Raw genomic sequence first — 72,089 nt, forward strand, 5'->3', positions numbered from 1 at the left:
AGGACACCCCTTCCTCAAGTAAGACTTCAATGTCACCGCTACAATCACTTTGACTTTGGGTTTGATAACAAACCCACAATAAGACACACTAGCCCCCTTTAGGACCTCTTAAAGAAACTTTCTTTTGGTGACAGTCTATTCTAGCCCTATACTTACCCAACCAATCCATCCCGACTATCATCCCAAAACCATCCATAGAAAACTCCAACAAGTCAACACGAAGATCAACTTGCCCAATAACCGTGGACACTCCTCTATACAACTTCCCACAAGACACTGACTCCCCAGACGGTATAAAAACCTCATCTTTAAGAGACTCAAATTCTCTCAAACCCATAAAGTGAGCATGACTCGACGATACAAACGAGTGTGACACCCCGGAATCAATCAAAACAAAGGTAGGAACATTGTTAAAAGAAAAGTACCGGTGATCACATGTGCATCATCCTCAGCAGCTTGCTTGTCCATCATAAACAGTTTGCCACTACTCTTTTGTCCACCCCTTTGCACTGTACTAGCTGATGTAGAAGGCTTGCCAGCTGACCCCTGATTGTTATTAGTCACAAGTTTCTGATAAGAATTACCGCCATTGCGGTTGAACGTACTGTTGTTGTTACTCTGACCTCCTTGGTTATTCCAAGACCCTGCTTCCTATAGATGTCTAGAGCACTGTCCTTCACCTTATCCCACCATTCCCCAGCTGAATCTCTTAGGTAGAACGCAGCCTGTTCCACCTTAAACTCTTCCGGACAATGTACCACTCCCATGATATTCTCCATCTCATGGTGCCAGTTGTCGAGCAAAATCGGTGCACCTGTACTCACATAGATAGTGGGGTTGAAGCGAGATATCGTAATGCTCATATTGGCAAAGTCTACCCCGGCCTCCTTATCTTTCCCCATCTTCTTTAAGGTTTCAGTTAGCGCGTCTTGATGCTAAAGCATCTTGGCGATCTGCTCAACACTCATCTCCTGAGCCCTAACATACAAAGCTGATCTCTTTGACGGCATATCTTTGAGCCAGAAAAGGGAGATAAATGTAAGCAAATAGCCTACGGCTCAAAACAAATTTGACCCGCACCAGGACGTACTCGATCGAGTAACCACATATACTCGATCGAGTAGGAGTCACTCGATCGAGTAAGCCACAAACTCGATCGAGTAACTTGAATCCAGAACCTGCTCAAAACGGACACAAAATATACTCGATCGAGTCACATACGTACTCGATCGAGTACATTACTACAAATCCAGGCAACTACAACGTCCCTTTAACAACGCTTATTCACGAAAATCACCATAAGACGTTGTAGAATGGATGGCGGGAATTTTACTAAACTTAATTACAACGGTTATGTGTTGATAACCATTGTTATAGGTTTTAACGACGGGCCAAACTTTCACAACCGTTGTTAATATAAAAACTAATAACAACAGTTTACTCTGTAATACATTATAACCGTTGTTAATAATTTGGCGAAAATTTAGTGAAAAGTAATTACAACGGTTATATCTAAACCCGTTGTTAATACTTTTTAACAACGGTTTTATAAGGACCCGTTGTTAATATATTCTCTAATGACAACGGGTTTATGTGTAAAAACCGTTGTCAATACTTTCCATAATATAAACCACACAAACACAGATCAGTTACAGCCACAAACACAAACCTAACACAAACACAAACATACATAAACACAAACACACACTTTCGCATCGTCGCTTTATCATCTCCGTCACTGTTGTTGTCATCGTCTCTTACTTTCTCTAATTATCAGGTATTGCTTTATATGCATGGTTTTAGGTTTTGTCATCTCAGTCATTATTTTCTTTCTCTAATTATTTCATTTGCATGTATTTTTATCGATCATTATTGTTCTTTCTCTAAGTATTGTTCGCTTAATTAGTTTTGTCACTGTTGTTTTTCTGCGTTTATTAGCTTGTAAAACAAATTAAACAAAATAAAACAAAGAAGAAGATGATGGAGAGGAATTCATAATAAACTTAATTAATTAATATATAAATACATAAAAAACGAATTACATTGCTAAAAATGCAATTCGTAGATATGCATAGAGAGTCTTATTCTCTTCTATGATATCCATCTTCTTCTCCTTTGCTATTTGGAGGTTTCGTTCCGCAGTAGCTATATCGTCATATAGCTGCAACATCTGCTGCTCTGTCAAGCCATTTTTTTGGCGTCCGTGAGTGCGGTCCGAGCGTCCTGAAGGGAGCTCCTGTACCTGCCCTCGATGTCCAGCAACCTGCGGATGAAACACTTGTTGTACTCGGTCATAATGCATGTATTACGGATGGTATCATTCATTGTTGAAGGAAGTTTGGAGTTTGTTTTAAAGATTTAGGGTTTGGAGCAGTTTAAGACGTGGAGATAGTGAGATAATGGAATGGTTATTGAGATAATGCATGAATTTATACTTAGTAAAGTGTCGTTTGAGTTATTTTTTAATTAATATATGTTTAGGAAGTTGTTCCATCATATCGGCTTCAAATCTTATAACCCTTCTCATTCCATATATTGTCCTTTCATATGCAGGGATTTGGCAGTAATAATGCATGCATCGGAATTATAAGGGGCAGTAATAATGCATGCATCTAGTAATATATAATTTATTTATTTTTTTAAAAAAAATCAACAACGGTTTTTTTAAAAAAAAACCGGTTGTCTTTAGTTATAACAACGGTTTTTTCTACTGTAACCATAATTATAACTTTTCCACCAAAATTTAGTCACACTTTCCACAACGGTTTTTTGTACTTTAAACCGTTGATAATAGTTTTCACAACGGGTTACTTAGAAAACCAACCGTTGTTAACACCTTTAACAACGGACGCTTGTTTATATAACAACGGTTTTTAACCGTTGTTATACCTTGTATCTGTAGTAGTGATACCAGACACTCGATCGAGTACTCCCCTTACTCGATCTAGAAGCACGACTCCAGTAGCTACTGCCCAACGTATACACATACCCACTCGATAGAGCCCAGCATACTCGATCGAGCCCAGCATACTCGATCGAGCCCAGCATACTCGATCGAGCTCCCCCACCCGATCGAGTCATGCTCACAATACATACTACCTGCATGCCTTTACTATATAACTTTATGTAAAACAAATCATGTATATAACATATCACATCCCCTAATCACATGTTACTAGTATCGGCAAATTATAAATTCCACCTTTCATCACATAACAATATAAACATGCTTAAATCATGAAATCAAATTCTTACGCAACATTACTTCACCTTTTCCACCTAATCATCCAGCATACCCTTCATCCAACATAAGCATATGAAATACAGTAAACAAGTAGCGATCCCATGATACCCTATAATTGCCGATTCAAAGTTATAGGGCGAGTTAGCGACTTTAGGACGTCTCCCAAGCCTTTGCATTAGCTCCTAATAATTCCTACCTGGGTTCATTTTAATTTGACTCTATACATTCATTGGGTTAATTTGTTATAGGTTCCAAAATCTTCTATGCGATACCACTTTGTAACACACCCATATACCAAGGTGCCTTACCAAGACCACCTAGCGCATGAGAATGCTACCATCTCGATTACTCGGTGCATAATGATCGAAAGTGACATCCCCAGCTAAGCTCACACGAATCCAAGATATACCTGCTAAACAATTGCTCACCATCCTCGAATGGATCACCACGGTTTTTAAAACATTTAAACGGGGTCAGTTACTGCATAAACAATATAAGACAATAGAACAGACAGTTACACAATCACAATACTCCAACTAGTTAGTTGGGGACCGCAGTGTGTAGCCCTGCCAGAATATCCATCGCAACAGATATCCCACACCGCTAGTTGGGGACCGCAGTCGTGCCCACCTAAACCCCGCTCATCTCCATCGAGCAAATAACCCATGTTCCTTAATGTGCACATGATAATCATAAGACAATAAAGAAACATATTTAAATAGTAAATATAATTTAAGTGATTACATATCTCAAACCAAAACTGTTAAAGGAATTACAAAGTATTCAATCCGTCTTTTGATAAAACTATCAAGCTACTAGACATCATCTGACACAGCGGAAGACTTCTAACTGCAACGTGATGACTCATCCCAGCTATCCCATACGCATCATATCATACCTGCTCAATAACTTCTTACCACCCCCGAATGGATCACCACAGTTTTTAAAACATTTAAACGGGGTCAGTACTATTTACACAAGTTATATATCAACAGTACAGCAACCAACACAGCTCAAGCAATCATACACAATCAGGCACTCCACTCCATCTCCGTCACCGACTGTCCACTGGACCAGCCCGCGATGGGGACCATGCCGTTCCCACCTAAGCCCCGCTCATCATACCGAGCGATAACCCTGTCCCATTAATGTGCACATCCCCTTCCGTGTCGGGTTCCACGAAGGGCGAAACTAGGGCGTGAAGCCACTCCCGCAAGTGACTCCACTCAGCCGAGAACGCATCTCGAGAACCACAGACAAACAATCACAATCACAATATCAACAACCGTCTGAATCAACCAATTACACTAATTACAGCACAATCACCACACATTATGTAAGTAATACTGAGTAGGGAAACCCTACCTGGAAAGCACAATAATCAGACGATCTCACAGCTGATATCAAAAAGCTTCCTCTACGAATCCTCCTCCTAATTATACAAACACATAATCACTACTATGCACATGACACAAAAAAATCCCCAATTCCCAATATTAGGGTTTAACGAAACTTAACGAAATACTATAAAATTGGTATGTAGATCTTACCCTTGACGCAAGGATTACAAAGGTATAAAGAACGATGGAATCCGACCTCTCGAGCTCCGGGATTTGTCAACAACACAAATGAATGCGAAGAACGTAACTTGAATCTCCCTTTTTATGTTATTAGGTTTGTAAAGGTGTATTATGAAAGTGACGGAAAGATTTATATATTAATCCGTGTTATTAACAAAACCCGTCGAATTATCACCCGCTAACCGAGCTACTCGATCGAGTAGCTGAGGTACTCGATCGAGTGCCCCCCTTACTCGATCGAGTATCAAGGTTACTCGATCGAGTACCCAACAGGTCAGAGACTAATTTAAAACGCAACACACCCTTACTCGACAGAGTAAGGCCTACTCGATAGAGTACCCAGAGACTCATAAAACCGTAGTATTACAGTCTTCCTTCCTTAAAAAGAACTTCGTCCCCGAAGTTCAACCCATACATAAAAATAAACATACTAACTCGGTCAAGACGCAACAAAGCTACTAAGAACTCAAAACAAAACCCCAACTTACAAAATATGAAACCATGAACTCTTAACACCAACTCTACGAACTATTCCTACCTCCACACCTCGCCCACGATGTCGTATCAACTACATCATAAACTCTCCTGACACTAACTCCATACATAACCAACTACATAAACATCAAACGGAATGTTACATTCTACCACCCTTAAAAGGAACTTCGTCCTCGAAGTTTACTCACACTCATAACCTCATTATCCAACTGTCAACACTATCGAAGTATTCTCGCATTCCTAACATCGAACTACTATAAGCACGTCCATGACCTTTTAACACTATCAACCACAACATATACAAATCCATACCTTATGCTACACCAACACTCTACTTCCAAATATACTACCATATGTACAACCATCAAAATCTCTTTTATCGCATCCTACTCCTCTTAAGATAAATGTTACGTCCTCCTAACTCACTAATACTAAATCCTAGATATATCTTTTCATTTTCTCATCACCACCGCATGTCAAAGATAATCACCTATAACCTAAACACCCGCCATGCACATATCCAAGGCTTTCACACTTAAACATTTTTCATACCTCAACTCATACGGCACACCACCTAATCTATACCATAAAACTCGTGGCAAAATCACCATACTAACTCTCCATTCTTACTGCAAAACAACATACCTCTCTATGTAAGGCACCTATCTCCCAAAAGCATAACTCACGATCTACACTCGTTACGTACACTCACACTAGATCCTCAAGTTCTTTTCTTTATTACCGCAAAACTCATACAAAACTTAACATGACACTAATTCCCCACGCCCTACACTCACTGTCCCAAAATCTGATTATGAACCACCTGCAGCGTCCAGATCAGTACAACTCATGTTCCACCAATCACTTACCATGATTATGTCTAAAGCCGCATCTTAAAACAAGATCTAAAGTACTGTAACAACTTTTGACAACTGTGTCCCATCAACAGAATGTTACTATACCATGACAACAACGAAAACATATACAACTCTCTTTCATATCAAACTCTACCCTCATACCAAAACTTAACTGGTAAGAAACATCAATAAACAAAACAACTGTCTATCTGTACAAACTGAAACTCACAGGAAGCAACATCAAACAAAAAAAAAATCTATATATGACTGGTATGAACTTTCGAAACTCGAATCATAATCATCCCGCCTACTCCACCACAACCGGTGACGGCATCGCAACACCGCCACCAACAGCCACACCACAGTACGAAAATACCCGCATCACAATACTAAATATCGTGCCCGGATCACCACCCGAGGCACCACAACCACATCGATAGACATCACATCTACATACAATTCCCACAAACACTGACTCAAAATAACTTCTCAGACAAGGAAAACATATTCAAATCCACTTTACTAAATCACATCGCAACATATTCTATGAATTAAACAGATAACCTCAAGAATATCATCCCCTTACCATATCACAGATTAACATGTATCATGAATACATACAAGCATAACCAGTCACGCCAGATCACTCGAATTATTACCTTTTTGAATACCATTCAATTAGATTAGCGTACCCAACATGCATTACAGAACATTTAAATATGACTTTATAATAATCACACTATACCACTTCTTGTGAGGTCAAAACCTCACACAAACATTTATACACATCATAGACCCGTAATCACATCCAACTGGTCAGTCCTGATCACGTAAGTTACCACTCAACATAGGTTACCTGCCGCCCGAACTTAACTCATATGCCCCTCACAACATTTTCCCCTATTCGCACAACCATAACTTCTTGCCAAGTATAACCATGCCATTACTATTCAACTATTAACATCCGCCTCATCTAACCACATATTATACCTTCTCACAATTATACACAACAATCAGGTCCCTACCAAATCAACCTCTTTTGAATTGCTACCTTTCTAATATACCATCACTCTTAACCATTAGTCACAAACCATAACACCACCACTGTCCGGACATCAAACCTCTTTCACTCATCTCTAAACATCCCGATTTCTTTCCTATCTTCGGTTAACATTCCAAATAACTATCATCAAATTCACCAACAAAATTACATCAACATCATTCCCAATACTATCCTACTCGTATTTTTATCTAACTCTCCACCAATTATCTATTATCGTACAAATTCTCTACCAACTTCTTACTCCCTTGATTCCTCGAAACTCATGATTAATCGTGTTGTCCTGAAATTTCTGTATAATCACTAACTTACTTACTCTTGATAGTATCATACATCTCGACGATTCCTTACTTTTATGTCACATAACTCCGGTCAACATTTTCCTAGTTTTACTCCCCTCATTCTTTTCTTTTACACTCGACAAAATCAATTAACCATTCAATTCCTTATCACTTCTACCTAACCCTTTAGTGTTCCGGTTACTTTCTCACTGCTCCAAAACTCACATCTAATTATTTCATATCGATATCATCTCACTCTTTCTTATCACAAATATTCTCTTATCACAAATATTCTCTTATTATGTCATCAATCACCCTTGCCACTAATCCATCCATAGGATCAACGTTTACTGTTCAACAATTACATCTATAGAAATCAAAATTCCTTTCATACCGCTAGTTGCCCAAAGAAATCACACAGTAGTTTCATCTCTTAATAAACCAAATGTCCCAAACTCATTCATTGTCTACAAATCCACCTCACGACATGTCTCCACAAAGTTCACTATATACGTACTACTCTTCTCACCCTTATAAAACGAACTTTCACTATGTATATTCTTAACCCACACGACTCCTAACCATCCCCCTCCATCATTCTTTGCACATCTCAAGATGCCACCATTTGCGTCCCTCATTTCAATCTTTTCATTCTCACGTTCCATAAACTCACATCATCCCTTGCCCACATTCACTTACTTTTACGTTACTTAACACAAAACCATATCACTCATCTCATTTCATCTTAGGAAACATGCTCTATGTCTCAATTAAGCCATAACGATCTTCCTTTTCTTTTTCCACTATATATCACAACCACGTATAACTCATGTCCTCCCACCGAACTCATACTCACCACAGGTGCCACTCACTACACCACAAGATTGGGTAACTTACGCGTCAAGACCAACTTACATGTAAAACAATGCATAAAGAAGCAAAATAACAACTTTGAATTAAACAAAATATGCAACGAATTCAAAAGATAGGCATATGACCCAAAACAGGGGTCGCTAGATCGAGTACAGGCCACTCGATCGAGTAAGTGACTTACTCGATCGAGTAGGTGAACATCAGAAGCACGTAAAACAAATTACCAGGGCTACTCGATCGAGTAACTGACGTACTCGATCGAGTCCCCCCATACTTGATCGAGTACCAAGGCTACTAGATCGAGTACCTATGCATTTCTCAGCACTGTCCAGTTTTCGTAAAACAGTCATAACTCACTCATTTCTTGGTCGTTTTGGGCGTGTGACCTATCGTTAAAATCGTAAAAGGACAAGCTATCACCTCCAATTGGAATAACATTAAAATCTTTTATGCATCTCAAGTTATAACAGTTTAAAGACAACCTCCCTATAATCGAAAACACAACTACTTGATTTTACTTCCCAACAACTTAAACGACAACATGGTAAACAAAAACAACTCGATGCTCATAAAACCAGTATCCCTAACCACATGTTACTAACTTCAAAAGCCAAGCAACAAATAACTCGATGCACATATATCATTCAACTTACCAATCACATATTACCCACATGTTTTTATTATATAACATTACGTAAACAAAATCACAATTATATGACATCAAGTATCATATTCACCTGTTACTAGCATAACAACCTTATAAAATCTCTTCCATCATACAACATGCGTTATAAAAAAAATATCATATTATCATGCAACAATTATCATCTTTTCCACCAATTATTCATGCTCTTACTCAAACTTTCAGCTATATAAACTCGTACAACACTACCAACAACATATATGTATACATAACTCTATGTATAACTCCAATCAAACAAATTTTCTTTCCGTATTTCTATAATGCCATATCGTAAAACAACTACCATGCTTTCAATCAATAACTTACGAAATCACATCATCACCATATTTTCTACACATTCCCCATTGTCAACATACATACATCCACTGATTCATGCCACACTTGACTACCAGGTACACACTACACAAGGTAACCACATAGCGATCCTGACTCATATCCCACAGTGACCGGTTCAAAATTGTAGGGCGAGTTCGCGACTTTAGGACGTCTCCCAAGTTTTTGCATTAGCTCCTACAACTTTTACCCCGGGTTCATTTTCTTTGACTCTCAATGTTTATTGGGTTCATTGGTTACAGGTTTCAGGATCGTCGCTCTGATACCATTTTGTAACACCCCCATACTCCAAGTGCCTTACCAGGACCACCCAGGTATAAAGATGTTACCATCTCGGTTACCCGAGGCAATGATAATCATAAGACAATAAAGAAACATATTTAAATAGTAAATATAATTTAAGTGATTACATATCTCAAACCAAAACTGTCAAAGGAATTACAAAGTACTCAATCCGTCTTTTGATAAAACTATCAAGCTACTTGACATCATCTGACACAGCGGAAGACTTCTAACTGCAACGTGATGACTCATCCCACTATCCCGTCGCATCATATCATACCCGCTTAATAATCGCTCACCACCACCCCGAATGGATCACCACAGTTTTAAAACATTTAAACGGGTCGATTACTATTTACACAAGTTATATATCAACAAGATCTGACAAAGAACCAACACACTCAAGCAATCATACACAATCGGCGCTCCACTCCATCTCCCGTCACCGATCATCCATTGGACCAGCCACGCGGTGGGGGACCGCAGCCGTTCCCACCTAAGCCCCGCTCATCATACCGAGCGATAACCCTGTCCCATTAATGTGCACATCCCTTTCCGTGGCGGGTTCCACGAAGGGCGAAACTAGGGCGTGAAGCCCCTCCCGCAAGTGACTCCACTCAGCCGAGAACGCATCTCGAGAATCACAGACAAACAATCACAATCACAATATCAACAACCGTCTGAATCAACCAATTACACTAATTATAGCACACTCACCACACATTATGTAAGTAATACTGAGTAGGGAAACCCTACCTGGAAAGCACAATAATCAGACGATCTCACAGCTGATATCAAAAAGCTTCCTCTACGAATCCTCCTCCTAATTATACAAACACATAATCACTACTATGCACATGACACAACAAAATCCCCAATTCCCAATATTAGGGTTTAACGAAACTTAACGAAATACTATAAAATTGGTATGTAGATCTTACCCTCGACGCAAGGATTACAAAGGTATAAAGAACGATGGAATCCGACCTCTCGAGCTCCGGGATTTGTCAACAACACGGATGAATGCGAAGAAGGTAACTTGAATCTCCCTTTTTATGTTATTAGGTTTGTAAAGATGTATTATGAAAGTGACGGAAAGATTTATATATTAATTCGTGTTATTAACAAAACCCGTCGAATTATCACCCGCTAACCGAGCTACTCGATCGAGTAGCTGAGGTACTCGATCGAGTACCCCCCTTACTCGATCGAGTACCCAACAGGTCAGAAACTAATTTAAAACGCAACACACCCTTACTCGACAGAGTAAGGCCTACTCGATAGAGTACCAAGAGACTCATAAAACCGTAGTATTACAGTCTTCCTTCCTTAAAAAGAACTTCGTCCCCGAAGTTCAACCCATACATAAAAATAAACATACTAACTCGGTCAAGACGCAACAAAGCTACTAAGAACTCAAAACAAAACCCCAACTTATAAAATATGAAACCATGAACTCTTAACACCAACTCTACCAACTATTCCTACCTCCACACCTCGCCCACGATGTCGTATCAACTACATCATAAACTCTCCCGACACTAACTCCATACATAACCAACTACATAAACATCAAACGGAATGTTACAGCACATCCCCCTTGTGACGAGAACCACCAGAGGCGAATCAAGGGCGTGAAACCACTCCCGCAAGTGATTCCACTAAGCCGAGGGCGCGCCTCGCAAACCAAAAACAAACAACAACCAATCACAATATCAATGTAAACAATGCCAAAAACCAATTACGATATAATCAACATTCCAATCAACCAAACAACCATCTTATAACATTTACATAATAACTGAGTTGGGAAATCCTACCTGGAATGAAATCACCAATTATCAAACACAAGCAGCAGATCAAAAGCCTTCCTCAAAGAAATCACATCCTATAATCAAATAATCAAATAATCATACAAATACAATCTATAAAATCAACAACCCAAATACCCCCAATTCACCCAATTAGGGTTTAAACAATATTAGCGAATTGACATAAAAATGGTATAACGATCTTACCCACAATACGACGATCTCAACGGAATAAAGAACTCTGAAATGCGACAACTCTAGCCCTTGGATTTGATAGCCATGAGAGAAGAGAAACTGACATCGCTTTGGTTTCTTTTGTAAAAAGCTTTAGAATGAGGTAAAAGGTAAAAGAACTGACGAATTCACTTTAGAACTCTTCACGTGTTGCTATCAAACCCTGCCGAAAAATCGTATAACTCGACATACTTGATCGAGTAACTATGGTACTCGATTGAGTACCCCCTACTCGATCGAGTTGCCCTTACTAGATCGAGTACCCATCAGGCAGAACATACTCCAGAATGCAAAACTAACTTACTTGAGAGAGTAAGCCCTACTCGATAGAATAACCAACAGCTCATATATCTGAGGTATTATAACAGAGTATATTTTATAGAGAGAATGAAAGAGTATTTTCTTGATATTCAACTATAACATTATGACGACATATTTATAGTCCAAATTGAATAGTATAATGCATGCATAAAGTTCTGAATAAAGTTACACCTTTTTGCATGCATTGGTTCAACTTAACTGATTTGAAAAAATGACAACGGTTGAGATAAAAACGTTCTACGCAAATAAATGACGATGGTTCTGTCAATACCATTATCCAAATTTAAAACAATGAACAAAAAAAAAACATTCTTGCTTTATATTTTATAACGGTTTTATGAAAAACGTTGACAAAATATGATAACGGGTTTTGCAGGACCGTTTACAAGATATATTTTTTAACGGTTTTATGTAAACTGTTAGTAAAATATGATAACGGTTATGCAAGACCGTTTACAAGAAAATATTTTATAATGGTTTTGATTCTCACCGTTGATAATTTAGAACATGGTCGTCGACGGAACCGTTGTTGAACTTTATTTAATAATGGTTTCTCTGTAAATCGTTTCTCAGAATTACGCGCTTGTGGTTTCCGTCAATATTGGGCAACGGTGATCTAGGTTCCGTTATTATATGTAGTAAACCGTTGTTATACGGTCGTCGCTAAAGTGCAGAATTGGCGTAGTGTTACCCCTTGCTTTAGGTCAGGTGCGACATTACCAATGCGGTACCTATTTCACTATAAAGTGCTCCGAGAATCTATAGTGAACGATGCTTTGTGTCGCAAAATTGTTAGTAGGATGTATGTTATAAGTGTGAGTTGTTGCTTGCGTAGCTTAATTGAGTCAACTTCGGGGACGAAGTTTCTTTAAGATGGGATGGGATGTAATACTATGTGTTGTTACCATGTTAATGTAATACTCCGTATTTATAAGTCTTGGGGTACTCTATCGAGTAGCCCTTACTCTGTCGAGTAAGGGTAAGTTGCGAAATAAAATAGTTTCGACTGTTGGGTACTCGATCGAGTAGTCAGTACTCGATCGAGTAGAGGGGTACTCGATCGAGTACCTTGGGTACTCGATCGAGTGTCCTGGTTTTGACGGGGAGTTTTCTCGGGTTTTGTTAATTATGCGATTAAGGTATTTAAACATAATCGTCATTGTTTTAAATCACTTTTACAAAACCTAAAACCTTGTTTAAGAGAGAAAGCAGCCAGTTCATCCTCCTAATCGCATTCTTAGCAATTCCCGGAGTTCAGACGGTCAGTTCTTGTCGTTATTCGTGTCGTTGAGTTCCTTGCGTCAAGGGTAAGCTTTTAATATAATTTTTATAATGTTTTGTTAAGGTTGGTTAAACCCTAATTTAGGGATTGGGGGTTTTGTGTGTAGTATGTGATGTGTAGTCTCTATGTGTTATGTGTTAGGAGGAGGATTCGTAGAAGAGGCGTTTTGATACAAATTGTAGATACCGTCTGCTTGTTGTGCTTTCCAGGTAGGATTTCCTACTCGGTATTAGTCCCATAATGGGATATTGGTGATGTCTTTGTATTTGGTTGTTTGATATAATGATTGTCTTGTGTTTGTGGTTGTGATTGCTTTGTTGATGGTTCTCGAGATGCGTTCTCGGCTGAGTGGGGTCACTTGCGGGAGTGACTTCACGCCCTAGTTTCGCCCTTCGTGGAACCCGCCACGGAAGGGGATGTGCACATTAATGGGACAGGGTTATCGCTCGGTATGATGAGCGGGGCTTAGGTGGGAACGGCTGCGGTCCCCCATCGGCGTGGCTGGTCCAAAGGACGGTCGGTGTTGAGATGATGGGAGTTGGTGGTGTGTGTGTGTGTGTGTGTGTGATTCAATTTTGTCTGTTTATCTTATTATTGTTATCTATATTGATTGTGTGATTAGTACTCGACCCGGTGTTGTTTTGTAAACCTGCGGTGATCCATTCGGGGATGGTGAGCAGATATTGAGCAGGTATTGAGATGAGTACTGGGATAGCTGGGATGCCACGACATGATGATAGGAGTCTTCCGTTGTAGCCTTAGTTTATTTACATTTCAGTTAGACATCGTTTGAGAATAATGTATTGCACTTTTAGTTGGTTTCATGGATTGTAACTATTCGTTAAACTATTTATAATAAACGTTGTTTCGTCATTGTTGTTTGATTATCATTGCCTCGGGTAACCGAGATGGTAATGTCTTCATACCTGAGTGGTCCTGGTAAGGCACTTGGAGTATGGGGGTGTTACAAATAGTATCAGAGCGACGATCCTGAAACCTGTAACCAATGAACTTAATGAACATAGGGAGTCAATTAAAATGAACCCGGGGTAAAAGTTGTAGGAGCTAGTACAAAGGCTTGGGAGACGTCCTAAAGTCGCGGGGGTCGCCCTACAACTTTGAACCGGTCACATGGGGGAAGTGTTTGTCGAGTCGTATGTGTGTTTGGTTAACTTGTTTACAAATATGATGGAATGTGTTGATTGTTGGATGTTCGAATTGGAAGTTGAGGAGGTGAAAGAAAAGTGATGATATATATAGAAACTGTTGATGAAATGATAGCATGTTGAATGTTTTACAACGTGGCAATTAATAGCATGATTGTTATGATATAATATGTGATTTATAAAGTTAGCATGTTAGCATATGACATAATATGCGGGTAGCTCTTACGAATTAGGGTTACTAGATCGAGTGGGGCTGACTCGATCGGGTGGGTTTTTGCGATTTTGAGTCCGAATCGAGTTTTAGGGGCACTCGATCGAGTAACTAGGGGTACTCGATCGAGTAGAAATCACTCGATCGAGTAGCCTAGATACTCGATCGAGTAGGAAAGAGATCAGAAGGTCTGTTTGGTTCTGGAGTTTGGGTACTCGATCGAGTACGTGGGGCACTCGATCGAGTAGCCCGTTACTCGATCGAGTGTGTTTGGGAACTCGATCGAGTGGGTTCTGGGCACCGTGTTTTTGTGTTTTGAGGTTTAGTACGTGTGTTTATGTTTACCCCTTTCTTATATAGTTTCAAGATGCCGCCCAAGAGAACTGCTTTGTACGCGAGAGCTGAGCTTATGACCGTGGATGACATCGTTAAGATGTTAGAGCACCAGGATGCTCTTACTGAGACCCTGAAGAGAGTGAATGAGGACAAGGATAAGAGTAAGGAGAAGGAGGTTGATCATTCTAAAATCAGCCTCTACATTGCGAGGTTTAACCCGAAGGAATACAAAGGGGTTGGGGAGCCTAATCTGCTTGATAGTTGGCTGAGAGAGATGGAGAACATCTTAGACTTGGTTCATTGTCCGATGAGATGAGAGTGGAACAGTGCGTTCTATCCGAGGGAGGCGGCGAGGCAAGTGGTGGGATTCAGTGAAGGTGAGTGCTAAGGAGATATACACCAACCAAGGCTTACCCGCTATACCTTGGGAGGAGTTTCGTAGGGCTGTAAGGAAGGAGTTCGTACCGGAGCATGTGAGGAGTAAGTTGAGGGAAGAGTTTGATAAGTTTAAGATGACCGCTGAGATGTCGGTAGCCGAGTACTATAGACAATTCAATGAGAAGTCCAGGTATGCTGAGGATATGGGTTTGAGCGAGGAGAACCTGGCATTGAGGTTTGAGAGAGGGTTGACTACCACGATTATGGATAAGTTACCCGTGGGGATCCTTACTGATGTTAAGGAAGCCTACGAGAGGGCTGGGAGAGCGGAGAGGCTGGTGGAGATGGATCAGGAGAGGTCTGGTGGTGAGAAGAGGAAGTCTGAGAGCGAGGGTGGTGGCCAATCTAATTACAAGAAAGGCAACCACAATCAGTCTAAAGGGGTTTTCTTCGGGTCGTGGTTGATCTTTGGGGCTTCCTTTGGGCGTGGCCGTGGAAGTGTGAGTAATAGTTGGGGAGTGACCTACTATAGCTGTGGTGGTGTAGGCCACAAGAGACATGAGTGCACGAGTGCACCGGGATCTTTTCAGAGACCTGCACAGAGCTTCGCGAGTAACAGATCGGCTGGATCATGGCCAAACCGGGGAAGTCAGAGTTACCAGAGTGGAGGCAACCGCAACGGCGGTAATTCTTATCAGAAGACACCGACGAACAACAACAACAATCAAGGGTCGGGTTCTAAGCCGACCGCATCAGCCAGTACTGTCCAGGGAGGTGGACAGAAGACCAATGGCAAGTTATTCATGATGGAGAAGAAGGCAGCTGAGGAAGATGCGCACGTTATCACCGGTACATTCCTTGTTAATGGTATTCCTACGTTTGTTTTGTTTGATTCGGGGGCTTCTCAGTCGTTTGTGTCTTCGAGTCATGTAAAACAGTTGGGTTTGAGAGTATATGAGTCTGTTAGTGAGCAAGTTTTCATACCTTCGGGTGAGTCTGTATCGTGTGGGAGGTTGTTTAGAGATGTATCTTTGATAGTTGGGCAAGTCGATTTCCCTGTAGACTTGCTAGAGTTTCCTTTTAACGGTTTTGAGATGATAGTTGGGATGGATTGGTTAGGAAAGTATAAAGCTAAGATAGACTGTCATTAAAAGAAAGTGTCCTTAAGAGGTCCAAAGGGTGTTAGTGTGTCTTATCGTGGGTTTCTAGTCAAACCCAAAGTTAAGTTGATTGGAGCTGTCACATTGAAGTCTTATCTGAGGAAGGGATGTCCTCTGATCTTGTGCCATGTGAGAGATGATCGGATGGAGAGTCCGGCAGTTGATGAGATACCAGTGGTAGGGGAGTTTGCAGATGTTTTTCCAGAGGAGATTCCGGGGTTGCCACCGAAGAGGGAGATAGATTTCACCGTTGAGTTGAAGCCAGGGACGGGGCCAATCTCTAAGGCACCGTACCGTATGGGTCCTAAGGAGATGGAGGAACTTAGGAAGCAGTTGGATGATTTGATAGAGAAGGGATACATTAGACCAAGTGTATCGCCTTGGGGAGCACCGTTCTTTTTTCGTGAAGAAGAAAGATGGGAGCTTGAGGTCGTGCATAGATTACAGGGAGCTGAACCGTGTGACGATAAATAACAAGTATCCTTTGCCAAGGATAGATGACCTGTTTAATCAGTTGAGCGGTGCAACAGTCTTTTCTAAGATTGATTTGAGGTCGGGGTACCATCAGGTGAAGATTAGAGAGGTGGACATACCAAAGACAGCTTTCACGTCAAGGTATGGCCATTATGAGTATGTGGTCATGCCGCTTGGGTTGTCTAATGCGCCAAAGCGTGTTTATGGATTTGATGAATAGAATCTTCTTACGTTCTTGGACCAGTTTGTAGTGGTGTTTATCGATGACATCTTAGTCTACTCTAAGACTAAGGAGGAGCTTGAGGAGCATCTGAGGATCGTGTTGCGGACTTTGAGGGATCATGAGTTGTATGCTAAGCTGTCCAAGTGTGAGTTCTCACAGTTAGAGAAAGTTGCTTTTCTTAAGGGGCATGTAATCTCTAAAGATGGGGTAGTCAGTGGATCCGGCGAAGATTGAAGTAGTGACAAAGTGGGAAGCACCGAAGAATGTTGCTGAGGTTAGAAGTTTCTTGGGTTTAGCTGGATACTACAGACGGTTCGTGAAAGATTTCTCCAAGATAGCTAGACCAATGACAGCGTTGATGAGGAAGGAGAACAGGTTTCGTTGGGATGAGAGTTGTGAGACGGCGTTCCAAACATTAAAGGAGCGTTTGACCACAGCTCCTGTCCTCGCATTGCCTGAAGGGAGCGAGAATTTCGAGGTTTATACAGATGCCTCGAAGAATGGGCTGGGATGTGTGTTAATGCAGAATGGTAAAGTGATTGCCTATGCTTCTAGGCAGTTGAAGCCTTATGAGGAGAACTACCCTACTCATGATCTGGAGTTGGGTGCATTGGTGTTTGCTCTCAAGATTTGGAGACATTACCTTTATGGAGCAGTCTTTAAGGTATTTTCTGATCACAAGAGTCTTAAGTACATCTTCACGCAGAAGGAGTTGAACATGAGACAGAGGAGGTGGATGGAGCTGATTGGTGATTACGACATGGAGATTATCTACCATGAAGGGAAGGCCAATGTTGTTGCTGATGCTTTGAGTAGGAAGAGTGTACATTCCTTGTGTACAGCTCTATCTTTGATTAGGCTGAGGGATGAGGTAGCGAGCTTTGGGATACATATGATGCAGAAAGGAGTTGCCATGGGTGATATGACAGTACATCTGGAGTTTTATGATGATATTCGGAATAAGCAGGCTTTGGATCCTAAGATAGTTGAGTGGAGAGTCTGGAGTAGAGAAAGGGACAAAGTGTCCGGTTTTCTATTCATACAGATGGTAGTTTGAGGTTTGATGGTAGGTGGTGTGTTCCTAATGATGAGGAGTTGAAAAAGACGATCATGACAGAGGCGCATTGCACACCATATTCAGTTCATCCAGGAGGAGACAAGCTATACAAGGATTTGAAGAAAACGTTTTGGTGGCCTGGGATGAAGAAAGAGACAATTTGAGTTTGTGTCCCGTTGTTTGACATGCCAGAGAGTTAAAGGGGAACAGAGAAGACCACAAGGTAAGATTCAGTCTTTGGAGGTGCCTGAGTGGAAGCTGGAATCCATTTCCATGGATTTCATTGTGGGTTTGCCTAAGAGTCAACAAGGTAACAACATGATTTGGGTGATAGTGGATCGTCGACCAAGTCGCTCACTTTGTTCCAATGAAAGATACATGGACTAAGGCACAATCGGCTATGGCCTATCGAAAGAACGTGCTTAAGTTACATGGAGTCCCTAAGGACATAGTGTCTGACAGAGATGCGAGGTTTATATCGAGGTTTTGGAAGGAGTTGCAGGAATCGTTGGGAACAACTTTGAAGATGAGTACAGCATTTCATCCTGCGACAGACGGGCAGACTGAGAGAACAATCAAGACTCTTGAGGATATGTTGCGAGCTTGTGTGATGGATTTTGGTGGTAGCTGGGAGCAGAGGTTGGACTTGATAGAATTTTCTTACAATAACAGTTATCACACCAGTATAGGTATGGCACCGTTTGAGGCTTTGTATGGAAGGAGGTGTAGGAGTCAAATCTGTTTGGAAGGAGGTGCATGAGATGGTGGAACAGATTAAGATGATCAGGGAACGGATGAGAGCAGCCCAGGATCGACAAAAGAGTTATGCAGACCTACATCGTCGGGACATAGAGTTTCAAGTTGGGGACAAGGTTCTTCTGAAAGTGTCTCCGATGCGTGGAGTTATGAGATTCGGGAAGAAAGGCAAGCTAAGTCAGAAGTTTATAGGGCCTTATGAGATCTTAGAGCGAGTTGGGGAAGTTGCTTATCGTCTGGCTTTACCAGCTACGTTGGAGAGAGTGCATAATGTGTTTCATGTATCGCAGCTGCGGAAGTATGTGAGTGACCCATCACATGTGTTGGAGGCAGAGAGCTTAGAGCTAGATGAGTCATTATCATATCTTGAGGTGCCTAAGCAGATCCTAGACCGAAAGGTTAGAAAGACCAGGAGTGGTGAGACAGTTTTGCTTAAGATCCTTTGGTCTAACCACGAGACCGAGGAAGCTACATGGGAGCCAGAGGAAGCTATGAAAGAGCGTTACCCTTTCCTCTTTGATCAGGTATGTATGGTTACGAGGACGTAACCTTGTTTCTTTTAGGGGGGTAGGAGATGATCGCGAGCAGTTTTTACGAGTTTTATACCCCTTTTATATGTTGTGTCGGTATGTTTGTCGGGATGAGTTGGGTTAGTATCATGTTTTACGTTGAATTTTGTTTGACTTTCGAGTCGGGAAGCTTATGGGAGTACCTTTGTTTAGTAGTGGTTTGAACTTCGGGGACGAAGTTCCTTTTAAGGAGGGAAGACTGTAATACTCCGTATTTATAAGTCTAAGGGTACTCTATCGAGTAGCCCTTACTCTGTCGAGTAAGGGTAAGTTGCGAAATAAAATAGTTTCTGACCTGTTGGGTACTCGATCGAGTAGCTGGGGTACTCGATCGAGTAAGGGGGTACTCGATCGAGTACCTTGGGTACTCGATCGAGTGTCCGGTTTTACGGGGAGTTTTCTCGGGTTTTGTTAATTATGCGATTAAGGTATTTAAACATAATCGTCATTGTTTTAAATCACTTTTACAAAACCTAAAACCCTGTTTAAGAGAGAAAGCAGCCAGTTCATCTTCCTAATCGCATTCTTAGCAATTCCCGGAGTTCAGACGGTCAGTTCTTGTCGTTATTCGTGTCGTTGAGTTCCTTGCGTCAAGGGTAAGCTTTTAATATAATTTTTATAATGTTTTGTTAAGGTTGGTTAAACCCTAATTTAGGGATTGGGGGTTTTGTGTGTAGTATGTGATGTGTAGTCTTTATGTGTTATGTGTTAGGAGGAGGATTCGTAGAAGAGGCGTTTTGATACACCAGAGATACCGTCTGCTTGTTGTGCTTTCCGGTAGGATTTCCTACTCGATTAGTCCCATAATGGGATATTGGTGATGTCTTTATTTGGTTGTTTGATATAATGATTGTCTTGTGTTTGTGGTTGTGTTTGTTGATGGTTCTCGAGATGCGTTCTCGGCTGAGTGGGGTCACTTGCGGGAGTGACTTCACGCCCTAGTTTCGCCCTTCGTGGAACCCGCCACGGAAGGGGATGTGCACATTAATGGGACAGGGTTATCGCTCGGTATGATGAGCGTGGCTTAGGTGGGAACGGCTACGGTCCCCCACTGGTAGGGCTGGTCCAGTGGACAGTCAGTGTTGAGATGATGGGAGTTGGGTGTGTGTGTGTGTGTGTGTGTGTGTGACAGTTCAGCTGTCTGTTTATCTTATTATTGTTATCTATATTGATTGTGTGATTAGTACTCGACCCGGTGTTGTTTTGTAAACCTGCGGTGATCCATTCGGGGATGGTGAGCAGATATTGAGCAGGTATTGAGATGAGTACTGGGATAGCTGGGATGCCACGACATGATGATAGGAGTCTTCCGCTGTAGCCTTAGTTTATTTACATTTCAGTTAGACATCGTTTGAGAATAATGTATTGCACTTTTAGTTGGTTTCATGGATTGTAACTATTCGTTAAACTATTTATAATAAACGTTGTTTCGTCATTGTTGTTTGATTATCATTGCCTCGGGTAACCGAGATGGTAATGTCTTCATACCTGAGTGGTCCTGGTAAGGCACTTGGAATATGGGGGTGTTACAGTTAATTCCAGTTAAGGGTTGACAAGAATGACACTTTTGAGTAAGTTATGCCTTGAGAGCGATGCGAAATTTGGGATGAAGTTTATTTTAAGGGGGAAGACTGTAATACTCCGTATTTTTTTATAAGTTAAAAGAGTATTTTAATTATATTTTTATTATAACTACCCTCCATATTATTTTATTAAATATTACACACACACACACACACACACACACACACACACACACACACACACACACACACACACACACACACACACATATATATATATATTATATTTTCGTATGGTAACTATAATTCGTCTAAATAGTTGGACGTCCGATATTTTATATTACTCGCATGAGCTCGAGTTAGCGAGTCAGGAATTAGTAAATGGCGGAATAAGACCTTAAACTGACCGAACATGGCCCGATTGAAAGGAACACGCTTGACTCGGGATTCACTTATGTCATTAATAGGCTCGGAGTATAAAAACACCTATCTACACTACAACACCACCTTTTCTCATAATTCTAAACACAAAAGAAAACCTAGAGAAGGAAAAAAAGAGAGAAGTGAGACCGAGAGAGAGGTGGCGGACGAACGACTAGGGCACAAACCTTGAGACGGTTTCACTCATTCCTCAACTTTTGATCGTAGGTATAACTCTATGATTTTCGTATACTTGTTTTAATTATTGTTACAGTAGTATTTGCAATTTTTTACCAGAACCCTAGTTTGACGATTACTATGATAGCATGGGATTTTAATTGTCCTTTATGAGACGGTGTCATACTGACAAGTTTATGGTAAATTATTGGCGCAAGCGAGGAGGCGAGGGTTGGTGGTGGTGTCGAGTAAGGCCAGGAACACAGGATGTAATACCCCGTATTTAAGGCAAGGTTAATGGTTAGTCAGACGGTGGAATTCTATTAAAATGTATTTTCAAAGGTATTTAATAATGATATTAATTAGATAATTATGTTGTAAGACGAAAATAAAATAATAAAATAATAGTGAGTAGGGATTGGTTTTATGAGGCCTGTGGTTGCCGTGTATGGCTCGTGTGGAACCGATGGTGCGATACAAATAATATGTAATAATAATTGATGGGGCATATTCTGCACCCGCTGACCGAGTCAACATACTGAGCAAGGTCAAAGCCAAAAGACAGGAAGTTGTAGATACCCGTATCCGTCGATATTGGAATTTATAGAGAACCCGACAACCACCCGATGATGATAGGACACGTATATTTATTAGTTGTCATTGTCATTATTTGGGTTCGTTTTACGATGTAGAATGAGCGTTGTCGACGGAGTATTTTATTAATTTAAATGATATTTAAATTAAAGCTTTTTTAAGGTGAATTCATTTTACTTTATTTTGAGTTTATTTTCTGAAGTTTATTTTATTGAAAATAAAATAAATATTTGATTTTAAAAATCATTTTATGAGTATATTTGATTTGAAAAATCAATTATTTTAATGTGTTAATCGATTTGAAAAATCGAATTTGAAAATCGAAAACTCGTTTTAACCACACGTTTTGGAGCTCGATTATAGCTCGGTTTTTAAGCCCGTTTTCTTTACGAGTTGGCACGAATCTCGAGTACACTAACCAACCTAGGCCTCTACGCATCCAACCCCAGTTCAAACCCCCATACCCACGTCCCAAATCTCGCCCCAATCACGACCAAAACAGCCCCTTACCCGCGTTAGCCCTTCCTCTTTTCCAACCCGTTTTGTGTGCTTCAAAGCTTGACCCAAACCCGCCATAACCAACCCAATCCTTGCTCCACATTACCTATAAACAACCCATCACTAAACCCACCACAAAACCCATCCAATTCCCGTCCCAAATACTCCACAAACAGCCCGCAAATAACAAGCAGCCCCCTCTGTTTTGCGTGCTCAAACCCGAGCCCAAAACCCGCTCCAAATACCACCTAAACCCGTGCCCATTAACCATAAACCATACCCTAGTATCCTACCCATATTACCTTAGCTTAACCACCAAGCAAACCCCCCATACAGACCCTAAAAACCCCACGAAATAGCTGATGGACAGCTATGCGAAACAGCCCGACTGCTTGTTGCCCTACTTCTACCCTTCGAAACTCCTTATAAATACCCCCCCTTTACCATAAATTCATTCCTCTAAGTTCTCCATACATACTACCGTCACTTACAAGCTTTAAACACCAGAAACAAACCCTAATTGCCCCTCAAAAACCCTCGACAAAACTGACATACAAAACTGAGAATCAGTTTGTGTGTCCTCTTTGGGACCCTTCGTTCAACCCTCAAACCTCCATCAAAATTCGAGTTTCTTGTTCATAATTAACCACACAACATCCATATATATCTTAGACAAAGATTTACGAGCCAAATTGCCCTTGAGAGTACACGAATCCCCTCGAAAAACAGAGTGACATACACTCTGTTTTCGCGGCTTTTCCTGTCTGTCCAGTTCTGTTTGTGCTCGTTTTTCGTGCCCAATAATTCAAAACGAGCAGGGATTGTTTTAAGATCTTTGTTCTCCTCTCTTTATAGTTTTCAAAACATCTTTTAAATCTAATTTTCACTGTGAAACGAGTGAGAAATTGCAGTTTGAAAGTTGCTGTCCAGATTTACAAAAAACGTGTTTGTTGCTTTATTCCTTCGTCGACGACGGCCTCTCGAGATAAAATATACCATCGATTACGACCCAAGACGGTGTGAACGATACATGTAGGTTGAGGGTGCATCAAATCCTCCTCTTTTCCTTTTTATTTTGTTCTTTTATGTTTGTTTTTTTATTGTTTATCGTTTTGTTTATCGTTTAATATCATTAACTATGAAACTAGTTTAGTCCGAGTATGAGTTAAAGTACCACCACGAACACCCGCGTTGACTTGAGATGGGAAAGAAATCCGCCACATCGGTCGGTCGTACACCCCGTCTCATTTACATATCCTCGTGTTCAAGGTAGGGCATTAATAAAACGATTTCTAACTTCCTCGCTTTTGATCCCTCGTTTGTTCCGACCAATTCGACCTACCCTAGGACCCGTCGCATGTTAGGTTGACCCCTGTTTGTTAACATATGATTCACTTAGACGACTTTAGATCGATTAAATAACCTAATTAGACATGTTAGGGTGCATCGACATAGCTTTAAAAATCGATTAACAAATCTATAACCTAATTGAACGCATCTCTCTTTTCACTTGATTTCTCGCTAGCATAGGAGTGCGTGATTAGCACCTTCCTATTAACACTCGCTGAGTAGCGTTAATCTTGTAGCTTCGTGACCTAATTCGACCCCTTTAGGCCGTGTAGAATGCATGCTCGCACGATATTTTCTTGATCGATCATCGTCGTTTCTAACTTGTTTTCTAACCCGTTTTCTAACTCGTTTCGCAATCATTTGATCTAACTAATGAACCTAACCTAGGAACTAGGGTGGCCGTGGCTTGGCCGTGAGGGTGGCCGTGGCTTTTGCCTTTCTTGCTTCGTTTTTTTATATCATTTGTTCTTTGTTGTTTCGTAGCTTGTAATTTATAGTTTGTTCATCGAGTTGTAATTTTCAAGTTTGTTTTACTTTTATCGAGTCAAAACTTCTTCAAAAACCTTAGTCTTATTTGGTTAGATGGTTGTGCTCCAATTCGTGTAAGAGCGTAGTCAATCGCATGTTGTTTAAAGCGACATGGCCCGATTTATGCTAATGCATGCTTTGGTGTGTGGACCTATGTCTAATTCGATAAGATTAAGTGAAAGCACCCATCACGAGGAGTGACCCAAGGCCGTGAGTCATGTAACCCGTGGGCCACCCCCCTTGTGCACGTTTCCCTAGGCCGAATTGGCCGTGTAATGTGTCGTGTACGGTTTTGTGTATAGCGTTGTATTTTAGATCTAGTTGTATCTTTAATTTATCGTTGTGTCGGCATGAAATGCCTGGGTTGTAATAGGATAGATCCCAACGGCTCCCCCATTCCCCTTAAGCCTTGTCTGCTTTGTATGTTGTTAGATCAATCAACCCACATGCTAAATTACAACTTTGACAAAGTTAGTTTAGTTGCATCTAAATCGACATAGAAACTTCACATGTTAGGGTTTTGAAAACGATGTTTGCATATCATATATCGTAGTAGCTATGACCTTGTTTGAAATCCGACACTTGACTTAGTAGAGGCCGTTATTGACGGGCGGGGTTAGGTGTCCTTACGGGCTTCCTAACACGTACCCTCACCCCTTACTTAAGATCTATGGTTTGTGGATCCGTCTAAATACCATTGGATTACGAGAGTCATTCAAATCGAGTCATATAGGGTACAAGTCTTTATCTTTAATCACTCGTAGTCGATTGGCTTTATGCTTTTCGATGAAAGGTGTAAAGTTGACTTGAACGGTTCCAAGTTCCCATAAAACTTGGTGGCGACTCTAATTTGTCTTAATTCGATTCGAAAGAACCTCGAGTCGATTATGCCTAGTGTGGATCCCGCGGACGCAGTTCCCGAGGGCCTTGTCCACAGTTTGGCGACTCCGCTGGGGAAAAGAGGACTAGTTACACTTTGTTTCTAGTGTCTTTTCCTCCGAGGTAAAACTTGAAAAGAAAGTATTGGAAAGTAAAACATTACTCATAGTGCTACGATTCATGCATAAACCCTTAAGGACTTTCCCGGGCTGTCCCAGCGTTTCTTTGTGATGCGTGGGGGTCGACGTCCCACAATGCCAGGAACTCGCACATTGCTTGCTTCCGCTCCGCCTCGTCGTGGTTCTTGATGGTGGGGATGCTCTTTTAGGTACTCTACCTAAAGGCCCTTGCTCTATAAGACCCAAAAAGGATGGAGGGCATAGACCTTCTTGTAGAAGACTTGCCGAGACTTAGAGATGTCTAGGAGCATACATCCTTATAACATGAGAATGACAATGTGTGAAATGAATTTCCCGAGTCTTTTCAAGACTTTCCGTATCGATTTCAAAACCGAACTTTTGAACAACTTACTTTCAAAATAGCATGGTTTTAAAAACGCGGAATGCTGCCCAAGTAGGACTAGATTTTTCGGCCCAAAATAAGCTTTTATAGCCGGCATGCTGCCCATTTCAAATCTCATTTTCAAATCAATCATTCGTTTTTTTTTTTAAATTCAATCCAAAATATTTCTCGAACCTTAACCAAGCATGAAATGCGTCGAGTCGTGTCCGGGTCCTGGCCGTGTTAGGCTAGGCGTGTTTTGCCCCGAGAGTCTAGAACCCGACCTTGTTGGGTCGCCCAAGCTCACCTCTTGGGATTCGAGTCATGTTGGTCCACCTTTTTGTCTAGGATAGTCCACATAAACACCCAAGCTAGGCCATTGTGGACGTTTCATGCGAACCTATGGGCTATGTTAGTCCAATCACGGGTTTAGTCACACCGAGTCCGGGTTAGAACCGAATTATGATGGTTCGGATCGTGTCGTTTGTCGAGTCCAAAATGAATCAAGGTCTAAATCCAACCGTGAGTTGAACCTTTTGGTTAATCCGTCTCAAGTCGAGTTTTTGTTTGAGTCAAGTTGGTCTCGTGTCCTTAAGTGTGCAGGGGCTCTTACATTTGAATATTGACTCAGTTCGGGGTTTTCTTGTAGAAAGGCCGCCAAAAACCCAACTTCAAGCAATGGAAGATGCTGTTAACAAACTCACTGAGGCCGTGAACCTCATGATGACCCGAATGGATGCAATCGAATCTAAGCTGGGTGAAGATTCCCCTCCATCTACCCCACCTCTGACTGATCTGGAGAAACGGTTCAAGTTCATCGAAGACCGTCTGAAACTCTCCCAGGGGAAGAACATCCACTATGAAAATGCTAGGGCATATGCCCCAGTTCAGGATAAGTTGCCCACGAACATGGTACTCACTGACAACCCAAAGCTCAAGGGCACCGAAGATCCAGTCCACCACGTTAAGGCCTATAAAGGGTACTTAGCACTGAAGGGAGTACCTGCTGACATGCTCTCTGAAATTTTTGCTCAATCCCTGGATGAACACCCAAAGGCGTGGTTCTACAATCTGGACCTTAAGAACTTCCCTACTTTCGAAGATATCACGGTGGAGTTTTGTAAGCACTATGCTGACAATATCGAGATACGAACCAATATAAGAACGCTAGAGGTTATGACACAGAATGAAAAAGAAGGCTTTACTGAGTTCCTTGCAAGATGGCGCGCTGAAAGCGTGAAGTTAGCCAAGAAGCCTGACAAAGTTGAAATGGTAGATAAGTTCGTAAAGAATCTACGACCTATTTACCGTAATGCTCTGAAATACCAGAATTTTGGCTCTTTCAAAGAAGTGATAAGAATCGAGATAAAGGTAGAAGACGATGTCATAAGGGCAGGGGCTGAAAAGCCGAAAGGGTACCAAGGGGCCTCGTCATCTAAGACAAAAGCCCCAGCAACGACCCATATTGATGAAGCCATCAATCTCTTAGAAGGGCAATCGAAGAAGTCGCAGCGCCAAACACCAAGGGCATTCACCGATATCGGATGCACTTATAAATACGCTCTCCAAAGGCTCATAGCCCAAGGAAAGCTGAAGCCTATTGGTCCAACTCCGGACCCTCCCGCTGATCAACAAGGTAAATGGTATAAACCAAATGCCTACTGTGCCTTTCATCAAGGAAAGGCCATGATCTTTGAAAGGTGCTATCGACTGAAGCACGAAATCCAAGACATGATTGAGAATGGAACACTCCCAATCCCAACTGTTAAACCCAATAACATCACCAATCCATTTGGCGATCACACTAACTTTGTTTCTGTCGAAGACAGTGTCGATTATTCCAATCTTATCCGCCCATGTCACTTGAAAGGGGTGTTTATCGGGAAAATATTTGTGGATTGCTTTGAATTCTTGCCAAAACCGAAGAATGAAATTCAAGTCGGGAGTCCTTCTCCAGAATGTACTCCTCTCGTTAACGAAGTTAATAAAGGACAATTCGATTCACCGACCTTCATCATTGGCGTAGATCCTTAGAGGACTACCTCGGGATGGAGGCAAACCATCACAGGGATCAAGGACAAGAGCCGAGCATCTAAGTTGACAACTGAACAAGGGAAAGCTCAAAACTAGATTTGAAAATTATGAGTCGGGATCTGTTTTCTTTTCTTAGTCGAGTCGAGTCTAGGACTTTCTTTTCTTGAAGTTGAGTCGGTTGTCTCGTGATGACCTAGGGTGTGTCCTAGGAATCGTTCCTTTGAGTCTGTTAAGAATTGCCTTTCCAATAACAAGTTGCAGTTTCGTTTCCAAATATATCTTGTTTCCAATCCTCAATCATTCTGAAAGTATGATAAAATGCACAACACACTCAAAGGCATCCCTAGGGTAGAAATGTGTCCCGTTTCAAAATGTAAGGTACACTAGGATCCTGTGTTTGATTCCTTTACCTATTCCATGTCTGGCGGTAGAAAACCTCCATCAGAACCAGTGCTTATGACAAGCTTTTAGATGATTCTATGACGAACCCTGACTAGCTCCTTGTTTCCCCTATCGATGACGGAAGACAAGCCTTTCCCCAACAAAATCATCCCATCTCGAAGAGAGAAGATATCAACCCGTTCTAACAAGGAATTGTTAGTTCTTACCCAAATTAGTTGGCGAAGCCCAGTTTTCAAGGTGTATCTATTTATGACTAAGAGAATGAATAGAAGATCATTTTCAAAGAGAGAAAAAAGATGAAAAAGAATGAAAAATAAGAAAAAGAGAAAAATTGGAAAAATGGAAAAATGAAAAAAGAATGAAAAAAAAAAGAAAAATGAAAAAAAGATGAAAGAAAAAGAAAAAAGGAAAAAAGATGTTATTGCGGAATGCTTTTTGGTTGAATGTCGAAGTTACGGAAGCCAGAATTCAAGTCAAGTACCCATAGTTGAGGTTCAATGGGCGAAGCCCAAAAGCGTCAGTAGTAACCTCTTTACCCTCTAAGTCCTTCCTGAGACAGTTACAAGGGATAGTCGGGAATTTTGAGAATCATTCCACTTGTGCTGTTACACCCAGCCTTTAGGATCCAGACATGGAAATTTGGACCCACATCGATTCCCAACCCATTTGTACTCGGGTTTCGTCAAACCCGAGACACCCATTCCAACCACATCAGCAGCCATAGCCCTTGGCCTTAGCACCACAAAACGAACCTTCAGAATGATAGTTTACCTTGCGAACCTATTTTTACCAAGCTCCACATCCCAAAGAACCACAGCCTTTTGTACCAACCCTAGACACGGGATTTAACAGTACCTTACAGGCTAGAATGGGATACGACATGATACCATAGGTGAAATCTTCGAGTGTGTACACACAATTAAAATGCCAAGTTTATGCACCTTGATCGAACTACGTCGGATTTGATTTCGCTCCACGCGAATACGTAGGCAGTCCTTCAGAATAAGGGATTCAATCCACTCATCAACCAAGTTGTCATCTTGTCGGTTTCTTACGGGTCTTAACCAAGTCCAAATGAAGCCACCTTTGTTTAAGTCGGTCTTAGCACTCGATGTAGGTTAGGATGAGGATATAGGTTCAGATGAATAGTATCAAGTCTCAGAATGAGCTTTATCTAATGGTTTAGGCAAAGATGTTGAGTCACATAGATGTGGGTTTGTGTTGGGAACAGAAAATATGAAAAACCCATGAAAGAAAGAAGGCGTGGAAGAAAAAATAGTAAAAGCCCGCTGAAAAGAAAGAAGGCGGTGGCAAGAAATGATGAAACTCGCTGAAAAGAAAGGAGGCGAGGAGAAGAGTGACAGAATGTTCCCCTCAAAAGTCATGTGCGATGTCTAAGTGTTCTCATAAAATCAGTCTGTGTTTAGTGTCCGGGCGAAGCCAACGTTGTTGCTCCGTGAGTTTAATCCACCTTGTCAATGCTAAGTGATCTTGATTCCCATGTGCCCTCGAGAGCACGCCCATGCCATACGATATCCTCATTCCACGTCCAACAACCTTATGATTCCCATTTGCCATCTTTTGGCACCGGAATGGCCAATTTACATTTCTACCCCCAACAAGTCAATAATTGAATTTAAACTCGTGCACACTTACGGTTTTATTTTTCTTTTTTGTTTTACGGTAGCGGGCTACGCCCACGTTTGTTTACGGGTCATACAGAGTGTCCGAGTCGTATTTCGTGCTCACCCGTCAAGGTTCGATTTCAAAATGCCAAATTTTTCAGAATTCCGAAATTTCAAAAACTTTTTGCGAATTATGGATAGATGATCCAAGTAGTGGTACATTTCAAGTCAAGGTTCAAATGTCAAAGTTCAAAATCAAATTTTGGGTCGACGACCCAACATCCAAGTGATTCATTTCAAATTCAAAATTTGGGTCGATAGCCCAATTATTCAAAATTTTCAACATGTTCAAATTTTGGGTCGATGACCCAGTCTTTCAAACTCAAATTTCGGCTCGATGGCCCAATATCCCAAGTGATGTCAAATTCAAACTTCGGGTCGATGGCCCAGTTTTTCAAAATTTGCAAATTCAATTTTCGGGTCGATGACCCAATCTTTCAAATGATCCAATTTCAAGATCGATGATCCAAATGTGCTTAAGTGATGATTATTGCACGTACATTTTCTATGTTTCAAATATAGCGGGATATGCCTCAATCGGGGCTCTAAAGTCTTCGACTTTAGAGCCATTACAAATCAGGGCTCTGAAGCCGTTGGCTTCAGAGACCATTATCAGGATGTAAAGGATGACATCCACCAAGAATTCTATTCGATACAAGAGTATGAAATGGAAGAATTCCGTAGCTGAAAGCAAATGATGAAAGTGGCGGCAACCTCCTCGGAAAGTCCCGTCCCATTTTGGCACCTGCCAGCAGATGATAAATTTTGGGCAAATGTCGTGATTTTTGGACAAATGCCAGCAGATGATAAACTTTGGGCATGTGTCAGCAGTTGCCGAACTACGACGCGGGTTTGATTCCGTCAGAAACGGATACGTAGGCGCCCGAGGATAAGGCTCAACCCACCATTTATACAATTTATGGGTCGATGACCAACGATGATAATTCGACGCAACAGAAGCAAGAGTTAATCCCCGACGAAGTTTCAGGGATCTCTTCTTATGGCTGGCGAGCTTATATACGCAAGTCTAATGGACTATAAACGACCCGCAGAATCCTCAGGTCGAAAGGGACCTGGGGTATACTTTGACTTTCGCCTTGTCCAAGCCTCAGTCAAAGTGGGGGCTCTGTAGATACCCGTATCCGTCGATATTGGAATTTATAGAGAACCCGATAAACACCCGATGATGATAGGACACATGTATTTATTAGTTGTCATTGTCATTATTTGGGTTCGTTTTACGATGTAGAATGAGCGTTGTCGACGGAGTATTTTATTAATTTAAATGATATTTAAATTAAAGCTTTTTTAAGGTGAATTCATTTTACTTTATTTTGAGTTTATTTTCTCAAGTTTATTTTATTGAAAATAAAATAAATATTTGATTTGAAAAATCATTTTATGAGTATATTTGATTTGAAAAATCAATTATTTTAATGTGTTAATCGATTTGAAAAATCGAATTTGAAAATCGAAAACTCGTTTTAAGCACACGTTTTGGAGCTCGATTATAGCTCGGTTTTTAAGCCCGTTTTCTTTACGAGCTGGCACGAATCTCGAGTACACTAACCAACCTAGGCCTCTACCCATCCAACCCCAGTTCAAACCCCCATACCCACGTCCCAAATCTCGCCCCAATCACGACCAAAACAGCCCCTTACCCGCGTTAGCCCTTCCTCTTTTCCAACCCGTTTTGTGTGCTTCAAAGCTTGACCCAAACCCGCCATAACCAACCCAATCCTTGCTCCACATTACCTAAAAACAACCCATCACTAAACCCACCATGAAACCCATCCAATTCCCGTCCCAAATACTCCACAAACAGCCCGCAAATAACAAGCAGCCCCTCCCCCCTGTTTTGCGTGCTCAAACCCGAGCCCAAAACCCGCTCCAAATACCACCTAAACCCGTGCCCATTAACCATAAACCATACCCTAGTATCCTACCCATATTACCTTAGCTTAACCACCAAGCAAACCCCCCATACAAACCCTAAAAACCCCACGAAATAGCTGATGGACAGCAGCTATGCGAAACAGGCCCGACTGCTTGTTGCCCTACTTCTACCCTTCGAAACTCCTTATAAATACCCCCCCTTTACCATACATTCATTCCTCTAAGTTCTCCATACATACTACCGTCACTTACAAGCTTTAAACTCCAGAAACAAACCCTAATTGCCTCTCAAAAACCCTCGACAAAACCGACATACAAAACTGAGAATCTGTTTGTGTGTCCTCTTTGGAACCCTTCGTTCAACCCTCAAACCTCCATCAAAATTCTAGTTTCTTGTTCCTAATTAACCACACAACATCCATATACATCTTAGATAAAGATTTACGAGCCAAATTGCCCTTGAGAGTACACGAACCCCTCGAAAAACAGAGTGACATACACTCTGTTTTCGCGGCTTTTCCTGTCTGTCCAATTCTGTTTGTGCTCGTTTTTCGTGCCCAATAATTCAAAACGAGCAGGGCTTGTTTTAAGATCTTTGTTCTCCTCTCTTTCTAGTTTTCAAAACATCTTTTAAATCTAATTTTCACTGTGAAACGAGTGAGAAATTGTAGTTTGAAAGTTGCTGTCCAAATTTACAAAAAACGTGTTTGTTGCTTTATTCCTTCGTTGACGACGGCCTCTCGAGATAAAATCTACCATCGATTACGACCCAAGACGGTGTGAACGATACATGTAGGTTGAGGTGCATCAAATCCTCCTCTTCTCCTTTTTATTTCGTTCTTTTATGTTTGTTTTTTTATTGTTTATCGTTTTGTTTATCGTTTTGTTTATCGTTTAATATCATTAACTATGAAACTAGTTTAGTCCGAGTATGAGTCAAAGTACCACCACGAACACCCGCGTTGACTTGAGATGGGAAAGAAATCCGCCACATCGGTCGGTCGTACACCCCGTCTCATTTACATATCCTCGTGTTCAAGGTAGGGCATTAATAAAACGATTTCTAACTTCCTCGCTTTTGATCCCTCGTTTGTTCCGACCAATTCGACCTACCCTAGGACCCGTCGCATGTTAGTTTGACCCCTGTTTGTTAACATATGATTCACTTAGACGACTTTAGATCGATTAAATCACCTAATTAGACATGTTAGGGTGCATCGACATAGCTTTAAAAATCGATTAACAAATCTATAACCTAATTGAACGCATCTCTCTTTTCACTTGATTTCTCGCTAGCATAGGAGTGCGTGATTAGCACCTTCCTATTAACACTCGTTGAGTAGCGTTAATCTTGTAGCTTCGTGACCTAATTCGACCCCTTTAGGCCGTGTAAAATGCACGCTCGCACGATATTTTCTTGATCGATCAACGTCGTTTCTAACTTGTTTTCTAACCCGTTTTCTAACTCGTTTCGCAATCATTTGATCTAACTAATGAACCTAACCTAGGAACTAGGGTGGCCGTGGCTTGGCCGTGAGGGTGGCCGTGGCTTTTGCCTTTCTTGCTTCGTTTTTTATATCATTTGTTCTTTGTTGTTTTGTAGCTTGTAATTTATAGTTTGTTCATCGAGTTGTAATTTTCAAGTTTGTTTTACTTTTATCGAGTCAAAACTTCTTCAAAAACCTTAGTCTTTTTTGGTTAGATGGTTGTGCTCCAATTCGTGTAAGAGCGTAGTAAATCGCATGTTGTTTAAAGCGACATGGCCCGATTTATGCTAATGCATGCTTTGGTGTGTGGCCCTATGTCTAATTCAATAAGATTAAGTGAAAGCACGCATCACGAGGAGTGACCCAAGGCCATGAGTCATGTAAGCCGTGGGCCACCCCCCTTGTGCACGTTTTCCTAGGCCGAATTGGCCGTGTAATGTGTCGTGTACAGTTTTGTGTATAGCGTTGTATTTTAGATCTAGTTGTATCTTTAATTTATCGTTGTGTCGACATGAAATGCCTCGGTTGTAATAGGATAGATCCCAACGGCGCCCCCATTCCCCTTAAGCCTTGTTTGCTTTGTATGTTGTTAGATAAATCAACCCACATGCTAAATTACAACTTTGACAAAGTTAGTTTAGTTGCATCTAAATCGACATAGAAACTTCACATGTTAGGGTTTTGAAAACGATGTTTGCATATCATATATCGTAGTAGTTATGACCTTGTTTGAAATCCGACACTTGACTTAGTAGAGGCCGTTATTGACGGGCGGGGTTAGGTGTCCTTACGGGCTTCCTAACACGTACCCTCACCCCTTACTCAGGATCTATGGTTTGTGGATCCGTCTAAATACCATTGGATTACGAGAGTCATTCAAATCGAGTGATATAGGGTACAAGTCTTTATCTTTAATCACTCGTAGTCGATTGGCTTTATGCTTTTCGATGAAAGGTGTAAAGTTGACTTGAACGGTTCCAAGTTCCCATAAAACTTGGTGGCGACTCTAATTTGTCTTAATTCGATTCGAAAGAACCTCGAGTCGATTATGCCTAGTGTGGATCCAGCGGACGCAGTTCCCGAGGGCCTTGTCCACAGAAGTCAACATAACCGACGCAGCCTGTCGGCCTGTCACTTTGGTCTCGGTCTCGGCAACTAGCCGGCCGAGAGGCATATCCGCGTACTCACATCCAAGTCCCATCGGCATGGAGTCAACCAGGCCAGCCGGCCTGCCATGGGTCCCTCGGCCGAGGGTGGAACAGTCTTTCCACCTGCTAGCCACTTGGCCACTTGGCCACTACGTGACAAAAGGTGAAAGTCTATAAATACTCCTCAATCCTCATTGAGAAAACGGTCCACAATTCATCCTAAAACTCACTATTAATCTGGTATAAACTCCCTTATCTCTCTACAATATACTTTGCCAAGTAACACACAACTTAATCTCTTTAAGTTTACTGACTTGAGCGTCGGAGTGAGTACGCACGGTGCCAAGCCGAGCCCTCAGTTTGTTCATCTTTACAGGAGAGACCGAAAGGAAGAGTCAAGCAAAAACATCATTCTACAAGCTTACGTGGTCACAAATCCTGCTCCGGAATTACACCCGGAACAATAATAATAATTAATAGTAATAATATGTAATAATAATAATAATACTAATACTAATACTAATAATAATAATAATAATAATAATAATAATAATAATAATAATAATAATAATAATAATAATAATAATAATAATAATAATAATAATAATAATAATAATAATAATAATAATAATAATAATAATAATAATAATAATAATAATAATAATAATAATAATAATAATAATAATAATAATAATAATAATAATAATAATAATAATAATAATAATAATAATAATAATAATAATAATAATAATAATAATAATAATAATAATAATAATAATAATAATAATAATAATAATAATAATAATAATAATAATAATAATAATAATAATAATAATAATAATAATAATAATAATAATAATAATAATAATAAAACTTCCATGCTGCGACACTTGCAGGATCGACACTGTCGTGGTGAAGCTATGGTAATTACACGTCAAACTCTTTCTGGTAGTTTTACTGTTTATTCTAATGCTGAGATTACTTTGCAGCAGATGAGGGTTTGGTTGTATGGGGTGTACCTTCGAACCCATACCTTACCTAAGAGGTGTCGGCATAGTCGGGACGACATTGTGGCGTCTCCGATTTGTGATGATGGCCATATCCGTTTTTTTATTTCCAGTATTCCCCGACCTACCGTTTCGTCTCCGTCGGTTATCTCGTCTGATGTTGGGGTTGAGCCGGTTGGTGGGACCGTTTCATTACTTGATTGTTTGCTTTCTTTGGGGTTACGCACTGTGAAATCTATCCCTCCTAAGTGTCGCCTTGGGTTTGCTCGGGTTTTAAAAGGGGCTTTGGATGATGTGGGTGGCTCTCCTGGTGACCTCTCCTGCTGGATTCGTTTGATTGTGTTTCCTCTTTGTATACTTAAGACTTTTTCCCCGAGAAGTAATCTTGAGTGTAGGATCGCTGTCAGACGTCTGCGCCAAGAGGAAAGTATTCCCAGTTCTATTCTTGCTTGGGGTGTGCCTGGTGGCAGTTAACAGCTCTTACGGGCGACTTTGAATGAGGTTCCCCGTTCCTTTATTGTGGAGGAGGATCTTTATTTGAGTGAGCTTAACCTTCGGCAGTGTCGGAGGAAGATTTGTGATGGTCATTATACTGCTGATGTGCGGGTGCTTTCTTCATCAGGTATAGCCCCTTACTCTGATGCCACTCTAGTGGCTTTGCGAGAGAAGCACCTTGTCGCCCCACCTCCTTCATTGCCTTCTTTGCCTGTGGATCATCATCCTCTTGTTGCCTCTTCGGAAATGGTTTTGGATATGATTTGGAGTTTTCCACGTGGCACTTCTTGTGGGAGGGATGGGTTTCGTGCCCAACACCTTATGGACTGTTTGAGCGGCACTGTTGTGGCTATATCTGATGATTTGATTGCTTCTATTACTAGGGTGGTTAAACTTTTTCTTGAGGGCCGGTGTCCGCTAGCGCTTGCTGAGTACATTGCCAGCGCCCCTCTCACGCCGCTTGTTAAACCGGATGGTGGTGTTCGTCCTATTGTTGTTGGCACTATCTGGAGACGTCTGGTCTCTAAGGTTGGTGCTTTTTTAGTTGATACTTCTTTGTCTTCTTATTTTGCTGGTCTTCAGTTTGGGGTTGGGGTGTCCAGTAGAGGAGAGGCTATCTTGCATGCCCTGAATCGGCTCATTGAGGCTCGTGGTGCTGATGTGGGACTTTCTATATTGCTGGTTGATTTCCAGAATGCTTTAAACCTTGTTGATCGTGCGACCATGCTTCAGGAAGTCCGCCGTCGTTGCCCGGTTCTTTCCCGTTGGGTGGAGTTTTGTTACTCTGGCCGGACCCGTCTTTATTATGCGGAGCATTGCTTGTGGTCTTGTCAGGGTGTCCAGCAGGGTGATCCTTTGGGCCCTTTGCTTTTCGCTTTGGTTTTGCATCCCTTAGTGTGCAAAATCTGGTATTCTTTTGACCTTAATATGCAGGCATGGTACTTGGATGATGGCACCATTATTGGGGACACTTTGGTGGTGGGGAGGGTTTTGGATTTGATTATGGCGGATGACCTTCGTTTTGGACTCCAACTTAATGTCGCTAAGACAGAGGTCTTTTGGCCTATTGAGGATCCTCAAAGTCCGCTTCTCGGTGTCTTCCCTCCTTCTATTGCTCGACCCTTGCGTGGTGTTTCTGTTTTGGGTGGACCTGTCCGTACTTATCCTATTTTTGGCAGTGAGCTTGTGGCGAAGAGAGTGACTAAGACCATTGAGCTTATGGACTTGGTCGCGAGGATTGAGGACCCCCAATGTGGGTTTTGGGATGGTGTATAACACGAGTTTCAACCGTGATTGGCCGTGGGTGTTATTTGGGTTTTGAACATGGTTTTGACGGGTTTGGTTAATTATTTGGGGTTTTGTGTAAAGACGGGTTTGTATTATTAATTTTATGGGAAAATATAATTAAAGTAATTGAATTATAATTAGTTTAATTATTTAAATGAATTGAGTAATTAGTAATTATAATTATTGTTTGTATTAGGTGACGGATTTACGGAGGAATACTTTTACTTGATTTTATTGGATTGCTTGCTTTATTGGATTGCTGAAAAGGCCGGATAACAATTCTACTTGACTATCTTATTTGATTATATGAGCTTATGTGTAACTGAATAAGTGGTTGAGTTGAATTAATATTTCTATGATTGGTTAATGATTGTTATAATCATGGTTGCATTCATTGGCATGAGTTATGCATTGGCCATTTGAGTTATGGGCAGACATCATGGTAAGAGCCTTCAGGTGATGTATTATAAACATACTGGCAACCGTCGTGGTAAGAGCCTTCGGGCGACATATTCAGATAAAATCCGAGTAATTTTGGCATTTCTTAATTGTTCCATGGAGTCCGCATATTCTTCGATTTGATGTGCATACATGTAAGTGTATGAGACGTGACGTAATATATATATATATATATATATATATATATATATATATATATATATATATATATATATATATATATATATATATATATATACGTAATAGTGATTTAGTCATATCGTGGGATATATTTGTATGTATAACCAACGTAAGTTGGGAGTTGTTTATGGGATTGGAGCGTGAACTCTAGACTTGACCTTCTGTTTTGACCTTCTGGAAACCGTAGAGTAGGAAATACATCGATAGTATTATGATTGCGTATAGTATGATAGTAAAAGAGGGTGATGAACCTTGAACCTAGTTATGTGTGGACTTGGGTAATGAGCGCTATATGAAAGTATATCATGAGATTTGACCGTTGAACTTCGAGACGAAGTTCTCTTTTAGAGGGAGTGAATGTAATAACTCGGAAATTAAGAAAAGAGAAAGTACTATGCTTGAGGAGGTAACGAGAGTCGAACAAAGAACCTTCGGATTAGCATGAGAATTATAAGAGAATTTATAAGTAGATAAACATGTGTGGTCTAATGAGAGTGATGATGACAATAAGAATCTTGACGGAATTTACAATAGAGTAAAGGACAACGGTAATGGCGAGAGAGTACTTGAGAAACGGTAATGAGACGTAAGGGAAGCTTGAGGAATAGCTGTGAAAAGAGAGAGTGACATGGACTTCGGGTACGAAGTTCATTTTACGGGGGGAAGATTGTAACTCACGAATATTTTGGGACCCGCAAAGGAACCTTGGGATGCGTTATAAGACCTTATGCTAGACTAAAGGCCACTCGGCAGTGAATTATGACTATAAAATGGACCGAGTATAACCTATACTAGACCTAGAGGAGTTGTTATAATGTCCGCCTATACAAGGGTCGTCTTAAAACTGTCATAACATAAGATCTAGACATGGTATTAATGTGATTCCAATTGGAGGTTATAGCTTATTCTATTACGATTCCAATGGTAGGTTACAAGCCCAAAATGACTAATAAACGAGTGAGATCTGACTGTTTTACAAAACCTTGTCATTGCTGAGAACTGCGTTGTACTCGACCGAGTGGATTGAACACTCGATCGAGTGGATGTCACTTAATCGAGTGTGCTCAGTACTCGATCGAGTATGTGTCACTCGGTCGAGTGAACTCTCTACCTGACCGAGTGGGGTGATGCGTGCATTTTATATAGGGTTTTTATCCTATATTAACACGCATTTCTATGTTATTTATGTAGCATCTAACTACAAATGCCCCTGAATAGTCTACTTTGGTCTGACTTGTATTATTTGCAGGTTTGGACCTTAAGTGAGCTAAATTAAGCCTGAACCTGTCCCATTTGCATGCATCTTGGAAATGGAAGAATCGGAGCCCGAAAATTGTCACCTAAGGATGCGTGAAGTTGTTTCGGAAGATGTTCTGAGTTCATCCATGCTGATAAAATGCTGTTATCTTGATAGACTAAGATTGGTTGATTAAACCGGTCGATCGAGTATCGTTGATGTTGAAGACCTTCGATTGAGCATTTGTTTCACTCGATCGAGATACGTGTTTTCAGTGTTCCTCGATCAAGTGTTATCGTTCTCGATCGAGATGTTCGACTCCTTTTATGCTCGATCGAGTAGTTGATGAGAGTGTCGTTGGGGCTCTCAATCAAACACATTTTTATTCTCAACAAACAACTAGTTAGTGGTTAATTCGAGGTCGATCCACGGGACGGTGTGCTTTGGGTTCTAAGTCTATCTATCTCAATTTATGCTAGTGTCACAATTGATTTGGTTTGGAGTTGGTTCTAAACTAATACAAACAACAAAGTACAATAAGCAATAAACCAAATAAAGATGTAGACAATTAATAAAGGATACTAGGATGTCATGGGATCATATGGGATTCATGGGAGTTGATCATACAAACATGTTCTTAATTAGATGCAAGCACTTATTGTTGTGGTGGGATCGAGTTAGTGTATATCTTATAATCCCTAAGAAGGTTTGGGTCCCGGAGCCGAATCGATTAGATTGTACAACACCTACAAGTCGACTTAATCCTTCTTATTTAACTATATGCATGGTCTAATGAGGCTCTAGTTGGTGTATAAGCTTACAAGCCCCATTGAAAAGATAGGTGATGGGAAAAAAATGCAAGGATTCATAGGCTCGCATTTCATCAAACATAACATGTGCATAAGTTGAAATCACAACAAGCAAGCAAATTAATTATGAAGACATATTAGATTAAGCATGAATCAATCCCCATGTTGGTTTCCCTTAATTCCCCATTAATCCTAGCTAAATAACTACTCACCCATTATCATGGGAAACATGTCATTAATGGTGTCAATCATCAGAACAAGTATAAACATGATAGGAGAATGAGGAAATAAACAATAAAGAGTAAAGAGTAAAGAGATGATACCAAACTTAAGATGAATAAATGGAAAGGAAAGAATAATATAAGAGAACTTGATTGATTGAAGAAGAGTTGTCAATTCTCCAATAATAACCCAATAATCTTCAATTACCAATAATAATAAACTTGAACAATAATAAAGGAAAGATTAATGTGGAATGGTTGAGATTCATCTATTCTAATCTACTCCTAATCTAATCTAAGAGGATTTTCTCTTATGGGTATCCCTCTCTTTTTTTATTAACACAAATGGAGTATATATAGTAGTACGTCATTAGGTTAGGCAAGGGTGGATTAGTAAATAACAATGCTATGTTTTAAATATGGAGTTGCAAGTCCCGAGGGAGATGCGTAGATCGCGTTGCTACTCTTAACACGATCCGCCCGTCTTGGCTTAAGGCACGGTTGATTCTGCCAAGGGATCCGCCCGGATCACTAGGGAGACGCTCGGATCAGAGGTCCCGGATCCGGTCGTCTCGTGCTCAGGCCGCTCGGATCTGGACAAGGCAATCCACCTGTCTTGTGCTTAGGACGCACGGATCTTGATACAGTTTTCCACCTCTTGCTTTAGAAACCTATGATCTACGTATACTCTTCATTCTTGCTTCATTGGTCATCGTTCTTGCCTCCTCTTATACTAGTCCATCTAAGATCGTCAACAAGCTTCTGAATATGCGCGAGAAATGGGAATTCCGCCTCATTATCTTCTTTCCTACAAGACATATAAAATGCACTAGAAATGCAAAATAAGAAGTGATTGATGGATAAAATGGCCGTGAAATTCCTTAATAGTATGCAAAATGGGTTCAATTAGGGGACTAAATGTACGCAATTAAGAGTCACATCAATAGTTTATTTCTACTCGATCGAGTGGTTTTGACTTTTACGCAATCTTTTAGTTTATATTTCGGATATTTTTTATTTGGTATCTTAGAATAAATAAGGAGAAGGGTGAATGACGGCAATCTATCTCTTTTCTTAGCACTTTACTCTTTAGACCTAAAATCTCCACTGCTTGGAACTCCTTTGTAATGGGTATTTCTGATGTTTAATTTGATTAATTATTATTGTAATTATTTTCTCTTGTCATCTCTTTTCCTATATTACTCTTCCTTCTATTTTGCTTAGCAATTTATCATCATGTTCAATTTATTTGTTCTATTCGTTCTTATCGATTCCTTAATTTTCATTATGCAATGCTGATCTCCCTATGCTAGGACATAGGGGAGCTATGGTAATTAGGGAAGACATGATTAGGTGATTAGGCTTGGCTAGAATTAGGTTTGTGTTGTTAATCATCGCATTTAATAGCAATTACCTGCTTGAGTCGACGCATTTAGCTAGTTGATCTGTTACGCCTTCACCTAGATTGGAAGATTGGGAGGGGTAATACCTGCAGTGAACAATAGGATATTCTAACGAGGGCGGAAGCTAAGTTAGTAATGTTTTAGGGCGAATAGCGGACCGGAAGGACCTTTTCATTACCCTGCTGACCGAGTTCAAGCCGACCTTTGATCTTAGATTTGACTCCTAGAAGACCATGGTGAACCGACTCTCCTAGCTATTTCTTTCTCTCTCTTTTTTTGTCTTCGTAGTCTAGAATCAACAATCAAACCCCCAAGAAACGGTTACTTAGGCAGACTTAGATTAGTATACATCATTCCCATCTCCGTGTGGATTCGATACCCGACTGCCTCTACTACATTTTTTAGAGACCGGTTGATTTATTTTTGAGAGGGTTGCGACATCCATGTAAAATTTTGGCGCCGTTGCCGGGGAGAGGGTGTTATTTTGTTTGCTTTATTTAAGTTTATCTCAAGTGTCAAGGAATTTATTCCTTGAGACCGTTCTCATATTTCTCTCTAGTGCTATAGTTGTTTTGCAGGTAATACGTCCTAGAAGAGGGCATTGAAACATTTGCTGTGCTTACGATTTCATCTGCTAAAATGCCTAACATCGCCAGTCACTCAGAACCTACTATAGATTCTCTACCCAAAGGTTTCCTGCTTCCTACTACAGATGCTGGTACCTTTGGAATTCATCCATCCTACATTCAGTTGGTTGAGAAGAATCTTTTCAAGGGAGTAGCTGCAGAGAATACGTGCAAGCATATGGAGTTGTTTACTGATGATTGCTCCACCATTCCTCTAGTTGTTGGGGTGACACAAGATAGGGTTAAGGAAATTGTTTTTCCTTTTTCCTTGATGGATGACGCCCGGAATTAGTTGAGAGATTTGGATAGGGAAGCTTCTGGTGTTACTGACTGAAATTCCGTAGCTCTAGCCTTTTACAGAAGGTACTTTCCACCACAGCGCACCAATGCATTAAGAGGCCAAATCACTACTTTCACACAATTGGCCACTGAAGATTTGAGTGAAGCTTGGACTAGGTTCAAGAAGCTGGTTCGCCCTATACCTTATCATGGTTTCCAACGATGGTTCATATGCACCCAATTTTACAATGGGTTGTATGTCGATCAAAGAGCCATATTGGATGTTGCAGCAAAAAGGGGATTTCAGAAAAATGTTGAAGACAATAAGGTATGACATCTTATTGAAGATATGGCCATTCATGTAGCTGAGTTTGGGAATCCCAGAGGAGGTAGGCGAGTGAACGAGAGAGAAGGTGAATCACTTGTAGCTGAGGTGGAAATTCTTAATGACGGGTGTGACAATTCAGAGATTCTACAAATTTCGGGTGATCATGAGCAGGTCCATGCCATACTTGAGCAAGAGGTGTTTTGTGGTAGATGTGGTATGGAAGGACATGATCTTATTACTTGTATGGCGGAAGTAGTGCGAGTCCATGCTTACAAAAAATATAAGCAAGGAGTTCCGTTCTCTAAACTTCATGCAGATTTAGCCATGCCAAGTATTTCTAGTCCTAATGATTTAATACCGCAGCAAGATGGATCTTTTTCTACAAATATAGAGATAGCGGAGCTGAAATCCTTGGTGCTATCTTTGGCACTTCAAGTCCAGAAAAATGCAGAAGAAAATGAGGATTCTATGAAGAAATTGCAAGATCAATTCACACAATTTACATCTGAGCAAATGAACCAAGCAAGTCAACTACCTTCCTGCGACCCGATTAATGCAATTAATCTACAAAGCGGTCTTACCTATAACAGAACGATAATGCCGGAAAATGCTGATATACCTGTTGAAGAAATTCCGAAAACTGTTTTGGAAGAACAATTTGACGACGTCGCTGCTGAACCTCGTTAAAGTACTTGATCGAGTGATAGTGGTCCTCGATCGAGTGGTTCTCCTTTTGAAAGTCCTCGATCGAGTGACGTAGGTACTCGATCGAGGAGTGCCCAAATTGATAATCTCGATCGAGAAGGTTGCATACTGTTGGGGCTGGTGTCCTTTACAGTTAGTGTAAGGACTTATAAATCTCTAAAAGGATCAAAGGGTATACTTTTGTATTATTATCAGTTGGTCCACGTTTATCAATAACGGTTGGCTTGCTAGATAAGTTTGACGTTATTGTCATACAGATGGCGGTGACCAACTGATCCCTAAAAGTCACACCTATAGGATACGTGTGAGAGATGTGACGGTATGAAAATACAGTCATGTTGATGCAATTTTTGACTAACCAGTTAGTCGGAGTTATTGACTAATAATTAGTCAAAAGCGATGTTGAGATAATCATTTAATACGGATTAAATAAAAATGGCTAAGACGAATTAAGCGGTTAATTCGTAAATTAAATATAAGCGATTATATTTGATTAATGTATATTGAATAAATTAAATATACAATATTGTCTTTGTCGGATATGTATTAATATTTCGACTAAGTCATGTTACTAGTTGATATTTTAATTACCGATAACCGATGACAATTTATATTTAAAAACCCGTCGTATACGTTTTAGCAATTCAAGTCGGATCACGAGTTTAACAAGGAGGAAGTGGAAAGCCCACTCCCTCCCTAATGAAACCCACGGACCGAGCAAGGGTAGAGAAAAGGAGAGCTTCTCCTCCTTTCTTACCTAATTCTCATTTTGCAAAAATAATTAGGGTTTTGACAACATTTCCTCTCAAAACTTAGATCTCACATCTAAAAACTTCACATATCAATTCTCTCAATATTGCAAGGCAATTAGAGAATACATTCTAGCACAAGGGCATATTCTCAGACGATCTTGGGTGCAACAATTAGGAGGAGATCTACTTTGGTCTCTATCATTGCCGAATTGCACTAGGACCGAAGGTTAATTCTTGTGCTTTATCGTTTCTATTGCATTTTCGTTTTATGACAATAATTACAAATAAAATTTGCGTTATAGTCCTAATTTTATAGGGTATTATACGGATATTACCCCTCAAGTGGTATCAGACCGAGACCACGTAAATTTTTCTATGTGTTTTTCATCAAACGAATTGAATCGATAAATTTTTGTTGAAAAAAAAAAACACACGGCTGATTTTTTTGCACGGCTGAAATTTTTTTTTTTTGGAACAGCTGTTTCTTTTTTTTTTTTTAAAACCGTGTCTTGATTTTACACGGCTATTTTCTTAAAATCCGTGCCATGTCTTTTTGTGATTGTTTTTGTAAACCGTGCTAATCAGACGATGTATGGTATTTGATTTGTTCTTTGCATATTGTTCTTGTAATCGATATTCATAACAATATGTTAAAGATTCATCAATTGTAGTGTCAATTCTATACGGATTAGGTTAAATTGCAATTGGTTTTTAACAAATCGTTTTTGTTTTGCTTGTTGAGGCTCACGTTTTTTTTTGGTACCGCTGGTTTTTTTTGCTTTTGAGCTCTCGGCATTTCAGCTCCAAAATAAAAAAAAAAAAATTTGGGTACTGTTCACGGCTGACGTGAAGAAGAAAAAAAAAATTAAAATTTTTGTGTTTTTTTTTTTTTGGCCTTAACATGTGCATAATACGGATTTTATGCATTCGCTTGATAGTGAAACGGATCACTCACGTACCATTTAGTTATTTTAAAACGATTTAAAGTAACGGATTATCACGGATTAAAATTAAGTTGATTAAAGCGGTTTTGTCACATAATTTTAATCATTAAAGGTGGTTTGGATAAATTTTAACATAATTACGGAATTATGTCACGAATAAATTTGTTTTAGTTGATGCATTTTATTTATCGTTATTTTGAATGTTTTGAATGCTTTTATTACGTATTTATTTATTTTTTTTACAAACGGTTGTAACTTAGTGTGGCCTTAGTAGAACGTGTTACCGTAATGATGGAACACGGTCTTGGTTGTATTTTGAGATCTCGAATCTCCATTTCATTTTGTTTTTATTTTATAATTACAGTTTTTATTTAGAATGTAAATAGGTTTATATTTTGTAAATTTTAATTGTAATTTTGAGAAGACCAAAGATGGAGACCGGATGCTCACTCCCGCTGCAAGAAAAAGATGGAACATCAAGACAAGCTTCTTGGGTCCAACGGTGGATTCCAAAGTTGTATTATGTTCTTTTTACTAGGATAGGCCACACTAGGAATTTTTATTTACGTATTGCATTCATTTATTTATTTTATCGTAACGATAGATTGCATCATATTCCGCCTAAAACCAAACCACCTAATAATTGCATGAAAACTGACTCATATAGAGGTCACGCGTTAGTTTTCTATGACATTCTCATGTCACACGATCAATTTAAGCCATCACCTAAGTTAATTCATTCACGTAATGCTAGTTATTCGTTCACTTAAAATGAATTAAAACTAAGTTGATGGGATCTTCCTCGTATAAACAAAAATTGAGAACAGTCTTTATAGGTTAAACTCCAATGAATCCCTTCTTCGTCGGTAGGCATAATATGACCCCTTCTACATCGGGTAAGTTGGAACTGATTGACTTATTTTATCTCAACACTATGGTCACTCGTACGATCCTGTGATTATGGTGGACTATAGATAGGATTTACGGAAATCTATCGACCAAGAGTTCTTACGGAAGAACTAGCTAAACAGTTGGCTTATCAATTTGCGGAAATTGAGTCTTGGGATCACTTGTATTATTCTTGAGGGAGATCAATCATGCAAGTGCAATGAGTCTACACGTTTAAAATGAATTTTAATATACTTAAATCACCTCGATGAGTTGCTTATTTCGTTTTTTGTTTTTCTTTCTTTTTCAGCGTAGATCAAGATTTTTAAACTGCTAATAACTTAATGGCTGGCATCCTCGATGACCCAATGCCAAGTGCCACATTGGACCGTGAGTCCTGGCTTCGGATCTTTATGAATCAGATGAATCAGTCTACCAGACTGAAGAATGATGGATCAAACTTCGCGGAATGGGAGGCGGCATTACGGAATGCAGCCACTGCTGACGGGAAGCTCAAGTATCTGACTGAGCCCCTCCCGCCAGCCCCAGGTCCCACGGCTCGAGTTAACGAGGTCTCCACGTATAGCGACTTCGTCATGGAAGCGGGTGCGATTAAAAACGTACTCATTTTGGCAATGGAATCCAATTTGCAGAAACGCTTCATAGCCCAAGGTGCAAACAAGATTTTTACCACGCTCACTAAGGAATTCTCGAAAGCACCGAGAATCGTGACCTATGAGCATACCACTCGCTTCTTTGATGAGAGACTCCAGAAGGGCCAACCGGTTAGCCCACACATTCTCAGCATGATTGAGAATGTCGAGAGACTGGAGGCGCTTGATTGTAAAATCAGCGAGAACATTGTGATTGACCGCATGCTTCATTCACTCCACGATGGTTTTGCGCTCTTTAGAGCGAATTACTATATGAATGATTTGAAGAAAAGTCCCCATGAACTGCACTCCCTTCTTGTACAGACCGAGAAGGACATGAAGTTCAGTGGGAGCTCGAAACAGGATGTTCTCGTTGTGTCAAACAAGGGCAAGGGTAAGGGCAAAGCTCAAGCAGACCTAGCAGTAGGCAAACCGAAGTTCAAGAAGTCAGGGTCAGGTAAGAGTTGGCCTGCTGAGGCAAGTAACTCATCAGGCGCGACAAAGAGCAAGACCGAAAACATGGAATGCCATCATTGCCACAAGACTGGGCATTGGAGGCGTACATGTCCTGTTTATCATGAGGACATAAAAGCAGGTCGCGTTAAACCTGTTGGTATGTCTTCTTCTTCTACTTTTATTCATATGATTGAGATTAACCACGCAAGTTACGGAACTTGGGTACTAGATACTGGCTGTGGTTCTCATCTGTGTAATCATGTGCAGGGGCTCCGAAACATCGAACCCCTCGTAAAGGGTGAGGTGGACCTGCCACTACAAGAAAACAAGACAAAGGCGACAGACATGCTACAGTCGCCAATTTGGCGACAGAAAAAAAAACTCGGGCGACCACTAGCCGTCGCCAATTTGGCGACTATACCTTTTTATCCAAAAATCCGTATGAAATCCAAGGGCGACGCAATATTATCCAATTTGGCGACCGAAAAATCATAAATTTGGCGACCATTACCCGTCGCCAATTTGGCGACCAAAAACGGTCGCCAATCGTCTGTTTAATTTTTTTTTTGCCAGTTTTTTCACCCCGTCCCCTTCATTCACTCTATCATCAACTTAAAAAAAAAAAAAAAAACGCCCAGAAATCCGACGACCCGACGCCACCACCAATACAACGACCACCGGACGCCACCACTCGCCGCCGCCATCCGCACACTACATCACTACCGACCCTTTGTTTTTAATAAAGGTTTGTTTTCGACTCAAATCGATTTAATTACTTCAATCCTTCATATTTTGTTTAAGTTGTGATGCTTATTTAGTATCTAGTTGTAATTTATACATTAGTGATGCTTATTATTGTATGTAGTTGTAATTTAATTAGCATTTTTGTTAATTAATTTGAGTTAGGGTTAGAAATTGGGGTTTTTGTTAAATTAGTAATGTGATTTGATTAGGGGATGTAATTGAAGGTAATCTTGATAATATTAGTATTATTGAAGGTAGTAACTTAGTTTTAGTAATATTGAAGTAGTATTGTTGAAGGTAGTATAGTTTTATGAAGGTAGTATAATGTTAGGATTGTATAAATTTGCCTTATAATTAACCAAATTAATTTAGAATGATTTAATTAGCATTTTTGTTAATTAATTTGAGTTAGGGTTAGAAATTAGCATTTTTGACAACTTGTATAATTAACCAAATTAATTAAGTTAGAATGATTTAATTAGCATTTTTGTTAATTAATTAGCATTTTTCTTGATAGAATGAGCATGATGTATAAATTTGTTAAATTAGTAATGTCATTTGATTAGGGGATTGTATAAATTTGCCTTATAATTTTGACAACTTGTTTAATATATAATGACCTAGTACCCGTTCAAGAATTACTCATTAGGAGCAATTCTTGAATAGTCCCCATTTTGGGTCTGTCTTTGTACGTTTCAAGTCACTTAGGTAGTAAACACATAGTTGTGATTTTATTAATGAGAAAAGAATTTGGTTGCAAATTTCTCCAATGTTCTCTGAATACATATGTGGAATATGTATCTTTTCCACATTGTGTATTTGGAGAACTAAGAGGAATTGTCGCCGAATTTTTTCTCATTAATAATTCACAAATGTGTGTTTGCTAGTGACTTGAAACGTACATTGATGGGTTTAGGTTGGAGTGATAAGGACCCAATTGAAATCTTGAAATTAGCATAAAATGGAGGATGAGATAACCATTGCTTTTTTTTTGTTGAAATTAAATATTATTATTTAAAATGGTTAGTTTGCTATATATTGCTTATAGATTAAAATGAAGAGATCTGAACGTAGCTGGATGTACGAAGAAAGAGTAGATAAGAAGAAACGTCCTATCGCTAGATTTGTAAAGGGAGTTCGTGGATTTATTGAATTTGCTAGATGTCAAGATTCATATGATTTGGAACAACATAAACTTAGGTGTCCTTGTACTAAATGTAAAAACTTAAAATATTTATTTGACATTGAAGTAGAAGAGCATCTTGTTACAAATGGTTTTTTTCCAAACTACTACAATTGGATCTCCCATGGAGAAAAATATTATCCCGAAGAGCCTCAAATCCAACAAAATGAGAACCCATATAGAGAAATGGTACTTGATGACTTTCAGTCTAATGATTTCATTAATGACGACCGTGTACCAATGATTGATGAAGAACAACCAAACCCAAGAGCAAAAGCCTTTTTTGACATGCTAAGTGCTTCCGAAAAAACCTTATATGAGGGGAGTAGAATGACATTGTTACAAGTTGCATCCAGGATAGTTTCTTTAAAATGTGAGTATAATATGCCATTTAAAGCCGTTGATAGTATTGCTACGTTGGTTGAGGATGTTATACCCGATAATAATGTTATGACCCGAAATTTCTATAATACCAAGAAAGTGGTCAAAGCTCTTCAACTTCCACATGAAAAGATTGATGCATGTCCTAAAGGATGTATGCTTTTTTGGAAAGATGATGCTTTGCTTGACAAATGTATGAAATGTCAAAGGGATAGATATGAGACAAGTGAAGGAAATATTGTTTTGAAGGGGAAGAAGGGTAATAAAAGGAGTGGAAAGAGAAAGAAACCAATATCAGAAAACACATTAATTTATTTTCCATTAGCTCCTAGACTTCAAAGAATGTATGCCACGAAAAATCTTGCCAACCAAATGAGATGGCACAAAGAAAATCCTCGTACACCAGGAAAGACGTGTCATCCGAGTGACGGGGAGGAGTGGAAGCGTTTTGATAGGTTATATCCCGATTTTGCCAAGGAACCTCGCAATGTGAGACTTGGCTTGTGTACGGATGGGTTTGACCCTTTTGGTCAGTTTGGTAGAAACTACTCGTGTTGGCCCGTAATGACCACGCCGTACAACTTACCTCCTTGGCTTTGTCTGAAAAGACAATTTATTTTCCTCTCTTTACTTATTCCCGGTCCTGATAACCCAAAAAACCATCTGGATGTTTATTTACAACCGTTGGTGGAGGAACTGAAGTATTTGTGGGAAGTTGGTGTAGAAACATTTGATGTGTCGAAGAAGCAAAATTTCCAACTAAGAGCTTCATTGTTATGGACTATAAATGATTTTCCCGCATATGGTATGCTATCAGGATGGGCAACCGCTGGGCGAAAGGCATGTCCTTATTGCATGGATAGGAGTAAAGCATTTTATCTTCCTAATTCCAAAAAAATTAGTTGGTTTGATTGTCATAGATGTTTCTTACCGGATGGACATATTCATAGAGAGAACAAGAAATCTTTCTTAAAAGGTAAGGAGGTGCGTGACAATGCTCCTGGTTCGACTCAAGGGGATGAGATATGGGAGGATGTACGTGATTTGCCATCAACTGTCGATGGGACTGAAGAAGAGTTTAAAGAGTTGAAAAAAGAAAAAAATGGTTGGTTTAAAAGAAGTATTTTTTGGGAGCTTCCCTACTGGAAAACAATGTTGATCAGACACAATTTGGATGTGATGCACATAGAGAAGAACTTCTTTGAGTTACTTATTCATACGATTATGGATGTAAAAGGAAAGACACGTGATGATATTAATTCAAGAATAGAATTGAAGAAATTTTGTGATCGTCCTAAACTTCATATTCGTAAGGATGGGGCTAAACCAAAAGCCATATTTACTCTTGACAAAGCTCAAAGAAAGGTATTGTGCGATTGGATAGGAAACTTGAAGTTTCCCGATGGATATGCATCCGATTTGAGCCGTTGTGTTGATTTGAAGGAACTGAAGTTGAAAGGGTTGAAAAGTCATGATTGTCATGTTTTCATGGAGCGCTTATTACCCGTGGCTTTTAAAAATTTACTCCCGACTACGCTTTGGAATGCGATTCTGAAATAAGTCAATTTTTTAGAGATTTGTGTTCCTCCACGATATCAGTTGAGGACATGAGTCATTTAGAAGACCAAATACCAGAAATTTTGTGTAAACTTGAGATGATATTTCCGCCTTCTTTTTTCAATTCGATGGAGCATCTACCTATCCATTTGCCATATGAAGCTAAAGTTGGTGGACCCGTCCAATATAGGTGGATGTATCCTTTCGAAAGGTTTCTTAATCATGTGAAGAAAAAAATTGGTAATAAAGCTCGTGTGGAAGGTTCTATATACAATGCCTACCTAACGGAAGAGATTGCCAATTTTTGCTCTCTTTATTTTGAAAAACATATTGAGACCAAAGCAAAATACTTGAATATTGATGAAGCGGATGAACTAGACACAAGTATACCCAAGTGTTTCCAAATGCAGGATGAAATAGGGTGTTCATCAGCTGGGGGAAAAAGATTTCTGGATGACAAGGAGTATAACCGTGCCCACCTTTATGTGCTATCTAATTGTGAGGTTTTGGAGCCATATGAAGCTCAATTTGTGATAGATTTCATTAAAGACCACCCTAATGTGAACAGAGAGGATGTTTGGCATAAGCATGAGGATCAATTTCCAGCCTGGTTTCGGAAGCATGTATGTAAGCTAAATATTCAAGATGATGTGATAAGAAGCTTGGCTTTGGGTCCTTCTCGAAAGGTTGTGACGTGGAATCGATATTCAATTAATGGGTTTAAGTTTCAAACATTTGACTATGGCAAAAGTAGGGCTAAATGCAACTACGGCGTTACTATTTCTTCTCTTGATGGCAATGAATATTATGGCATATTAGAGGATATCTTTGAGTTGTGCTACAATGGCCGGGATCGGAGTTATAAAACCGTCTTATTCAAGATTCAATGGAGGGATAATTCCGTAGGCCGGAACGAGAGACCATGATCGTTACAAACTCGTGGAAGTGAATCATACTCGAACCTACTCTCAATATGACCCATTTATACTTGCACAACAAGCTCATCAAGTTTATTTTGCATCTCTTCCGAGCACAAGTAATGATAGACAACAAAAGCAATGGTGGGCCGTTTTTAAAACAAAGGCACGATCAGAAGTTGATACAACTTTTTTCCAAGAAGAGGTTGTATCGAAAACTTTGTCCCCAGTTGATCATGATGAAATTATTTATGCAAATGAGATAGAAGCGGAGGAGGAGTTAGAAGAGGAAGAAGAAGAGAATGATAAGGAGAGGGATGGGATAGAAGAGGGGAAGAAGAAGAAGAGGAGGAGGAAGAAGAAGAAGAAGAAGAAGAAGAAGAAGAAGAAGAAGAAGAAGAAGAAGAAGAAGAAGAAGAAGAAGAAGAAGAAGAAGAAGAAGAAGAAGAAGAAGAAGAAGAAGAAGAAGAAGAAGAAGAAGAAGAAGAAGATGAGGATGATGATGATGATGAGTAAGAGAAGGTATTGAAAGTATACATATCAAAATTTGGAAACAATTATTAGCGTTTTATTTTTTCTTTTATACCTGTTTATTAGGTTTTATTTTTTTGTATCTTATAATAATTATCCTGTAATATTTGCTAACACTTTTTAATCAATTGTAGTACACATGGCTCGTGGAGGAGGTAGGCGGCGGAGGCTATAGTGAAGGAGGTAGTAGCTCCCGAGAGCAGGAGGAGGACGTTGACCGTTCTACTACGGAGGTGAGTGAGGAGGAGGAGGAGGAGGTTGGTGTACCCCGACATACTGACGGCAGGATGATCCTTGATCCGAATGGTCTATGGTAATTTTTTATTCATTCTATTTTGTAATTTTTTTATTTAGTAATAAATGACTTTTTTTAGACATATGTTAATTATACATTATTTTTTATTCCTATATAATTATGTTTTTAACATGTTTGATTTCAAGTTTAGAAGTCAAACAGTTGTTCGTGGTGTGACTAATAGCACCCAAGAGAACATGACACACGGCGTTACTTGTTGGAGTAACGCTAGTGATGAAGATAAGGAGATGTGGTTCAACAACTTCCGGGTATCTATTTATAAAATATATATTATTAAATATAATTTATTTATTCTTTTTACCTTATTATTAATTTGTTTCTCATCTATGTGTTTACTTTTTGTAGCGTGTGTTCTATTGGCCAACCGACCTTGAGCGCCTAGTTTGGCAAAGGTATAATGACATTGGCAAGAAGAGGCTAAGGGACAACATGTATAAGGTGTCTAAGAGGAAGAAGGCGCCATCTTTCATGAAAGGTATTTAGTTTCTTTTAATACCCGTAATTAGTTAAAATTCATTACATATTTTGAAAATATATTAATTAATAATTGTTATTTTATTGATTACAGGTTCGTCATATGAGGAATATACCAAGTACCGGAACAGTCCTGAGTTCAAGGAAGCATCGGCCCGGAACAAGATCAACAGGAAAGGAGGAGATAAGGACGCGGAAGTTGAGCCTACTCATTATGGAGGGTCTCAATCTTTTCATGATCGTGTGGTGTTAGATGTAAGTTATTTGTCTTAGCTTTTAATTTAATAGTCTTCTAATTTAATTAGTCTCATTAATTATCATGTTTGAGTGACAATTTCCTTTTTTTCCTAAGACCAAGAAGAATAAGGGTAAGGTACCCACGATTGTTGATCTCTTTGTTGACACTCACACAAAGAAGACAAGCAAGGGCAAGTTGATCTTCGCGAAGGAAAAAGATCAACAGTTATATGTAAGTGTCAAAAAATAAAAATTTCTTAGCTTTTTAAAGTATATGTTTTATCAATTTTTAGATAAGTAACCTCTAACCATTAATGTTTTATCAATTTTTTTGGAACAATTCCTTGTCCGTAGGAAGAACAACCCGGAAATTGATGACAATGAGCTATGGTTTGATCTTGTTGAGGGGTTCCAAAGAGGAGATGTGTATGGAGCCGGGTCGGCAAAGGAGATTTTCTACCCTCCTACAAGAAGAAGAGGGTCAATTTCCTCCCAACAACAACCTTATACCCCAAGTGTCGTGAGTGTGCTCCAAGCTCAATTAGCCGCTGGGAGAGCGGGATGCCGAGAGGGAGAGGCGGGATGCCGAGAGAGATGCTGAAATTCAGAGGATGAAGGAGGAAATGGAACGGATGAACTCCTTCTTCGCCAATTGCAACACTGGGTGGCGCCCGCAACCAAAGGATCCTAGAGATCCTAATTTTGGAGGTGGTAGTGGAGCGGGAGAAAGTTTCCCTGTTATGTAGTTTTTTAGAGAACATGTTATTCCCGGATAATGTTAGATGACCAAAACTCGTAGAACTCGTAGTTGTGTGTATGGAACTTGATTTTCTTTATCAAGTTTGGTTGTGTTGGCTTCCCATGTGTTCTCTGCTGGAAGTGTTGGTTTATTTGCAGGGTTTTACGTATTTGGCTAGGTCAAAAACGATTTTTAGGCTAAAAAAATGTAAATTTGGCGACGGATATTGGGCATTTGGCGACGGGAAACCGTCGCTAAGTCTCTGATCATGAATTAATTTTAGGGACATTGGCGACGGAAACAAGTGCATTTGGCGACGGAAATCGATCGCCAAAATGGCGACAAAATCTGTCGCCAAAATGGCGACCAAAATCACGCCAATTATGAAGATATGGAGATGAAATGGATTTTAGGAAAGCGACTAATGGCAGTCGCCTTTTAGCGACTAATGACAATCGCCAATTTTGGCGGCAATTTGGTCGCCCGCCTTAAAAATTACGTCGCCAAAATTGGCGACGAAGGCCTGTCGCCAAAAGCGACTAAACCTAGCTACGAAGTGCGGGCGACGGGCCTTAGTCGCTTTATTCTTAATGGCGACTGTTCTCAGTCGCCTTATATGGTCGCCAATTACCTTATTTGTTGTAGTGTGCGTGTCGGGAATGGAGCACGAGTGGCTGCCGTCTCGAGGGGAACATACGTGATCCAGCTTCCTAGCGGATTTGAGTTATTTTTATATAACTGCTACTATGTACCCAGTCTTTCTAAAAACATTATTTCAGTTTCTGCACTTGACAAACTTGGTTTTTCATTTGTAATAGAGAATAATTCTTGCATTTTCTCATTACACGATATGATTTATGGCAAGGCAGTCTCCATGAACGGAATTTATGTTTTAGATCAGACCACCCAAATATTACACGTAATGAATAAAAAGTTAAAGGTTGGTGACAAAGATCAAACATACCTATGGCACTGCCGTATGGGACACATTAATGAGAAACGCGTAAAACAGCTCATAAAGAATGGAGCTATCTCGGCCTTTGATTTTCAATCATTTGGCACGTGTGAGTCATGTCTCATCGGTAAGATGACTCGAATTTCCTTCAAAGGTGTTGGAATGCGCGCTGCTGACCTATTAGGACTCATAAATACGGATGTATGTGGGCCTATGTCAATCACCGCACGAGAAGGCTATAGGTATTTCATCACTTTCACGGACGATTTAAGTAGATATGGCTATGTCTACATAATGAAGCACAAAAGTGAATCCTTTGAGAAATTCAAGGAATACCAGAATCGGGTACAGAACCCTCACTGGGCGTAAAGATTAAAACACTGCGCTCAGACCGTGGTGGCGAGTATCTTTCTCACGAGTTTGATCAACACCTTAAGGACTGTGGGATTGCCATACAGTTAACTCCACTTGGAACACCTCAGTTGAATGGTGTGTCCGAACGGAGAAATCAAACACTACTTGATATGGTTCGATCCATGATGAGTCACACCGTGTTGCCTGACTCATTATGGGGTTATGCTCTTCTCACACCGCTCTAATACTTAACCGAAGTCCGTCTAAAGTCATTGACAAGTCTCCATATGAACTATGGAAGGGAACGGTCCCTAACTTGTCCTTTATACGGGTTTGGGGCTGCGAGGCTTATGTCAAGTGTAGACACGAGGATAAGCTCGGCCCGCGATCGGTCAAGACATACTTTATAGGTTATCCTTAAGGAACACTTGGTCATTACTTTTATTCGCCAACCGAACAACGTGTTTTTGTTGCGGCTAGTGCGACATTCTTAGAGAGGGAATTTCTCGAGAATGCAAAGAGTGATAGAACCTTCGACCTGTCGGAGATTCCAGAACCAAATACCGAGCAACCATTGGAGGAACCAATTCCTTCAATCCCGACTGCGGTGAATATTCCTGAGGAACCTAGGAGGTCGGGAAGAGTCTCTATTCCTCCGGACAGATACATTGGTATGGTCGAGGAACATGACATAGATGACATTCTACTCTTAACGAGTAGTGAACCCGCAACCTATAAAGGTGCCATGACTAGTTCTGACTCAAAGCTATGGCTTGAGGCCATGCAATCCGAGATGGACTCTATGTATGAGAACAACGTATGGGATCTTGTTGACTTACCTGCTAAGGTTCGTCCCCTTCAATGCAAATGGCTTTACAAGATAAAGCATTCTGTGGAAGGTCAACAAGATATCTATAAAGCACGACTAGTTGCTAAAGGTTTCACCCAAGTGCCAGGTTTGCACTACGATGAAATTTTTGCACCCGTAGTCATGCTGCGTTCCATTCGGATTGTCTTAGCGATTGCCGCTTTTCATGACTATGAAATTTGGCAGATGGATGTGAAAACCGCCTTCTTAAACGGTTATTTGGAGGAAGAGTTGTACATGGTACAACCCGAAGGTTTCATCGATCCAGAACATCCTAAGAAAGTGTGCAAGCTTAAGCGTTCCATTTATGGACTTAAGCAAGCATCTCGGAGTTGGAATCATCGCTTCGACCAAGTGATTAAAGAAAATGGATTTACTCGATCGGTCGAGGAACCATGTCTTTATATCAAGTCGAGTGGGAGCAAGATTGTCTTCCTAATATTGTATGTCGATGACATACTCCTGATTGGGAATGACATACCTCTCTTAACTTCGGTAAAAGTATGGTTGAAAAACCATTTCCAGATGAAAGATCTGGGTGAGGCACAAAGAATTCTGGGCATCCGTATATATCGAGATAGATCACGACGGATGTTATCTCTCAGTCAAGAGTCTTACATCGACAAAATCCTAGAGAGATTCAGCATGACTAACTCTAAAAAGGGGTTTCTTCCTATGGCTCCAGGGGTGCATTTGAGCAAGTCTCAGGCACCAGAGACACCGGAAGAGAAAGAGCGCATGACACGGATTCCTTATGCCTCGGCTATAGGATCAATGATGTATGCCATGATATGCACACGTCCGGACGTGGCATATGCATTGAGTATGACAAGTCGATTCCAACAGCATCCAGGTGAATCACATTGGATGGCTGTCAAGAACATTCTTAAGTACCTACGGAGGACTAAAGATTGGGCATTGATTTATGGAGGCGATCAAAATCTATGCGCAACCGGTTACGCAGATGCTAGCTTCCAAACGGATCGAGATGACTCAAAATCTCAGTCTGGATTCGTTTTTACTCTTAATGGCGCTGCGCAGATCACCGGAAGAGTTCCAAACAAAGTGTTACAAAGAGATTCTACGACCGAGTCCGAGTACTATGCCGCGTCCTGGCGCAAAGGAAGCGATATGGATGCGTCAATTCTTACAAGGACTATCTGTAGTGCCTAGTTCGAATGACCCGATCACCATCTATTGCGACAATAAAGGTGCCATCTTCCAAGCTAAGGAGCCTAAGTCTAGCAACAAGTCTAGACATGTACAACGGAAAGCTCATCTAATCCGAGATTACGTGGAGCAAAAGGAAGTAGTGATAGAAAAGATTTCTACAGATGATAATATAGCAGATCCTCTCACTAAACCATTACGACAAGATAAGCATGAAGGGCATGTTAATTCCATGGGAATTAAACGTGTTCCTAAGTTGTAGTACTCTTTTATGGATTAGATTCATTCCCTTATGTACTCTATACGACATCATCGTTTTGATATTTATATATTTTGTTTTTCATGTGGTTTTGTGCGACAATTTTGAACACCACAAAGTGAACTGACAAACATTATATTTTTGGTCCTTAATTGCCCACGTGAGCTGATAACTCAAGGTAATTATTTTGTGACGTTGGTTGATGGTGGGTTCAATGAGCCATAAGTAAAAAGGTTGACTGACCAATCACAGAGGCGATTTATACGGATATCTCGTAGGACACAATTGTGACATAGACGTGGAGTCCTAAATGTTTTATAACATTCGGTGCCCGGTCGTGGATAGGACCTCCATGGTGATCCTAAGAGTCGATTCTTTTGACTATCGACTGTCTCTTGAGACTAAGGCAGATTTTGGGTGACTTTGGTTTCTTTCTCACGGTCATCCGTAACAGGGGGCCAAGTAGATTTTTTCTGGGTCATTTCATGTTGTGCTTAGATCGGAAGGAGTCGAGTTGAAGGAAATATTCAGCCTTTATCAGGTACTTGATATTTCTCAGGGCCACTCGAGGAGTCAGAATCGAAATGCATGGCCATGCTCGAATACGAATTCGTTTTATCAGTTGAGTTACTCTCTAGTCGGGGAAACCACTCTAGATACAGATCGATTGTAAAATACGACCTTTGCGGATCCGGATCTGCAAATTAGTTTACATTGAGTGGGAGAAATTTTAAATGAATATGAGAATCGGTTATCGCACATACACTTGTACGGACAAGTGGGAGTTTGTTGGAGCTGTGTCCTCCAGTTAGTGCGGATAACGTCATTGCACATACACTTGTACGGACAAGTGGGAGCTTGTTAGGGGTGTCCTTTACGATTAGTGCAAGGACTTATAAATCTCTAAAAGGATCAAAGGGTATACTTTTGTATTATTATCAGTTGGTCCACGTTTATCAATAACGGTTGGCTTGCTAGATAAGTTTGACGTTATTGTCATACAGATGGCGGTGACCAACTGATCCCTAAAAGTCACACCTATAGGATACGTTTGAGAGATGTGACGGTATGAAAATACAGTCATGTTGATGCCAATTTTGACTAACCAGTTAGTCGGAGTTATTGACAAATAATTAGTCAAAAGCGATGTTGAGATAATCATTTAATACGGATTAAATAAAAATGGCTAAGACGAATTAAGCGGTTAATTCGTAAATTAAATATAAGCGATTATATTTGATTAATGTATATTGAATAAATTAAATATACAATATTGTCTTTGTCGGACATGTATTAATATTTCGACTAAGTCATGTTACTAGTTGATATTTTAATTACCGATAACCGATGACAATTTATATTTAAAAACCCGTCGATAATGTTTTAGCAATTCAAGTCGGATCACGAGTTTAACAAGGAGGAAGTGGAAAGCCCACTCCCTCCCTAATGAAACCCACGGACCGAGCAAGGGTAGAGAAAAGGAGAGCTTCTCCTCCTTTCTAACCTAATTCTCATTTTGCAAAAATAATTAGGGTTTTGAGAACATTTCCTCTCAAAACTTAGATCTCACATCTAAAAACTTCACATATCAATTCTCTCAATATTGCAAGGCAATTAGAGAATACATTCTAGCACAAGGGCATATTCTCAGACGATCTTGGGTGCAACAATTAGGAGGAGATCTACTTTGGTCTCTATCATTGCCGAATTGCACTAGGACCGAAGGTTAATTCTTTTGCTTTATCGTTTCTATTGCATTTTCGTTTTATGACAATAATTACATATAAAATTTGCGTTATAGTCCTAATTTTATAGGGTATTATACGGATATTACCCCTCACATACCTCAATCGACCAAATTTCAAGAGAAAAGTACTCCCTTGATCGAACACTTGCAAAGGCTACAATATTATTTTGAAGTCTAAAAACGCTGACGGATCATCTTCCCCAGCTGCGGAGATGCCAAGTTTAGACAAAGGTAAAAAGAAAGTCGTAGACCCTATCACCATTACCAAAATTCCTTCTCCGGGACGTCTGAAAGATGCTAAGGTTGAGCGACAGTTCGGTAAGTTTGTGGAAGTGGTCAAGAACCTTCAGGTAACTATCCCTTTTACCGAATTAATTACCCAGGTGCCTTCTTATGCGAAATTTATGAAAGATATTTTGACGCGTAAGAGAGAGCTTAGTGAATTTGAGACTGTTGCCTTTATGGAAGAGTTTAGTAATTTAATTCATAATAAATCTCCACCTAAATTGAAAGACCCGGGCAGTTTCTCTATTACCTGTCTAATAGGAAATGAAGTGATAAATAAGGCTCTCTGTGATTTAGGAGCCAGTGTTAGTGTCATGTCTTACTCTGTTTGCAAGAAGCTTAATATGGGCCATCTTAAAATGACCAATATCACCTTCCAGATGGTTGATTGATCGGTTAGATGACCATTAGGTATCCTAGAAGACGTGCCTGTCAAGGTAGGCAAGTTCTTTATACCAGTAGATTTTGTTGTCTTAGACATAGCTGAGGATACCCGGACCCCGATCATATTGGGAAGACCATTCTTGTGTACAGCTGGGGCTATTATAGATTTCAAATAAGGGCGTTTAACTCTTGCGGTGGGGGATGACGCTATCACCTTCAGTTTGCCTGGTACACTTGCTAGACGAATGATAGAGGATACTTTTTATTCAGTTGATATCATTGATAAGTCTGTTTATGAGGTCTGGTCGGATTCCTTGATAAGGGATCCACTGGAAGCTTTGATGTTGTTAGATGAGTGTACAGATAACCCGGAGAACAATGATGTTGTGTTGGATCTGCTTGAAGCTGCGATTGATGAGTGTGAACTCACCGACGCCGAAGGAGAGAGGGTAGAACAATTGGTAAACACTGTTTGTGCTATGGAGGTAAAGGTACGTGAGCGTAAGCCTCTTCCTTCCCATCTCAAGTATGCATTTTTAGATGATACCGAGCAGTATCCAGTCATTGTTAGTGCTAAGCTTGATGATAAGCAGTTGACCGCTTTGTTAGCTGTTCTTAAGAAAAAGAGGAAAGCGATGGGTTATTCATTGCATGATATTCAGGGCATCAGTCCTGGTATATGTATCCATAGGATTGAGCTAGAGGAAGATCACAAACCTTGCAAACAACGTTAGCACATGTTGAATCATAAGATGCGGGATGTTGTGATGGTTGAGGTAATAAAGCTACTCGATGGAGGTATTATCTACTCTGTTGGCCATTCTAAATGGGTGAGTCCAGTTCAGGTGGTTCCTAATAAAGGAGGAACTACTGTGGTTAAGAATGACAAAATTTAATTGATACCTACTAGAGTTGTGACTGGTTGGCGGATGTGCATAGATTATAGACAGCTGAATGCCGCCACGAAGAAGGATCACATCCCCATTCCTTTTATTGATCATATGGTAGAAAGGTTAGCCTCTCATAAGTTTTTCTGTTATTTAGATGGATATTCAGGGTTCTTTCACATCCCTATTCATCCGGATGATCAGGAAAAGACTACTTTTACTTGTCCTCAAGGTGTTTTTTCTTATCGTAGAATGCCTTTTGGTTTGTGTAATGCCCTGCCACCTTTCAAAGGTGCATGATGGGGATATTTTATGATTATATAAAGTCTATTATGGAGGTCTTTACGGACGATTTCAGCGTCTATGGTATTGATTTTAATAACTGTTTGTCTAACCTTGATAAAGTGTTGCAGCGCTGCATTAAGGTTAACCTTGTGCTTAACTGGGTGAAGTGCCAGTTTATTGTCAACAAGGGAGTTGTCCTAGGACACTTAGTTTCTGATCGGGGCATCAAGGTGGATAAAGCAAAAGTGCAAGTGATTAAGCAATTACCTCCTCCTGTTAATGTTAAAGGAGTGAGGAGTTTCCTTGGACATGCTGGCTTTTATCGCCGGTTCATCAAGGACTTTTCTAAAATAGCTAAAAAACATACAAAGTTGTTACTTAAGGATGCCCCTTTTCTTTTTACTAATGACTGTCTTTCTTCTTTTAACAGGTTGAAACAGGCCTTGATTTCAGCACCGATTATCCAGCCCCCCGACTGGGAGCTTCCATTTGAGATCATGTGTGATGCTAGTGATTATGCACTGGGAGCGGTGTTAGGCCAGCGGAAAGACAAAGCTTTCAGTGTGATTTACTATGTGAGCCGAACTCTGGATGAGGCTCAAGTGAAGTATACTACTACTGAGAAGGAGTTACTAGCTGATGTTTAGGCTGGAGAAATTTTGCTCTTATTTGATAGGTTCGGAAGTTACTGTTTTTACGGACCATCCACTGCTAAGACACCTTCTTGCTAAGAAGGAAGCTAAGCCACGATTGTTGAGGTGGAAACTCCTGCTCCAGGAATTTGATCTGCAAATCAAAGATAAGACCGGCGCAGAGAATGTAGTAGTTGTTTACCTGTCGCGGTTACCGCATCAGGAGGGAGAGGATCCTTTACCTATTGATGATTCCTTTCCTGATGATTCTTTATTTGCAGTTGCTACTAACATAGGTGTTGATCTGTGGTATACAGATTATGCTAACTACATTGTAGGTGGTATGCTTCCACCTAACCTATCTTATCAGCAGAAGAAGCGATTCTTTCATGGTGTGAAGCGCTATTTCTAGGATGATCCTTATTTATTAAAGGAGTGTCCTGACGGTCTTTACAGACGGTGTATTCTGCAGTGGGAGACCAAAGAAATCCTACAGGGATGTCATTCTTCCTCTTATGGCGGTCACCACGGTCCGTCGCGAACCGTGGCTAAGGTACTTCAATCCGGCTTTTTCTGGCCTACTTTGTTTGCAGATGCTAAATTGTTTGTTTCAGCTTGTGATGCTTGCCAGCGCTCGGGAAATATCTCTAAGAGACATAAGATGCCTCAAAATGATATTCTAGAGGTCAAGATTTTCGATGTCTGGGGCATTAATTTCCAAGGACCCTTTCCGTCTAGTAAAGGTAACAGGTATATTTTGGTAGCTGTAGACTATGTGTCTAAATGGGTGGAGGCTATTGCTTCACCTAACTGTGATGCCAAGACCGTGATAAAAATTTTAAGAAGATTATTTTCCCACGATTTGGTGTCCCTAGGGTCGTCATTAGTAAAGGGGGTATGCATTTTAAAGAAAAGAAACTTACAGCTATTCTTTCTAAAGTCGCTGTCCAACATCGTCGCGGTTTAGGGTATCATCCCAAAACCAGTGGGCAGGTTGAGGTCTCTAATAGGGAACTAAAATAGATTTTGGCTAATGTTGTTTCTAAATCACGGAAGGATTGGAGTCTAAAATTAGATGACACATTATGGGCATATTGGACTGCCTTTAAAACACCAATTGGTGCATCACTATATCGATTGGTTTATGGGAAGTCTTATCATTTACCTGTTGAACTAGAGTGCAAACGTTGGTGGGCTATTCGTGAATTGATTTATGATTTTAAATTGTGTGGTGAGAACCGTTTGTTGCAGGTAGATGAACTAGAAGAGTTTAGGCTAAATGCCTACGACAGTGCACGCATCTACAAGGAGGAAATGGAGAAGTGGCATGACAAAAGAATCATACCGCGAGAATTCCATGTCCGGCAGAAGGTGCTGCTATTTAATGCCCGACTGCGCTTTTTTCCTGGTAAGCTGAAGTCCAGGTGGAATGGCCCCTACACAGTGACAGCTGTCACCAAGTTTGGCTCCGTTGAGTTAGAGCATCCTGATGCCATCATGTGAAGCATTACTATGGAGCAGATGATTATGTTGGCAATGTCGAAGTGTTCTACTTCGACCATCTTTACGAGCAAGAAAACTAGAGCCAAAAGGTCGTGCAGGACCTCTTAAACCTGCGCTATCGGGGAGGCAGCCCGGCTTGTAATTTATTGTACTTTGTTTGAGAATTTTTAGATAATTTTGTGTGCTTTAGTTGGTAGTTTTACGGGCAATAAACTGTACATTTGGACTGGTTTCGTTAGTTCTATGGGTCCTTTGTTGCGTTTTTGCAGATGCTTCAACGGATGCCAAGATGATCAGGCCTAAAGAGCTCGACCGAGGACTTTTTACCTCTGGATCGAGTACTTTCCTCACTCGATCAAGACCTTCACCTCCCGATCGAGCACCCTGATTTGATGACTTCTCGATCGAGTACATGCTGTTCTGGATCGAGTACTTCTGATGCCCCGTTTTCCTCGATCGAGTCCTTTACTCTTTCGATCAAGTTCTTTTGCTTTGACTCGCGTGCTGCGATGTTAGGGGGCTATTTGCGACCTCCCATGGTGATGGTTGGTTTTGGGAGGTCGTTAATTCGCGTTATCTTGTAAGTTTTCCCGAGGCTCTTCTTTTCAGTTTGCATTTTCCTTTCCCTATTTTTGGGTACAATGAGGGCATTGTACACGTTGGTTTGGGAAGGGTATATGCATCCATATCTATGTCTGCATACTGTTTTTATTGTATTTCAATTTGCACGTTTATTCTCGCATGCATTGTTTTTTTTTTAATTCCAAAAAAATAAATATTAAACAACAATCTGATAAAAATTGAAAATTTTTCGGAAAATCAAAAAAAGTTCCACGTTTACTTTTGCATATAGGTTGAGTCCGAACGTTAAGACTTTTATGCTACTTTGAGTCCTTTTTGTTGGAGCTTGTGTCCTCCACGAATAAGTTGATTAACGATTACCTAATAACAGTTGGCTTGCTCGAAAGTTTGACGTTATTATCATACAGATGGCGGTGATCAACTGGTCCCTAAAGGTCACACCTATAGGATGTGTTTGAGAGATGTGGTTATAGAAATATAATCACATTGATGCCTTATATGACAAAACAGTTATTCAATGTGTTGATGAGACAATTATTTAATGAAGATTAAATAATATTAGTTGAGACGAATTAACTGTCAATTCGTAAATTGAATATAATAAGTTATATTTAATTAAATGTATGTAATGTTAGCTTGGACGAATTAATTTGTTAATTCGTAATTAAATGTAATCGGTTATATTTAATATCAACAAGATGAATGTGTCATAGTGGTAATAGTGAGGGTACTCAAACCAAGAGGTCATGGGTTCGATCCTCACTAGATGACAATTTACACATTTTATACATTTTTGGAATAACTTAAAATAAGGATTTTAATCCTTATTATTTCGGTGGTTATGGGCCGAAAAATAAAACAAGAAAATCTACCCTAATCATCTATATACTAGGTTTGATAGGGTGATGAGGGAGATATTTTTTTTTAACCTAAATTTTCTACCCAAAATTAATCAGTTAATTTTTGGATCGATTCTAGCAAAATCAAAGGGCATTTCTCATATCGTCTGGGGTGCAACTGATAGGAGAATATCATTGCGATATTGTTCATAGGCCATAAAAGCTAGGACCGAAGGTTATTTCTTAATCCTTTACGATTTTGTTTATGCAATTCATTTTATGACTACTTATCATCATTATAATTCGCTATAGTCCTTAAATTTAAAGGGATGCATACAGATAAATCCCACAAGTGGTATCAGAGCCAAGGCCACGAATTTTATTTTGATGATTTTCATAAAATTGGATGTAAAATTTTTTTTTAGGGTTTCGAAAAATAAGAAAAAGAAAAAAAAAAAAGACGGCTGGAAATTTTTGTTCTTTATGCCGATTGAAAATTTTTTATTGAGCAGCCGTTTTTTGTTTTTTTTTTTCTTGATGCGATTTCCATTTTATTTTTCATATTGTTGTTTTAATCAGTTAAAATAATTATATGAAAAATTGGTAGATGTGACCATGAGGAGGCGATGTAACCGTTTTAATGCATGGTTTGAGAGCAATAATTGGATTGATTTAGATTTCTCGGGTCCCTTGTATACATGGTCCAGGGGTAATTCTGCTTCGACAAGGAAATGGGCACGGTTAGATAGAGCGATTTGTAATTCTGGTTGGCGAATTATGTTTGAAGAGGGTTCTATCCGACATCTGGTACAAAACCAGTCGGATCATTGCCCAATTATAGTTAGTACGAATGGGTTTGCGCCGATACCCGGTATATTGCGACCGTTTAGGTTCCAAGCAGCATGGATTTCTCATGCGAAATTCTCTGATTTTGTATTGAATAACTGGAAGAATGAGGAACCTCTTATTCCATTTATTAATGAATTTGCAGACAAAAAACAAGAATGGAATAAGAATGTTTTTCGAAATATTTTTGCGAAAAAGCGGAGTTTGGAACGAAGACTACTAGGAGTTCAGCGTAAACTTGCTAACGGTGGGCCAAATTACCTCTTCAAATATGAATTGAAATTGAAGAAACAATTGGATGAGGTTTTAAGGGAAGAGGAGATGTTATGGTTTCAAAAATCGAGAATGGAGGCTATATGTGATGCTGATCGAAATACCCGTTTATTCCATCTCAGTACTATTATTCGTCAAAAGCATAACAGAATTGAAGCATTGCAGGATGGTGAAGGTAATTGGGTGTGGGATGCGACAATTGTCAAATTGATGGTGTTGTCGTATTTCAAGAATTTATTTGCTGGCCCGACTTCCGTGTGTAATTTTACTCAGCTTGTGGTGGGAGGCTTCCCTACCTTAACGGAGGCGGAACGTGCAAATTTGGAACGAGCTTATTCGGTGACTGATATCCAATGTGCCTTTAACCAAATGTCTCCCTTCAAAGCCCCGGGGCCAGACGGGTTCAAAGCTCTGTTTTATCAAACCCAGTGGGACGTGGTTGCACCTAGTCTGAGTCGATTAATCCTGGGTGTTGTAAATGATAAAGTAATACCAGACGGATTAGGGCAAGCCTTCATCTCGCTTATCCGTAAAATCGATCACCCGCACTTGGTAAGTCAATTTCGTCCAATTGGGTTATGTAATGTGATCTATAAAATCATTATGAAAATGATTGTGAATCGGCTTAAGCCTTACTTACCCATTCTCATCAATCCGATTCAAGCTAGCTTTGTCCCGAAACGGCAAATTACGGATAATATTCTCCTAGTACAAGAAGCTCTACACTCTATGAGATTGAAGACGGGTAAGAGAGGTTTTATGGCCCTAAAGTTGGACCTCGAGAAAGCTTATGACAAATTAGAGTGGCCTTTTATTAATCATACCTTATTGGATATGGGACTTCCATTAAAGCTAGTTCGAGTCATAATGAGACTGCTCAAATCCGTCTCACTGAATGTGCTTTGGAATGGTGAGAAAACAGAGTATTTCGAACCCACACGAGGTATCCGACAAGGTGACCCCCTATCACCGTATTTATTCACCATTTGTATGGAGAAACTGAGTCAGCTGATTGTACAAGAAAATGAGGCGGGCTGCTGGAAGGGATTTCCCACATCGAGAGGAGGTCCAATTCTCACGCATTTATTTTTCGCGGATGACATTATTTTATTTGGGGAAGCTTCTGTTTCCCAAGCCCAAGCGATTAATAAATGCCTCAATATTTTTTGTGAGGCTTCTGGGCAGCGAGTCAGTCGTAATAAGTCCATGGTTTACTTCTCCCCGAATGTTGATGAAGTGGTCATGGCTGCAGTATCCAGTGAATTGGGCATTGCTAAAACCGACAACTTAGGAGTGTACTTGGGTATTCCAACGATTAATGGGAGAGTGACGAAAGATACCTTTGATTTTATCATTCAAGAAGTCGACAAGCGGTTATCAGGATGGAAATCGAGAGGTTTGTCCATGGCTGGGAGGGCGACTTTAATTCAATCCACGCTTGCGTCAATCCCGTCTTATGCTATGCAAACGGCTCGATTACCGAGGTCGGTATGTGATGAATTGGATAAAAAGTCTAGGAGGTTTTTATGGGGTGGAGATCGAGAGGCTCAAGGGCTGAGTTTAGTTTCATGGGACATGGTGACTGAGGAAAAAAAGAATGGTGGTCTTGGACTTCGTTCGATGAGGCATGTTAATGTTGCGTTTATGGCTAAGCTAGGATGGAGGATGCTCTCTGAACCCAATGCTCTTTGGGCTAGGGTACTCCGTCAGAAATATTGCAGGGGGAGATGTGATGCGGATATGTTTGAACCTAAACAGGTTAGTTCGAACACTTGGAAGGGTATTGTTGAGGCTGTAGACGTCCTTAAAAAAGGACTCGGGTCAGCCGTCGGTAATGGACATCATACTCTGTTTTGGAAGCATCGATGGGCCACGGAAACACCATTGGAATTTCACACCAATTTGGAAATTCCAGAGGAGTTGTTAAATGCTTCAGTGTCGGATATGTGGGATGCCTCCTCGGGATGGAAATGGGAGTTATTTGCGGATTTTTCCCTAATAGCATTTTACAAACTATTGCTTCCTTTGAAATCATGCCAGGTGAACAAAATGAAGACCAATTTTATTGGGCAGAGACTTCATCAGGTTATTTCTCGGTAAAATCTGCTTTAATTCGTAATTCACCTCGAGCTGAGACGGAGTCGTATTGGAATTTACCATGGAAAACGTGGGCACCTCAATGTATGCGGTTGTTCCTTTGGCTCCTAATGCATGATCGTATTATGTCCAATGTAAATCGAGTTGGACGTGGCTTTAAGGAAGACCCGTGTTGTATGCAGTGTAATAATGTCGAGGAAACGGCTCTACACTTATTGCGTGACTGTCATGAAGCGCGAAAGGTATGGCAATTATTCTCCTGTGCTCAGAATTCTGGTTTTTGGACAGCTACTACTATCCGTGAATGGGTGGTATTTAATCTCACAGCTAACAATCGTGAAAATATGGCAAATTGGGCAACTAAATTTGCGGTTATTGTGTGGTGGCTGTGGAGGTGGAGGAATTGCAGAGTGTTTGATAGAGCAGAGGTGATTCCGACAAATTGGCATTCGGTTCTGATACAACGAATAGGGGAAGTGGTGAATGCGAAGTCCTCGATGGAGCTTATTAGTTGTGGGACAACAGACGGAAGGAAAGAAGTGATGGTTAGATGGGTGGCACCTCCTGTGGATTGGGTTACTTTAAACATTAATGGAGCTTCGAAGGGGAATCCAGGTTTTTCGGGTGCAGGCGGTATCTTTCGAGATTCTTCGGGACAATTATTGGCTGCATTTGCGGAAAAACTAGGGGTAGCTACGGTAACTCGAGCTGAGTTAATGGCACTGAAACGGGGACTGGCAATGGCGATGGAACGAAACTTCCCGAGGCTTATTATTCAGACAGACTCTCGTGTTGTGGAGGGTTTTATGAAGGGAGAGGACTTGCTACCTACAGTCCACTCCCACATGATTCAGATTTGCAAATCGTTCATACAAGACTCGACATGGGAGGTGAAGATTTTTCATACTTATCGTGAAGCGAATAGGTGTGCGGATTGGCTTGCTAACTTAGGAGTTACTCAGGAGCAACAAGTGAGGTATGTCGAGCAAGGAAATGTCCCAGGGCAACTGTTTCAGTTGATAGAACAAGACGCAAGAGGAGTGGCTTGGCCTCGCATGATTCAATCTTATGCTGTGTAGTTTTTGCTCTGTTTTTTGTTTTATTAAGGTGTAATCCCGCTTTTCTTCTACCAAAAAAAAATTAATTCATATGCAAATCTTGTTCTAATAGCAACCATAAACGATTTTTGTTCATCTTTTGTTTTCTATTTTACGGGCTGTTTTTTTAGCCGAATGCATTAAGAAAAAATTGGTTTCATTTTGTTCTTGAATGCTGTGAAAGGAAAACAAAAAAAAGGGGGGCTGTTACTGTTTTTTTTTTTTTTTTTTTGCTTCGGTTACTGTTCACGTTCAGCAGTTAAAAAAAAAAATTGTTTTTTTTTTCTTTCGGTTTTTGCTGAAAAACCGAGAAAAAGTTTTTTTTTAGGCTGTTTTCGGTTTTGCCGAGAAAAATTTTAAAGGAAATTTTTTTTGTTGTTTTTGGCCAATGATTATAATTATACATTTTAATGTATGATTAATTGTAGTGAAAAGTTTCACATATAAAGATACCTAATTATTTTAAAGAAGTTTAAAATATTGATGGATTAAATTGATATTACAAGTTTAATATGAATGAAGATTAAAATTAATGTGATTAATTGAGGAATTGTCACTTAATTTGATCAACTTAAATAGGTGGTTTGGATAAATTAATCAACATAATTAAGGAATTGTGTCATGAATGTTTAATTTATTTAGTTGATTTTTTTCTTTTGTTGAATGAATCGTTGAATGAATTTATTTACGTATTTTTGCAATCGGTTGTAATTTGTAATACTTAGTGTGGCCTTAGTTAATTATGTTTTCGTAATGAAGGAAACATAATTTTTATGTAATTATGAGATCTCGAATCTCCTTTATTTTTACTTTAGTTTTTGGGTTTTTGAAATTACAATGTAATAAATAGGTTTATTATGTAAATTTATTTATTGTAATTTTCAAAGAAGACTAAAGATGGAGATTGGAGCTCACTCGCGCTACATGGATCAAGATGGAATATCGAGACAAGCTTCTCGGGTCCAAGGATGGATTCCAACTTTGTATTTATGATTCATTTTGATAGGATAGGCCACACTAGGAACTTTTTTATTGCTTTTACGTTTTTCATTCCTATTGCTTTTCATTCACATGATAGTTTATGCATCATATTCCGCCTAAAACCAAACCACCTACTACTAAAATGCATGAAAATTGACACATATAGGTTGTATGTTAGTTTTCATAGACATACAGATGTCACATGTTTATTAAGCCATCGCCTTAGTTTATTCATTCACGCATGCTAGATATTAGTTCACTTAAAATGAATTAAAGAAAAGTTGATGGGATCTTCCTCTAAAACGGAAATTGAGATTAGTCTTTATAAGGGCAAACAACTATGAATCGCTTCTTCATCGGTAGGCATAATATGACCCCTTCTACGTTGGGTAACTAGTTTGTGTTGACTTAGTTTATCTCAACATTATAGTCCGAAGAGTTTCTCGTGATTATAATGGACTAAAGATAGAATTTACAGAAATTTATCGACAAAGAATTCTAAAGGTAGAATTAGCCAAGAGGTGGGCTTATCAATTTACAGAAATTAAGTCTTGGGATCATTTATATAATTCTTGAGGAAGGTCAATTGTAAAATGCATGAGTCTTCGCGTTATAACAGTATTGCATAAGACTTAAAAATCAAATTGATGCATAGGCTTATTATTCATTCTTCTTTTCGCAGTGTAGAACACGTTTATATTACTGTTACAACAAATGGCTGGAAATAACGAAATCCCAATGCCAAGTGCCACACTTGATCGCGAGTCCTGGCTTAAAGTCTTTATGGACCAAATGAATCAGTTCACATGTCTGAAAAATGACGGGTCCAACTTTGCGGACTGGGAGGCAGCACTACGGCTGCCATTGCTGACGGTAAACTCAAATACTTAACTGAGACAATATCGGTAAACCCAGGCCCCAATGCGGGAGTTAACGAGTTACTTGCTTATAGTGATTTCGTCATGGAAGCGGGTGCGATAAAGAACGTACTCATCTTTGCAATGGAAACCAATTTGCAGAGACGCTTCATTGCCCAGGGTGCAAACAAGATTTTCACCACGCTCACTAACGAGTTCTTAAAAGCACCGAGGATCGTTACTTATGAGCATACCTGTCGCTTCTTTGATGCGAAACTCCAGAAGGGCCAACCGGTTAGCCCACACATTCTTCACATGATTGAGAATGTCGAGAAGCTGGAGGCACTTAATTGCAAAATCAGTGAGAGCATTGTCATTGACCGAATGCTTCATTCTCTTCATGATGGTTTTGCCCTTTTCAGGGCGAACTACTACATGAATGACTTGAAAAAGAGTCCTCATGAGCTACACTCACTTCTCGTACAGACCGAGAAGGATATGAAATTGAGTGGGATGCAGTTGAGCAAGTCTCAGTCACCCATGACGCCTGAAGGGGTTGAGCGCATGAGTCG

The sequence above is a fragment of the Silene latifolia genome, chromosome X (assembly GCF_048544455.1).
Source record: "Silene latifolia isolate original U9 population chromosome X, ASM4854445v1, whole genome shotgun sequence".
Classification (NCBI taxonomy): Eukaryota; Viridiplantae; Streptophyta; class Magnoliopsida; order Caryophyllales; family Caryophyllaceae; genus Silene; species Silene latifolia.